Below are 72,089 nucleotides of genomic sequence, written 5' to 3' on the forward strand. Positions count from 1 at the left end.
GTTACCGTTTGAATTGCCAGCACATTTAAAATAAAATAAGTGATATAACTAAAGGCTTACTCCATTCTCTCAGTAGGGTTCTCAACTTAATGGCTTAAAAGCCATAAAAAAAACAAAACAAAGCAAAGGCAGAAGACAAGCGGCGGAGAACACTAAAGGCTTACTCCATTTTCTCCCTTTTCTCTTCTCTTTAGCTCACTTTCTCTGTTCATTTTCTCCATTTTTTCTTCAGCTTCACCAAACTTTAAAATCTCTGTTTCTACCATACTTTTATGTGGAACAAAACATGGCCGAATCTCCATGGTTGCATCAGCCACCGAGTCCCACACCACCACCACCGGCTGTGCTGGCCCATGTCACCTCCTATCTTAAGGCTTTCTCATCTCTCTCTCTCTAGCCCAAATGTGGCTGATTTATATTTGATTGGATTTTAATGTTGTTTTTGAAATGCACAGATGATGTTTGTGAAAATACCTGTTAATAATACCTGTTAATAATACCCTATCCACCAATGGTGCAAAACAAATATTCACACAAACATCACAGTTAATAATATTCCTTGGTACATCCTCTTTCCATTCATCTTGTGGTCCATTTGGTTAAGTCGTAATTCCCTCGTGTTTAGCAATAAATATATTACTCTGTCCCAACTTCGCAAAACAGAGATTCACCATGCCACTGAATTCTTCTATTTAAGCATGCATCCTAAACTTCAATACCGAACCACCATTACTACACTTGCTGGATGGAAACCAACTCCTTTCCCCTTCCTTACTCTTAATACTGACGGTAGCGCAAAAGGCAATACGGGCCATGCTGGAGCAGGCGGAATTATAAGAGATCACTGGGGGAATTGGATAAGAGGATTCTCTATTAACATAGGTATCACCCATAGTATGATGGCAGAGCTGTGGGCTATTCGAGAAGGTTTAAAATTTGCTTGGAGTAATGGATACAAATATATCAACCTTCAGGTGGATTCCAAATTGGCACACAATTGGATAACAAACCTGAGCTCCCTATTTCCTCTGGAATATTCTAACTTAATCCTTGATTGCAGGTCTCTCCTGGAGCGACCTTGGGTGGTCAAAACTGATCACATTTGGAGGGAAGCTAATGGGTGTGCTGACCTGTTGGCAAAGAAAGGAGCAGAGCAATCGGAGCGTGAAATTTTCTATGACACTTGTCCTGCGTTTTTGACGCAATGCTATTTTTGGGGCTCACTGGGATTCACCTCGCCTCGCTCAGTGGGTTGTATATACTAAGGAAGCTGAAATCTGGCTATCGGAAGTCCCTGTGTGTGTGTGTTAGGTCCTTCTCTGTTGTAGTGTTTGTCTTGTTTCAGTGATGTGTCTGTGGTAGTGTATGTTAAGTCTTGTTATGTATTATATAGTTTGAAGTGTCTGTAGTTCGTATCTCTTTCTCATCTCTGTACTGTTCCCTTTGTGTTTGCAATAAAATCCTTTTTAACGAAAAAAAAAAAAAAAACAATTCTGCCTATTGCAGAGCCTACAGCCCAAAATTAAAAATTGAACTTTTTTTTGTGTGATGGAGGACTTGGAGGCCACCAATACTGTCTTGTAAGAGAATAGTTAAGAGAGGCTGGGTCCGAATGCTTTGTTGTGCCAAGGGTCAAGTCTGGTTCAGGACAAGCTGGGTAATAGTGGCATACCAATGTTTTAGTTTTCATGCCTTCTATGTTTTCTAGGTAGTCAGTGTTAAGTCCCAGAGCCTCTGATAGTAATTCTAATAGTGCTTTGCTTAGTTCAATCATGTGTTTCGTATATTCACTTACAACCTCCCTACAAAATAAGACACAAATAAAGTGAATAGCTTTGCAGGCTAAAGTTAAAAATTGAACTCAATAAAAATTGAATCTCCTCAAGCCAAGCCATCTCTGTGTCAAACTGAATAGCTTTGCGGGCTAGAGTGTGGGCAACCTAGTTTGCCTCCCTCTTTGTGTGATGGAATTCACAACTTAATAGACACAATGGTCTCATCAACTAAAATTAAAATGATCAATATGGATTCATCATAACACTGGCATAATATTAAGTTGGTCATTACAAAATTGCCTCATGAGTACACAATGGCTCTGAAAAATATCAACACAAAAAAGAAACTCATGGAGAGCTTACAAAAGAGCGACCACAATCAACCTCAATCTAGCACTAACATATCCTAATAATATAAAGTCCTAACAACAACAAAAAAATAAAATAAAAATGAAATCCATCAAATGTTGATCCAAGTACACATCATATATCTCATGTTCTATCTCTTCCAGTCCCAGCTCCAGCTCAAACTCTACCTTTTTCAAAAAATACCTTATGAACTCTCTTACTTAGTTCTTTGTAGCCATTGCCCATGTCTTACTTCTTTAACTTTTCTATGTGGTTGACAACCTAATTTAAAGAAAAATAAATAAATAAAATGTATAAAGTAAGTAATCCTTGAGAACAAGAAATAAATGACACTATTGATAAAACAAGTATGCAAAATAATTTCCAAATTTACCTCTTGGCTATATTTGTAATCTGGTTGCTTGGAATTATAAATCAATGAGCTCATTTGGGAAGTAGATGAATTCTATAAGGAATAAAATATAAGAACACATTATATAAAAACAAAGGTTTGTACATATAGTTTCACATAGTATCGAATGAATGAATTGTGCCAATTTACCTGATTAAGTTGGGCTACAACATCGGTACCTTGCAACATAGATGTAAATGGTACATTTACATAACTCATGTCCTAAATAGAAAATAGCTCGTAATTAGGTATCAAGTATAGCAATCAGATTATGACTATACATTATATATATACCTGAGAATGCATTGTCCAAGGTCAGTAAGATTGACCACATAAGTTAGCACTTGTAAAGCCTGTATAAGAGTAGGGATTAAGTGGTTGACAGACTGGTGTATTGTATGCGCCACCAAATGAGACATTTGAATGTTCTTCAACTACTTGTTGTTTTCTTTTTCCTATGAAATTGTACACAAAAAAAATCACACACAAAATCAGAATTTAATATACAAAAAATATTTAGTGATGATAAAAATGTTAAATTGTATATTTAATTTTTAACAAAAAGTTACTCACTTGAAGAAGATGCATCTTTAGATGTGTTTGCCTTGCGCTTCTCAAAGTGCCCTTTAAGTCTAGTATTTCTTAAACCTTTTGATCTCACACATGGGGGATTTAACACTAACACCTCATTTGGCAAGCAAGGCATTTCATCAGTGGTGTCACATTGTATGACTTCATTCTCTTCCACATTTGCATCTACACCAAACTTGACCCTTGATAACTCCCTTTCAATTTTTTCATCAAGTTCCAATAGCAATTTTTGGCAAATTCTCTTAAGGCTATCCTCCCCTTGACTTTTAGATATGATTGTATTAGCTATTCGCATCATGCTATTACGCCATACTATCTTTGCCTCTTTATCATTACTAAGTGAATGATTGTCTTGTTCATAAGTCATCATCCCCTTCTTAGCCTCTTTTGTCCAACGTTTCAAAATGTATTGACTTGGAATTCTAGTTAAATTTTTTATACTAAAAACCCGCAATGCATGACAACAAAGAATCCCCAATGACTCAAATTTCTTACAAGAACAAGAAATATTATTATTAAGACGATCAAACCGGACAATGCGTACTCTTTCACTATTTTCTTCTTTGACCTCAAAAACACCAATTGTATCTTGGCAATCAACTTGATCCCAAACCATTGCAAGACTATCAAGAAATTGATTTTCAAATAAATTGAATATCTTACAGGTGTAAACTTGAGCTGCATGACCCAAAATGCCACTCTTCTTAACTGCCTTTTGTGGGGCACCTTGCTTGCATCGAAAATCTTCATCCAATTCCGAGGAACGCATACCTGCCAATACATTTTCATATTCAATTACAAACTTAGTGAGACTAATTCATTTATTTGCTATACCATTCAAAACATGGTTCGTGCTCTCACTCCTCGAGGAAGATTTAAATTCAGCTGTGAAAAAATCCTTAGTGAATGCAGTGCTCCACTTATGTCGAATTTTGTACATCATATTAAGCCAATGATGATTCTCAATATCAAATCTTTGTGTCATTTGATCCCATGTCTGTTGAAATTCCAATTCTGAATCACAATATTTTTGGCACTTGTTGAACAAGTACATAAACTCTGAGTTAGAGTTTAAGTCTCCTAAGTGAGAAGGAGCATTTTTTGAAATATGCCACAAACATAGCCGATGATGTGTATTTGGAAACACTTCCCCAATGGCATTTGACATAGCTTGATCCTGGTCAGTGAAAATTGTTATAGGCGATCGATTCCCCATTGAGTCTAAGAATGACTTAAACAACCATTTAAATGAATCTGTGGTCTCATCCAAAAGGAATGCACATCCAAACATCACATTTTGCCAATGGTGATTAACACCTACAAATGGAGCACAAATCAAATTATATTTGTTGGTACGGTATGTAGTGTCAAATACTACTACATCTCCAAAACAATCATAATCAACTCTTGATCTCCCATCTCTCCAGAAAAAATTTGTCATTCGATTTTCTTGATCTACTTGAACTGTGTAAAAAAACATGGGATCTTCTGCATGCTTAGACTTAAAATGATTCAATAAGCTTTGAGCATCTGCAGCACTAATCATTGTCATCTTTTGCATATTCACATGATTATAACAATCTCTTTCGGTAAAACCCACATTTTCACTCCCTCCAACTTCTTTTGTTAGATATGAATAAGCATTCTTTGTACTTATACCTGCATTCACCATGGTATCAATTACATCTGCTTTAGGTTTTGAAATACGACGACCAGATCTTAACAAATGCCTCTCTGATTGTAGTGCAAGTTCATGATTATGCTCTGGATTAAATGCACTAACCCTCCAAACACCATTTTCAACTATGAAGCGAATAAATGCTTTACAACCAGTTCTAGTCTCTAGTCTCTTCGAATATTTCTCTTTACAAAAATCTTCATCTAGTTTAAAACCCTCCTTAGAACATAGAAATTCACGTTGCTTTATGTTCTTCGTTCCATAATAATATCTAGGCTTTCCTTTACGAATACTAAAACCCATTCGCAATGCATAATCATTATATAAAGCATATGCTTCATCTATATTATGGACCACCTTATTCAACAAATTTTCATCACTATTTTCTAGCCTTGCTACAAACATGTAGTCCCCTTCAATTTCTTCAATATCACTTGGTTTGCAAATAACTACATCAATTTTTATGACAAATATAAATATTAGAAACAAAATACTAAGAAAATTACAATACAATAATTATATCATTCTTCTTAACCACCTATGGTACACTTAATCACAAAACTCTAATGTTTAGGCACAGTAACAACAACAATGTTTTAATACCAATTTTTTTAATATTTATTTATTAAATGTATATGCATCTAGTTTCTTATTCTAATATAATTATTGCACTGGAGTTGCAGCTTGTTTGATTATATTGACTTTTTAATATTCTTCTATGCTTTTAGGTTCGTATTTTTTAATATTCTTCTATCCCAAAATTTTTTTTTTTTTGGGATTGACTATGGATAACAACAACAATAACAACAATATTTTAGTCTTAAATTTTTTGGGTTGATTATGGATACTCAATAAAAAAATATTATAATAACAAAAAATTAACAATAAATACAGTAAAAAACAAAAATAAATAAATCATTTATATATGAAAAAAAAAAAGAAGCAAAATCTTAATGATATTTTTCTTCGGCTAGACTATAAAATTCATATCATGTAAATACAACAAATTCAACACATTTTTATATAGTTTTATTTGAGAGCAAGTATATCACCACAAATTCTTAAAGGTTCTTGCAAAATATAAATTAAATCAAAAAAATACAAGACAAAATATACCTTTATCACTTTCCTCCAAGTACATTTGCACCATGCTTTTACTTGAAACCAAATAAAATAGTATTCTTGTTTGTTCTCTCCGCCGCTTGTCTTTTCCTTTGCTTTGTTTTGTTGTCTTTATGGCTTTTAAGCCATTCAGTTGAGAACCCTACTATTACATCACTTATTTTATTGATGTGGGCCCATGTGTTGCTTCATAACCCGCCAACTCAAATATGCAAATTTTAAATGTGCTGGCAATTCAAACGGTAACAGACGTTAACAAATTCTCCTTTATTACAATGAGCTGGCAGTTCAGGTGAGGTAAGCAAATTTTAATTCGTTGGCATGCTCCTATTGGCTGGGACTACAAGGTTAGCATGCTGACCTTGTAGTCCGGGACTAGGCAATAATTTCCCGAAAGAAATTTGGATTCAATAATTAATTTTTTTAAAAAAATATAGTAGACATAAGCCCACACGATTTTTGGTTGATTTGCATTTTTGCTGATATGAGTTTAGATAATTTGTCCAAATGAATCGTTGAAGGACACCATTGTCTTTCTCTTTTGACGGATACTTCCCGCTATTTCTTTGAGTGATTGTGGGGCCATTTGGTCACCCTTTCCAAAACACAGTGTTCAGTGTTTAAACACTGAACACTAGTGTCCAAAATTTTAAAAAATGCGTTTGGTCAACCTACTGTGTTCTAGGTTGTTTGAAAAGTGTTGCTCCAAAAACCATGTTTGAACAGCGTGTTTTGAAATCAAGTCGGAGCAGATTTTAAAACAACAAAACTGTTTTCCAGTGGTACTTCGGTAATAAAAATGAGATTCGAACGGGGCCCACCTGGTCAGCTTTTTTTGGTCATTTGTCTCCTCTCTTTACTCTCGTCTCTTCTCACGCCCCAAATCCTCTCTACTGCTACAAAGATCACACAGCTGCAGTGAACCCGGAACTCTCGACCCACCTCCATACCTCCCTTCACCCAGCGCCATTCCACCTCACCCCTCACGGACCCAACGCCATTAATCAACCGAACCGAAGGTCATGCATCTTCTACACACACCGCATCACCAATAACCCCTATCAATCACAGTAATCCCTTTCTCACAATTAATTCGTCACCTATGAAGCTCTGTTGTTAAGGAAAATTGTTGCATTCTCACACAGTCCGAAGGGCTTTCAGGTAAATATTTCAATTTCTTAATTACTTGTTGCAGCTTTCTTTCACATCCCATTCAATTTCAAATCAGTTCACTGCTTTCCAGGTTAGGGCTAATTTTTAATCCCACATCTTCTTTCAGATGGAACCCTTGCTCTCATCCTCATCCACCTCTCTCATCCATTACAAAGCATCTGCTTCCTCCTCGACTTCGTCCCCTGCTTCGTCCTCTGCTTCCTCCTTTCACTGTGTTCCCTTACTGGTAAGTCTATTTTTGCTTGTTCTGTTGTAATTTTGTACCTAGCTATTTGAAAAAATATTTTCATTTTGTGTCTCTGGGTTGTTGATGATGTGAACTTGAGATCAATAGGTGTAAATGTAAGTTTCAATTGACAAAATTATAGTTAATCAGTTTTGCTTGTTCTATTAAAATTTCGTACCTAGGTCATGCATTTTCTCTTCATTTTCTGGCCTCTGTGTTGTTGCTGATGTGAACTTGAGATCAATAGGTGTAAGTGTAAGTTTCATTTGACAAAATTATAGTGAATCAGTGTGCTTGTTCTGTTATAATTTTGTACCTAGGTCGTGCATTTTCTCTTCATTTTGTGGCCTCTGTGTTATGGTTTGAGATTTAATGTTTTCCTTGAAGTAGAAAGGGAGTATGTATAAATGTTTCTGTGAGAGAGAGACTTCAACTATTATATAGAGTTCCCATCCCCTGCAAATGTCTCCAAAAATTTTAACATACAGTATAAGAAACAGAAACTGCTTCAATTGTTTGTCATGACAAACTATGAAAAAAACCTGAATATACATATAATTTTATAAGAACTTATTAAATGGCAGAAAGGATTCTTCATTTTCCTTCCACAGAGCCACTCTTTTCTTTTACTATTACTTATTTGAATTTTTCATCTTATTATTGAAAAAGATGTTAAAGTTATTATCATTTTTTTTTTAAATTATAAGTTGATGACATAATGAATGTGGTAAATTGGAACTAAGATTTTTGTTGGCCTGCTTGAACTTGGTGTTGCTAATGCTGTTAACCGCTTTGGAGGCTCTTGTTGTTTTGAGTCTGGCCTTTTGGCTTGACTGTGTGTTGTTCTTGATCGTAGTTCCAACTTCTTAAAATCTTCCCCCTTCATGGCATGTATCATGAATTGAATAACTGGAAGTCTCATCTTTTAGATATTTACTGTATAAAAAATGTGTAACTTTACAAGAGTTACAGCAAGTATAATTATTATTATTATTTTTTTATTATTGTTAATTTTTAGGCTTCTGTTTCCATTGTAGATGAAGTCGTCTTTCTTCATTAAAATTATTTTTACCTATCGAAAAAGAAAAGGAACTATGGGTTTCTTTTAAATTTTGTACCATGATAAAATAGGTGGAATGCTATAACATGTTAACGGTTGAGTAATGCTTTGACTTTGGGCTAAATATCTTTTGGTCTGAACCATTCAATTGGTTATTCTAAACAAGATTGCAGGATTGAAATCATATTTTCGTGAGGTAGTTTACCTCATATTTTATTAGTGCCACTTTGTAAGAGACATTGTTTGGAATTTCATTAAATTTTTGTAATATTACAATAGCAATGAAGTTGGATTGCTAAAAGGATTAAAACAGTAATATATTTTAATGGCTGAGTGTGATGACTTCATGCTTACCCAGCATAAGAAACTTTTAGTGGGTTCATAAATGCATATGTGCCCTCTCTTGAAATATATGTAAGAAATGCGTAAAACGTAATTACCTCTAGATTATATAATGCTTCACATTGATGATAAGATATCTGTGTTTGTGTGTGTCTTTACAAAAAACACAATTGTAATCTTACAATTCTCGTCTTGTTTTAAAAGCTTTTCAAGTTTCAAGTTCAATCATTTTTGTGTGTGTTATGTCCTTTCCTGTTTTTTTTTTTTTTTTTTTTTTTTTTTTTTTTTTTTATGTGACCTTTCCTGTTGTTGTGTTTGTCTTCATACTGTGTCATGGTGGTTGTGGTGTTATTGTATAGTTTTTTTATTTTTTTATTTTGAGAGTGGTGTTATTGTATAGATTGTTGTTTATGTAGCAGTGGTTGTCAAGTTATTGATATTGTGTCATGGTCGTTGTGGTGTTATTGTATAGTTTGATGTGTATGTAGCGGTGGTTGTCAAGTTATGTTGTCTGTAGTGTGTAAGTTTCTTGATTATTAAAAAAGGAAGTGATTATTACTAAATAAATAATCTAATAAATAAATTTTAATTATTTTTTAAAAATTTTTTATTTAAAACTTAACATATTAAACAGGGCCCCTTTTTTTCCCTCCTAGTGCAGGTTTGAGTTGTCTCATACTGAATTGCTAATGTTTCTGTCCTATCTTCAGTTTGCGTTGAAACCATAATGTAGAACACTTTCTTCTTAATTTTTTTAATCAATTCTTATATGGTAGATTGCGTAGGATTTAAACCATAGGTTGATGTTCATATTAGCAAGTACTAGCAATGGTATGATTAGTTTGATGAGAACAAAAGTTTGATAGATTAAATGACATTGACCTTTGAACATATATTCAATTATAAATTTATAATATGCTCCTATGCCTTGATAAGTAACTGCTGTTTTTAGTAAATAGTTCCCTCTGTCATAGTAAATATGCCCCTCCTGAGCTCACAATACACACAATTATATAAATATACAATGCCACTAAAAGTGTATGATAAACTGATGCGTATACAATGCATACCTATGTATTTTTCCTTTAGTTTTGTTAAGTTTTCTCTTATATGCCTGCTGGTTGGGTCTTTTAGTGAGTAGGAAGTTAATGTTTTTGAATCCATATCATACAATTTCAAATGATGAGTCTATGTAAGTATACCAAAATTTATTTAGATGGATGATTCCGAGGATAAGAAGTGGCCTGAAGCAGTCGAGAAACACTTCATTGATATCTTGTTAAAAGAGGACGTGAAAGGGAATATGCCTCAAGGCCAGTTCAAGACTGGAACTTGGCAATAGTTATGAATGAGTTTAACAAGCAGTCAAGCACGCGAATAAAAATTACAAGAAGTCACAACTTACACAAAAATATCAATGAATGAAAGGTCAACACCGCACATTCTCCCACCTCATCGCACGTACAGGAATGGGATGAGACCCCATTTCAAATACGGTTACGACCAATGAGGAAGCTTGGGCTGCTGCATTTGCGGTAAGTCCTTTAACATACTCTAAACAAAATTTATTACAATTAGCTATATGCATAGTTTATGGTTGTAAATTAAAATGATGTTGAAATCCACCTTGTGTTCATACTAGCATGGCCCATTTTTTAAACACTGAATGTATTCACAACTAAAAATGATAGTGATAAGGCAAAAACAAAAATTCATACATATGGACTAGCACTATGTTGTAAGTGTATAAGCATTTGATTTCTTCTCTATTTTGTTGCTTTCTGTTTTTGTATTTTATATTTCCCATCTCTTTCTCAAGTTTCCTTTTTCATTTTTTTTTTTTTTTTTCCTTTAGTGAGGTTTGTATGTATGTACTATGTACATGAGAGATCAATTGTGTAGGTGTTTTCTTGAATGGGTCAAATGGGTGTGTAATTCTTAGCAAAACAAAAAATGGATATGAAATTTTGTACATGGTTGTATTGGATGCATGTCTTTCTGTTTGACTTGGGACTATTTTGTATATTCAAAAAGATTATGGTACCAAATTTCAAAGATAGTGGCCATTTAGGTTATTTAATGTAGATGAACTTTAAATGGACCTCAAGCGTTTGTTGCCACACACGAGTGATCTTTTATAGACTTTTCTGAGTTTGTTTTTTGCATAGTTGGTAATATCAAAAGGAGTCTGAAGGGCTTGAAAATGGCTATTGATTATATTTATGAGATTCATTAGTATCATATATTAGATTTCTTGTCAAAAACACTTGAAGTTTAGGTTTAAAGGTGACCCCCTTGTCATCGCCATTATTTTGGTCATATTGACAAAAATTACTTTAAAAAGATAAACCAAAAAAATTGTAGGCCTAAAAAAATTGAAAAAATAAATTGGAAGAAGAAACCCTATTTTAACATGACCAATTGACCATAATAATCACCAACCACCAATGAACAAATGTTTGAAAGGCCTCAACAGCAAAAGTGTGGGCACTCTCTTGGGTGAGTTTAGGTTTAATAATAACCTATCCTCAGCTAAAGCTAAAAAGTTCTTCAAAAAATAAAAAACTTTCCAAGAAAGTTCTACCCATTTGGAATCTAAAAGGTTATATATAAAAAAAAAATGTAAACTCAAAGACAATAGGGTTCCAATGTTGGTGGGGTAGAGGGTTGATTGTAAAAATTATTCATATAAATCATGTAAAGATTACATTATTTTTGAGAAGAGGGGGGAAAAAGGAAACTTACCAATATATGAATTGGCACATCCTTTGAAGAAAATCTTGATGCAAATGACTTGATCTCACTAACAGATGAAAGATCACAGACCTGCACTCTAAATTTAATCAATAGCTTAAGATCAAAAACAAGATCATTGCGATCTTTACAGTTTTGTGAACCATTAAAAAAATAGAAAGAGTGAATATTACTGTTACTCAGTTATTGTGAGTTTGGAGTAGACGTGGCAAAACGGGCGGGTCGGGTCGGGTTCGGGTCGGGTCAATCGAGTTTGCGGGTTAAACGGGTCACGAGTCAAAACGGGTCATTTTTAAAACGGGTCAATCGGGTTGCGGGTCAAACGGGTCGCGGGTTGAGTCGGGTCGTGAGTCGGGTCGAGTTGACCCGTATTTTTCAAACAATTTTTTTTTTGGAAATAGATGCAATCTGTCAATTGTTTATGAGTTCTTTAATTGTGATTAGATTCTCACTAGTGATATTGTTATCAATTACCACTAAACACTTAAATTGATACCCAAATTTGGTGCAACTCCTATTCCAGCTTTCTAGAAACTAATCTTGGTATAATCTTCAATCTATTTAAAGTAGGAAGAGAAAATAAAGGTGGCAAGTAAAAAATAACAAACTATAATGGAGTACATAACATATTAAGTAAAAAAGAATAAGTAAATATTTTATAAAAATTACACCTCAATCTAAATCTACTCAACATTGGTAAACGTGGCAAAACGTGCGGGTCGGGTTCGGGTTCGGGTTAATCGGGTCGCGGGTCAATCGGGTCGCGGGTCAATCGGGTCGCGGGTCAAAACGGGTCATTTTTAAACGGGTCAATCGGGTTACGGGTCAAACGGGTTGCAGGTCAAACGGGTCGGGTCAAAACGGGTCTGACCCGTTTTGCCATGTCTAGTTTGGAGTTATCTATTACTGTTTGTTTTGGGAAAGTGGGACCAATTTACTTGCTTATATTCTTGATATTCTACTTATACCACTTGACAGATGTCATTTTGTTATTGTTTCAATTCAACTCAACTTGACCAAGTAGTAATCCCAACTTTTCATGGTTAACTATATATCTTTTCCTATCATTATATCATATTGGTTATTCTCTCTTGAGTTAAATTACTATCTCATTTGTGCAAGGATTCTCATTCATGCGTTGTGACTAGTTTTATGCTAGCTATCAATTTACCACACCCACCACTTTTCTTTGGGCTTTGTACCAACTATATATAAAGATTAGGACAGTAAAGAATATCACGCAGACTGAGTTCCATTTGATTTTGAACGCATTTTCTAGTTATCTTTTTATTTGAACAAGCGGCTTGTGTTTCTCTTTAATCAAGGTCACGGGTTTAATTGCTGTTTAGGTTTTTGTATAAATTGTTTTAGTTAAATTTTTCCTCTTTTTTCCATAATAGATAATGATTCTTGGTTAATGTTTTGATTTCAAATATGTCATATGCTCTATTCTTTTTGGTCTGAGTCTTTGAGGTATAAACAATATGAATCACAGGTCTATAGAGTGCTAAAGTTATATTATTTTATTTATATTGTTCATTTGCGTAAATTACTCAATGTTACTCTTTTTGTTTTTGGTATCTAAGAGTGGATGGTTATTATAGGGTTATTATAATTACCCATCTAATTTGTATTGGGTTTTATATTAATAAGTCATCTAACCCAATATATACGGTTGTTAATAGGTCAATCATAAATTCAAGAAGTTAAAGAAAAAGGGGCTAAGATACTATGATCTGTTGGGGAGGCTTTTCAATTCAAACACAACCACAAGTTTCCTCCAAATTTTATCTGCCAACCAGCTCCCAACAATGACGAAGAGAGAGAGCTGGATGCAGCCTTCCTATCATCGAGGGTGCATGTCAACTTCAATACCGATAGTCTGGATGATGTGGAGGAGCTGCCCATACCAAGTGAAGCCCAAAGCCAGAGGCAAGCTGAAAAGTGGCCAGCTAAACCATCTCAGTCAAGCGGAAAAAGGAAGAAAAGGCACTCCCTTAAAAGCATGACTGAAGCTGTTTGGGGGTTTACTGAAATGAGGAACCGGAGGGGAAAAAGGTCCACTGAAACTGGAGACTTTGCTGTGGGGGGTGATAGTGAGTCAGTTACAAAAGCTGTAATACTGCTCAACTAGTACACTGATGTGGATCATGTCACATATTGCAAGGTCATGCAGGAGCTTCATAACTTCAAGAGTAGAGCCACTTTTTTGCTATGATGGGCAATAGGAGAAGTGCTTGGATTGAGTTCATTGGGGGTGGATTGCAGTAGTTGTGGGGGTGGTTGAGAATGTGAGCTGTTATAAGGGCTAGTAGGAACTTAATTAGTTTAGTTATTTTGGTTTAATGTGAATAGGCAAACTCTGTATTATGTTTATATTTTGGACAATGTGTGCATGCTACCTTCCTTTATTATTACTATATAATGCTTTGAACATCTATGCAAGTTATGTAAGAAATATGGGATTGCTTTGTTTTAGGATTTGAACTTCTATGCAAGTTATGTAAGACATATGGGATTAGTTTGCTTTAGGCTTTGTGCTGTTAAATTGCAATTGCTTTGTTGTGGCTTTGTGCTGTTTTGTTTGGTGACGTATATATATTTTAGAAAGTCAAATGTGTTCTTTATGCAAACACTTGCTGTTTTGTTGTGGCTTTGTTCACAAAATCAGGTCTGTTGTTTATGGAATTCTTTAGGCAAACATATAACTTGCTGCTTTGTTGTGGCTTTCTTTATGCAAACATAAGTTGCTACTTTGTTGTGGATTGCAAACATAACTTCCTTTCTTTATGCAATTGCTTTGTTGTTTGGTGACATATATATATATATTTTCGGAATTGAGTATATATATACATATAGCCATATATATACATACAACCATATATACTCATTTATATATATACTGACTTATAAATATAGATACAACAATATATATATATATATATACACACACACATATAGCAATATAGATATATATACATATAGCAACATATATATATATATATATATGTACTTCTTTATAGTGGCTGATGTGAAATTTTTTGGCTGCCCACAGGTGTGATTCAGTTATGGCTGATACCGATTCAAATCGTGATTCAGTCATGACTGATCCCGATTCAAATGACTACGATAGTGAGGTAGAACTTGAGATTGCCACAGCCTACGTTCAGCTATGTATAGAGTATGTGCAAAAGTACTACATGAAGCGACCTATGTGCACTAGTATCCTGAGTGGGAGGTCATATGTGATTGAAGTACTAGAAGGAAATCCCCAAGTGTGTTACAACATATTCCGCATGGACAAGACCATTTTAAGGCACTTGTGTAATGAGTTGAAGCGGCTACACCTATTAGAAGAGGACACTGGTATTGTTTTAGTTGAGGAGGCCATTGGGATAGTGTTATATATCGTCAAACACAACGCTGACTACCAACTAACTACCAACCGCTTCCAACATTCTCTTAAGACCATTCAAAGGCTGTTCTGGCGTGCCTTGCGTGCAATCCATGCTTTAGGATGTCTCATCATCCGGCCCGACGCTAATGCAGCTGATCTTCCTCATTCACTTCTAGGGAATGAGAAATATTACCCATGGTTTAAGGTATGGTTTGATTTTTCTTTTTTTCGTTCATAGATAAATTATCACTTTGATTGATTAAAATATGAAAAATCTGTAATAGAGAATTCAAAGAATCCCCTATGAAGTGTGAAAGAGAGTTGATTGCACATAAGTTGAATTAACCTAATTAGAGCTACCTATTTTTGTAACAGAAATGTGTGGGGGCCATCGATGGGATGCACATAAGTGCTTCTGCCCCATTTGGTAGGACCACCGCATTCATAGATAGACGAAGTGACATCACCCAAAACGCGATATGTGCATGCAACTTCGACATACGGTTTACGTATGTGCATTCTGGATGGGAAGGGAGTGCGAATGATTCACGAGTCATGCAGGACACACTTAGACATGCCGAGTAGGAGTTCCCTTAGCCGCCTAGAGGTAAAAAAAAAAAAAAAAAAAAAAAAAAAAAAAAAAAAAAAAAAAAAAAAAGAAAGAAAGAAAAGGATAAGCTCTCATCATGTTAGTCTTAAAGCATGTGATGTGTTGTATGGGTTTTGTGTCCTATGGTAATAGCATCATGTTTTTAATTTTTAGCTAAAATGCACACTACAAAAAAAATGTCCTCTGGCCGCGTTTTTAAAACGCGGCTATATGCAAAAAAAACGTGGCTCTAGCTTATAGCCGCGTTTTTTTAGGCCGCAGTTAAGAACGTGGCCTAAAACCCGTGACTATAGGACTAATGGTCCTATGGCCGCACTTTTTAACCGCGGCTCCAGGTCATGTCCTATGGCCACGTTTAAAACGCGGCCTAAGGCGCAAGTCTATGGCCGCGTTTTAAACGCAGCCGAAGACCTTACCATGAGGCCGCGTTTAAAACGCAGCCCAAGTTAGGACCTTAGGCCACGTTTTAAACGCGGCCTAAGGAGGGCACATTAGGCCGCGCTTAATAAGTGTGGCTATACCCTCCATGGTGAGGGCCTCTACACTTCTTTAAGCCGCGTTTTAACCGTGGCCTAAGGTCCAACCTTCGGCTGCGTTTAAAACGCGGCCTAAGGATTAAGTCTTGGGCCGCGTTTAAAACGCAGCCCAAGTAAGGACCTTAGGCCACGTTTTAAACGTGGCCTAAGGATGGTGCATTAGGCCGCGTTTAATAAGTGTGGCTATACCCTCCATGGTGAGGGCCTCTACGCCTCTTTAAGCCGCGTTTGAACTGTGGCCTAAGGTCCAACCTTCGGCTGCGTTTAAAACGCGGCCTAAGGATAAAGTCTTGAGCTGCGTTCCAATCGCGGCCTAAGACCCCCGAACCCCATTTAGAATTTACCTATAGCCGCGTTTTAAACGTGGCTATAGTTTTTTTTTTTTTTTTTTCCCTTTTCCTGGGCAGAGGAGTTTTCCTGCATTCTTTACAGCTTGCTGCATGCAACAAAAATTTCCTCAAGCAAGAGTTTTCAACAAAATATCCTTTCACATATTTTCTCAAACCTGTCAACAAAATATCTCTAAATGTTTACAATCATGTTTACAATATTTTGAATATCCACAAAGTAACAACATTACAATATTTTAAATATCCACGAAGTTACAATACTACAATATTCCGAATATCCGAACAATCATACACGAAGAGTCCTGCCTATGATGTAGCAGCGCTATCCTGAATATATTATATACATTCTATTAGCAGCACATAATAATGTATTAACCATAAACACACAAGTTTCATTAAATTAGAGGAAAAGTTCGTATTACCTGACAAATTGATCTTAAACTGCTTGGTGTGCTTTGTAAGAAGGCTAATACTTCATCCATTTTCCTCTTTGTTTCGGCCATTTCCTGCTTTGTTTCGGCCATTTCCTGCTTTGTTTCGGCCAGCTGCTGCTGATGCCGTGCTTCTGATTCGCGCATTGCTTCGGCCAGTTGCTGCTCATGCCGTGCATCTGACTCCCGCTTTGCTTCAGCCAATGCTTCGGCGATTTCCTCCTTATGTTGTGCATGCAATGAGGCTATCTGCTCCTGATGCCTCTGCTCTGAGTCAGCAAGTTGGTCCCTCGTCGAATTTTCCAATGCAGTCATCCGTTGGACCGTTTCAGAGGACGATGGCCCAGGCAAACATGGAAGGTTCGACCCACTTCTTCCTGAAGGGGTTGGTCCAAAACCAACCCCACGGACACGTCCAGAACGTTCTTTGCCCATCACTTGAGCGAACGCATCATCATGTGCCCAGAGAATTCCATCGCGACGGTCTCCTTTTAGTTTCCCCCCGTCGTATAAAATTTCTTTCATTTTATCCTGTTTTCATACAAGAACCAAATAACATATTATATTTGCTATAAACATTTCACGCACAAATTAGAAACTAAATAGATTCTGATATAGCGCTTACAATCTTATGTAGCACTACATCACTAATAGGAGTCCCATCTTTCGTGCAGTATGCTTTTATGAAAATATCTGCACGCTCCACTGCTTGGCCGCTTTCTTTTGCCTACATCATATTCAACAGCCTCATTACAATAGTGACAATTTATGTTGGTGATATGAAGCAACAATCGACAACCAAACATAGCAAATGAAATTTGGAACATAACATGCAATATAAATGTTAACAAATTTCGTAAATATGTAGTTTATTACGTTCAAAACGACGAGTTGTTCTCTTCATGTAAATGCTTTCTATCAAGCGGTTTTTGGTACCAATACTCTTGCCCTTTGATTTAATAAAATAGTCATTTCATATGAGGTAACGTTTGAAAAAGTGTGGCCATAGCACCCTTGTTGACAGCTTTGAAGACATTTTCGCCGCATTTAAAACGCGGCTATAGGCCACAACTATAGCCACGTTTCTTAAATGTGGTTATATCTGTTACCTATAGCCACGTTTAAAACGCGGCTATAACCCCCTAACTATTTTTAGAATTTGTCTATAGCCACGTTTCAAACGCGGCTACAACCCCCTGCATATATGCATCCCAATTGTATTGAAGATGTCCACTTTCAACCTATTTAGTTTTCCACAAACAAGGTCACAAGAAACATAAATCACTAACAAAGTGACAAACATAAATATTAATGAAATCACTAATCAAAAACAGGAAACATCACAAGAAATGTCTATTAATAGTCGTAAACATGCAAAAAAGCCAAGTCTTCCTTACCCCAACACTGTGCTCCCCATCAGTACACTAGTTTCTTCAAACTCTTCACATTCATCACACATAATAATTTTAATTCAACCAAACAATATGTACGGAAATTTTTTTGTGAATTTTTAATATCGATTATTTCTAAACCAAAAAGTTTATATTATTGCCGTAATGAATTTGTGGATTGCTTAGTTTGGACCCTACGACATCGTTGGGTATTGCCACCATTACTGTCATCTCCATGCAAGCCCTTCCTCAATGCTAAACTCACGCAGACAAAATCTATTTTAATTTCCATGAATTCGAATCGACCATGTTCTTTCAGCAACAACATAAATAAATAGTATCATATTATGTCAGAAGTTCATTTAAAATAGTAGAGCATTACAACTTGGCTAGTAGGTTACTCTTACCATATTGTCAGCCGTTTGGGCAAAACTTATAGGCCCTGTCCTCGCTATATCCTTCTGTTTTGCACGACTTCTCTTGTTCGTATCACTTATTGTCTACGAACACATTCCCACCAACAAATTAAAACAAACAAATCAATTATAACACTGTACTCTGTATAAATAATTTCCATGAATTCGAATCAACCATGTTCTTACAATAAAGTCATAATAAATAATTTGATTTGAACCAAGCATAGGTAACTCATAATCAAGCAGAAGAATAGCTTGCTAGGAAAGAGTAACTTGAATCCAATTAAGACCAACTAGTGATGATTGGTTGAGGAGACTTCGATGGTTAAATTATTAAACTAGTTGTAGAAATGAAAGTGGCATAATAACAACATTTGCAGCTTAAAACCTGGTAAATTGGAATGATTGAGTATTAATCATAGTAGGCAAAAATAGATTTAGCGAGAACGTGTGTAAGTGGATGGAACATGTCCAATAATATTAAATACAATGTAATTGGTGAGATGTATTAAATGCTAATATGAAGAAGCTTAGTGACGCTTTGCAATTAGATATATTATATGTGTGTGTGTGTGTGTGTGTACAACATCTTAAATAAATATATGTAATTTGCTTATACTAAAAATTGATTAGTGTTTTGGGATTGTAATTCAATTGGTCAGAACACCACTTCTTTTAAGGATGTTTGTTTCGTTTGTACTATGTGACAAAGCAGAAGAAAGGATTCAAAGAAAAGAAAAAAATGTATATGAATAAAGGGATCTATAAGTAGGCTGCAATGTCATCTTGAGGTGGGGACTATTGTGTTTCATATTGCTTGTCCTAAGTATTTGGTACTCATTCCTAGGACGATTGGGTTCTACTGTATACTTCCAACAAGAGCCCTCAATTGGTTTGATCCTTATAGACTGAAGAGCGAACGCCTAGAGACTTATTTGGACATAAATGAAAATTCTTTTGGGCTTGTCAGGCCCCACCCCTAATAAATGGTACGAAAACAATTGTATCCAATGTATGAGCTACTTACCACCAGGCCTGCCTATTTATTTACTCTCTTTTTTGTTAGAGAAACCTATTTTATATACTTGTGTTAGTACAACCTTGGGCTGCGTTTAAAACGCGGCCCAAATACCCCATCACATATATTACCACTAAAAAATAATAAAGCAAGAAAATAGCGCAACCTTCGTTTTAGAATCAAACCAATAGTCAACTAGTGCGCGGTAGTCCTGCACGTCAGCCCAAGATGGTTGCTTTTCAATGACCTCTTCTTTCAACGCATCTTTTGGGTAGCATTTCTTTTTTAATTTACTCCTTCGGTTCCTTCTCAGCTCCCCTAATAAGCGCATTGCCCAGTTCATTTGATTAGCCGGTTTCACAATTTCTGGGTCAATGATCCACTTTTTCTGAAATGCAAAAAATTGAGTTAGCATCGTGCAAAAATTCACCCTACTGAAAATGCCATTTAGCACATACACGGCTATACATAACAATTAAAAGTAGCTTGATTTGATACAACCTCTATCGCTGCCCAAGCTTCTTCTTTGCATTTGCGGTCGACATGCGTCCAATTACTTGGCATAAGTGGGCAATAGTTGTTGCATAAGCATAAGGTGCCCAACCACCTTTTGAATGTTTGCCCGCTTTCTCCAACCGGTTGCATGCTCCCATTTAACCCACATACAAGTTTCTTGTTCGCTAGAAGGGCCCATATTCGCTGCATTAGCGTTATTCCACGTTTTTTATTTAAATTATTGGATATTGGGGTTTCCCGAACTGAATCTTCTGCACGCCCATCAGTGGATGGTGCGGTTGCGTGGACCAAATCGTCTGCATATAGTAAACCATTATTAGGATACACATTTCAAAGTTCACAATTAGAGAGAAGTCACTATATATAGCTCAAGTGGTCAACTAACATGATATATGTGATCTTTGTAAATGTGGACATTTTGATACTTAAAGAAACTGATAATAACAAATAAGTCGATGTCTCTATCTAAAAGTTGTTTTTATCCCTTACAAAAATAAAAAACTGTTTCTATCCAAGAACAATCAATTGCATGAATTTATCAATCATACAAAAAAAAAAATCAAACACAGAGAAGTGTAGCAAAGAGAGGAAAAACAAAGTATGAATACCAAATCCAAGTTGAACTCTAACATTACTAATTTCATTGACATAAAGAGAGAAAACAGATAACCATCTCTGAAATCATGTAGAATAAAAATAATATTACATAAAATCAACCCAAACAGTTAAAACAAAAAAAAAAAAAAAAACTTTATTGAAAAACCAACCTGACTTTGCATTGGATGAGACACTATAAACCAGCAATTCCCCATCACACTAAATCCAGAAACATGAAGTGTATGTGCATGAAGTGCACATGAAGTGTATGTGCACATGAAGTGTATGTGCATTCTAATCCCCACCAATCTTTGTTCATCACTCTCCAACATGATCTCATTCTTTTCCTTTTGTGCCCATCTCTTTTTGTTTTGCCTCACGCATTCACACCACGGTGTGTAGTTCCCCCAATTGAGATTCTCTTGATCAAAGCTTGTCAACAGTTTTTTTTTTTTTTTTAAATAATATTTTTAACGTTTCGTTTCTTCCACCTTGCAAGTAGCCATATAGTGATTGTAGCAAATAATTTTTATATGGTATATTTTCAGAATTGTATTTTTAGATTAACTTTCTTCTTTTTTTTTCGGTTGTATTTTCTAGATTGTATTTAATAATTTCCACATGTGATTTTGTAATAAGTTAGAATTAGTTAGTTTGTTAGGTATATTTTCTTACGCTATCTCTTGTATTGGTTAGTGAATAGTGATCTAATTCGCATACAATCAATAATACTAGACATTTATTTTTCACTCTCCCTATTTTTTGACATGTATCAGCAATAGTTAAAAAAAAAAAAAAAGTTGTAAAATTTTTGATGTGACAAAAGTAAACTTAATTAACTGTATATTATGACTCAGAGGGAAAAAAATTAACCGTATATTTTTGTGGGCGCAGGTCGTCCAGTTACTCAATCCACAATTCCGGAGAGATGGTCCCAGGCCTCTTTGACTTCACCAAATTGTATTTCATTGAGCCGCCACATGTCCATTTACTGGACGTTCTAATTTCTGTTTTTATTTGTTGGGGGTGAACTAGTTTAACATGTATAACAAATTTCTGTTTTTATTTGTTGGGGGTGAACTAGTTTAACATGTATAACACTGGCACACACACACACACACACACACACAGTGTCATATTAGTGTCCATTGCTGGAATTCTCCTTGACACTGTAAACCATACAATGCTATATGATTTTAAGGGTACCTAAGAGGCTCATTCTCTTCGAGTTTGGAAAGTGCTGTTAGTGCCAAGTTAGCGGCCTGGTGAGAGCTTGAGTTCCGAAAGGCATTCCTAATCCTAAGTTACATCGGGGAGTAAGTTTTCCTTCCTTTTATTTATTTTTATTTATTTGGCCCCCTGCATAATAAGCTCTGAATATTAAGCTGCAGACTTGTTTTTTCTTTTTTTATACAGAAACCAGCTCGAGCATGTTTTATACAGAAACCAGCTCGGGCATGTTCACATATCTGCAGATGAAATTAGATCCTTAAAGCATTTAGGAATGGTAGATTTTGAGGAAAGAGTTTGGAAGGCCTTCGGACAAAAGTACACCATCAACTATGAAGACCGACGAAGGGTGAATATTATGTTGTTATTGTTGTTGACCTGTCATGGTTACTGTGTCTTGGCTAATTTCTTAATCCTTGAGAAGTCCGCTAAAGATACAGAATCTTCAAGTTCTTTGCTGTGTTTTCTTTTTGGTGGAAAAAAGAGTTTTTGCTTATCTAAATCAGTAATGTCTGCTTGTGCATTCTTTATTCTCTTCCATTTCTATTTTCTGGGTGATTCTTGAATGCATGCCCTCTTAGTATGTCCACACAATTTATATGAATGTAGGACTCTTTCGTTGTGTGCTTTTTTATGTTCTAGATCAACTAATCAGGAAATTTCCAACAAAGCAGAGGAGAGAGAGAGAGAGTTTTAACCTAAGATAATTTATAGTTGTGTGATATGGTAGACTTTGGAGAATAATTGTAATGAGAGGTGGTAGCAAGTTGCCCTGATTTAAAATTCCTTTCTCAGTGAGAGTAAACCTAAGCAATTATCCAGTTACTGTGGTTAGGGCCATCTAGCCTATTACCATTAGCATTTTGTATGCAATCTTGTCAAATGTTTCTAAAGTATAATGAGGTAAGTCAACTATTGAATATATTCAATTGAATTAGGAAAAGAAAGGAATATTATCTTATGCAATGTGGATAAATTTAAAACTAATTTTCAACTATGTTTTGGTGGCAGCCTCCCTTGTATCGACTCCAGCATTTGTCAAATTCACCTTTTCTTATTTTTGGTGTCTTGCAGACTCTTGATTGGGACATGAAAAAGATGCACATTCAAACAACAAAGCAAAATAATATATATGTTGCCTCTTATATAATCTAACAGTTAATCTTCTCTATTTATTTACTAGGTACATTATTAGTATGCCTCTTATCATTTTCTAATGCCATATTCATACATGATGTGCACACTTGAAATTGTTACGATTACAAAATGCATCTGAGCAATTTTACTTGATCATGTACCATAGTCGTAGAAGGTGAATTGCATTGGAGCAAATAATTCAGCTGTAAAACTGTCCCAACAGACATAAATATTTAAGTTCTACTTGAAATTACTGCTTGTCAAAGCAAACTAGATAACTGATTTCCTTCAATCAAATTATGATGCATGAAAATGCCATAATATATTTCTATGACTGAAATATAATGCCAGTTGACGAAGCAAGTTCATATGCATTTATATTGAGAGGGTTCAATGATGTTAAGTTTAACTTGGAAGGGTTAGACGTGTATCAAAAGTCTAAGGCCCTTGATTATAAACTTCTGATTACGCAACACGATTACACTCAATCCATGCAACGTGTTAGAAAAGTTTTAGCTATGCAATGATTCTCCTAATTAAGCCTAATATTGCATTTTTTTTTTTAATCAAGTTACTATTTCTTTGTAGGTTGACAAGTGAGCATTGCGTATATATAATCGTTGATGTTTGAAAGATGGTTTTGTTACATTAATGTACTCCTTAGGGCATAATAAATTTGTAGATTATAAGATAAAACTTAATTCATATAGTAATTAACAAGAATAGAGAAGCACTATCTACCTTGGGGCAACACTAGGATTTGTCCATTTATTAGATGTGATTATGCTTGTTTGTGAATTATTATTTCTTATAGATGCATCCTATAACCAAAAATGGATCAATGCTAGCCAGGCTAAAGTATCAATCTTTGGTTAAGAACATTCAATTGCTTAAAGGAATAGTAGAACCTAAAACTAGGGTTGCAGACTTATATAACACTGTTGAATATCGTCATACCAATCTTGGTAACAGCCAAGTTGTACAGAGCAACTTAAATTTATTTTCTCAATTGAGAAAGAACACTTGCACTAGCATTGATCCATTTTTATTTTAACTTCAAGTTTTTCCAATTACAATTTATTTTGATAAATAGAAGTTATTATAAAGATTAAATCATGTAGTGCCCCCTCTAGGGCATTGTTGAACTCATCCTCAATCTTTCTCTTTAATTAAGTTTCACAAGAAATGCCAGATATGAGCTTCAGGCAGCCAATAAGGTAATGCAATTGTCTTAGTCTAATTTTGTTTACGAGGGAAATTAGGCTGAAAGGTATAAAAAGCTTTTACTGCAGTTATCTTAATCACATGCATTTCTGATTGAGTATTCATGGCAGCTATGATGCAACTTCATTGAGGTAGTCCTAGGCTATAATTGTACCTTAAGCACAATATATACTAGCAAATATACCAGGAAAAAAAATGGAAAGTGAGTGAGGAAAGGCTGGAGGTGGGTGGTCCTCATCTTTGTCAACTAGCTAGCTTCAAAGAGAAAATATAAAAGTGTTTGCTATTTAGTCATTAACAGCAAGCATAAAAGTGTTATCCTAAGAATATTCTACACTGAACGAATAACTACCTGCAGATGGCGGCTGTGTCTCATCATCATCATCACCTCCTTCCTCCCATCTTGCGTGCTCAGCATCATAGGCAGCCCTTAACTCCTCTATGATGTCTCGTGAGCGTGATGAACCTTGGCCAACTTGCACAACTGTCAATGGATGGTCCCTTTCCATTCCTGTAGCAAACACTTTTAAAATTAGTTACAATAGTAATAAATATCAAACGTTACAGTTGAAGATATGTAAACTACCTGGGTGTTGTGACCTAGCATCACTAGTATGGGCGGCTTGCACCTCCTCCCCTCTCTGTCGTGAACTTGAGGGTCCTTCGCCGACTTCTACAAGTGGCAATCGGCGTTTCTTACCCATTTCTGCGTCCAACAACTTTACAAAACAAAAAAACTGTTAATTATACAAAACAATCAATTGCATAAAATGTAAGTGACACAGATTGGGTAAAATAATTCATATTTTAATATCTAACAATATATACAAACATATATCCAAGTTTAAGAGCTTCTCTTTGCCAAACACTACAACCACAACGAAATGAAACCCTAACACCACACGATCATATATCCAAGTTCATAAGAAATGAATTTCAAATCCAATAGCGAAGAGGGGAAGGAATTGGATACATAATAAGTAAAAATTAAAGGAATTAACAATATTCATTGGAATTAACAAATTCAACAAATACTACACAGAGGCATTCCAACTAATTAATGAATGAATACGTTTTCATTAACAACTGTAACATCCAAACACATAATACACCACTAAACTATTACACTATTCATCCTCGGTGTACTCATCGTTGTTCTCATCTTCATTGTCAGACTCATCGTCAATAAAGTCATCTTCATTGTTTACTCCATGAAGATCTCTTTCAGCAATGATGGAGGCATCAATTGTCATTCCCTCTAAATCATCCCGAGCCCAACGAAGGTTGTCACTCACAACCTCATTAGTACTTATATTGTAGGGAACATTTTCAGAAAAACTATATGTGTCATCCTCCTCACGTTGGGGACCAACACCAGCATCAAACACGTCCCTAGCTTTAGTTTTGACAACAGTATACCAATCCTTTTGCCTTTTATCTTCCACATAAAAAACTTGTGTAGCTTGAGATGCCAAGACATATGGTTCATCCATCATTTTATCCCCACCATGTATGAAGTGTGTAAAGTTTACCATAGGAAACCCAAATTCATCAGTCTTATATCCTCTCCTATGTTGGTCATGAACCCATTTACACTTGAACAACACATGTTTCATATTGTCAGAGTAATTCAACTCAATTATATCACTTAAAATACCATAGTAAGTATTGCCCCCATCAGTAGCGACACTAACTCCACTATTCTGCGTTTTCCTGTTCCCCTCATCATTTACACTCCTAAATTTTAAGCCATTTATTACATAATGCTTGAACCGCTTTACATAAATATACGGCCATTTGGACAATGCAACAAGAGTATCACTAACTCCCTCCCTTTCCTTATCAGCACCAGTGAGGGACATCACCTAACATCAGTTGACCAAAATAAAAGAATTCATATCAGTACAATTAATCATACTTGAGACAGTGTTATAAGTTTAATAAGTTGAAAATGTCATACGTACGTGACCCCTAAACCAAGTACAAAATTTCTCCATGTGGTGCTTATATATAATCGCATCGGAAACGTTACGATTGTGACCTTTTCGAAGTTCATCCTCTATCAATCTTTTGTGCATCCTGTGCAGGCAATTGTATTAGGGTTAATAGACCTTACATACATTCAATTGACGTGCAATTATATTTGTATTACCCAATACTTACTCACGAAAGCGGTTGATGTTTTCGGAATTGAATAGAACGTAGCGATGGGCTTGGGTCCACTCTTTATTGTTTAGTGTCATGATCGAAACCACCCCCGTTGACTCCTCAATCATCCGGGTGGGTCGATTGAATATAGTTTCCACTCCTTCCATATACCGTGAACAAAATGTTAAGCTCTCTTCTACTATGTATCCTTCAGCAATAGACCCTTCCGGAGCAGCTCTATTTCGTACGTAAGACTTAAGACGTGAGAGATACCTATAAAGGAATGATAAGATTAATGACTGACAATGGTAATTCGAACACGCACATGAAACTAGAAGTTGATCAATAATATTACACACATCTTACCTCTCAATTGGATACATCCAACGGTAGTGCACTGGACCACCAATCTTAGCTTCAGCAGCTAAGTGCATGACCAAATGTACCATCACTGTAAAGAAGGATGGAGGAAATATCTTTTCCAATTCACACAATGTCACTGCAATCTCTGCCTCACTAGTTACAATATCTGAAACCGTAAGGGTTTTCGAACAAATTTCTCTAAAGAAGCAAGCTAACTTTATCAACGGCCTAGTAACATGAGATGGCAAAGAACCACGTAATGCTATGGGAAAAAGTTGCTGCATCAATATGTGGTTATCATTACTCTTCAAACCAGAAATTTTGCGTGCCTTCATATTCACACAGCGTGAGATATTGGAAGCGTACCCATCGGGCACTGTTACGTCCTTCAAAACTTGCAAGAAACCATCTATCTCCAATGAAGTCATATGAAAACATGCGGCCGGTATGGTATACTGATCATCACTTTTTCGTTGTAGGTGGAGTTCACTTCTTATCCCTATGTCCGCCAAGTCAAGGCGTGCCTTGTAATTATCCTTCGTTTTATCCTTCAAGTTCAATAGTGTGCTTAGTATATTGTCCATCACATTCTTCTCTATATGCATCACATCAAGATTGTGTCGCAACTTATGATCCTCCCAATAAGGCAATGTAAAAAATATACTCCTTTTCTTCCAACCACTTTGCTCCGCCTCCCTTCTCTTCCTTTTTTTGTAAGCAAGTTGACATTTCCTACCCAGACAACGTCCAAGTAAATGTTCAGTTTCCACAATAATGTCAGATGTGACTGGTGGTTCAGGAGCCAATCGAGTATCATTAGATCCATCAAATGACATACCATCTTTGCGGAAATCATGGTCAACATCCAACCATCGCCGATGTCCCATGTAACAAAATTTGCGACCATTTCTCAAATATCGAGACTCGGTCTTCACGGCACAAGAAGGACATGCCAACTCACCTTTGGTACTCCAACCCGACAAATCTGCATATGCAGGAAAATCATTTATGGTCCACATCAATGCTGCACGCAATTGGAATACTTCTTTTGAAGATGCATCATATGCTTGTACTCCTACATCCCATAACTCCCTTAGTTCTTCTACTAACGGTTCCAAGTACACATCTATAGCAATCCCTGGTGAGGTAGGACCAGGAATAACTAATGATAGAATCAAAGATGACCGTTTCATGCACAGCCAAGGTGGGAGATTGTACGGGACCAACATGACAGGCCACGTACTATGACTAGTACTCATAATTCCGAAGGGGTTGAACCCATCCGCAGCTAATCCAAGCCTGACATTACGAGGGTCAGATGAGAAGTGTAAATGCTTACTGTCAAACATTTTCCATGCATCTGAGTCAGCAGGATGCCGCATTACCCCATCATCAGTACGACCATTAACATGCCATTTCATAGAGCTAGCCAAATCGGGTGAAAGAAATAGTCGCTGCAATCTTGGCTTTAAGGGGAACCATCGTAGGATCTTCGCAGCTTTCTTCTTCCCCTTAGTGGATGAAGCATGCTTACTAGCAACAGATGACTCATTTGTTTTCCACCTTGAAGCTTTACAACAAGGACATGCCTCGAGGTTAACATTTTGCTTCCAAAACAGCATACAATCATTGGGACAAGCATGGATCTTCTCATAACCCAAACCCAAATCTCGAACTATCTTCTTAGCCTCATAATGGTCCTTTGGCAACTTAGCGTCTGAAGGAAGCATATCCATCAGAACTTGAAGCAACAGAGTAAATGACTTATTCGTCCAACCACACAGAGTCTTCAACTGGAACAACACGACAATGGCTGAGAAGATGCTAAATTTCGTACAACCTTCATATAAAGGTTTGTCTACATCATCTACCATCTTGTAAAACTTCTTCGCGTCATCATTTGGACCTTCACCCGGACGTTGCGCAGTTGGACCTTCTTCCATTGGTTCGGGTGGGATTTCATGCGGGGGGCACAAATCGTGCAACATCCCATGGAAATCACCATATGGATTTTGGGTTTCTTGCACATGAGAGCTCCCACATTCGGTAGCCGACGTAGCAGCTGCCGATTCACCATGAAATTGCCAAACTTTGTAATTTTTAAGCATCCCCGAAGCCCAACAATGCTCACGTACCACATTTAGCGGTTGTATAAGCAAATTCACACATTTCACACAAGGACATAAGACCTTCCCATTGCGCGCGGATGGAGCAGCAAATTCCACGAATTGGTTTACACCTTCAAAATATTCCCTTGTACCCCTCCGCTTCTCCATCCAACTTTTGTCCATTGCGATACAATATTTACTGAATTGTACCTACACCAACATTTGTTACTACAAAGATACTAATTATTATAATTACATTCATTTGTCATTTGTTAAGAACAGACATACCCAACAATGCGGCTATTTTCTAACAAAAATATAACACTTGTCCTAAACTAACGCAATGTGATAAGTTGGAAAAGTAGTTAAGCATAAGTGTTTACAAAATATGATACCTGAAATTATTGGTTTGCATTTACGTATAATATCTGGAATGTAAATGGATATTGAACAATTTAGACAAAACTCACGAATTCTTTATCTTGTTTTTCTTTGTTTGTTGCTCTGCATTTTACTTTGGTTTAGAATTTTGTGAGACTATTTACTATTGTAGCTTGATGCATTTAATGGATTAATACTACAAGATTTGAATGTCATAATATTATAATTATTAATTATTTTTTTGTCGAAGTCGCCTATATTTGCTTCTACGAAAAACAAAGACGCCTATAATCTCTCTTGGTCTGCCATAATTGTATTTCATTATTCTTTTGGACAGTCAGAACATGTTTTGAAGAATAAATTGTTGGAGTAAAAAAGAAAGAAAAAAGAAACACTTTTTTCCTACTTGAGTGCATGGTTGGTAAAGAAATACATGTTTTTTTTTGTTTTTTAAATCTTTTTTCTAAATGGTCTATTCAAAATTTTGTTGAATGAGCAACAAATGTCAACATTAGATTTTGAAATTTCTATGAAAGACTCCGTGAATTTAGGTTTCTTTTTTCTTGCAAATAATTATTATTATTATAATTGTTTTTGTATTGTCGTAGTATAAAATGTTTACATTTTCAGTGTCCATGTGTGTTTTGTAACAAGAAAAGAAGGTATATTGTTGATGATGATGACTTGTTCTATTTAATGATCTTTTGTTGTATATTTGCTTCTCATAGTGCTTATTACAAGTGGCTGTCTTGGATATTGCATGATAGTGCTAATGCTTTTAGATTGTTTTCATCCTCTGCAATTTTGGGCTTTTCTATGTTTTGTATGTAATTATATTCTTAAAATCTTAGTTAATCTACTTGGGTGATGAGGGGGGAAATGAAAAGAATGGCAAATGCCAAATGCCAAATTTTTGGCAGTTGGAAAACAGATGCCAAAATCATTGTTCCATTGGTGTTTCGAATCTCAAATTTTGTTCCAACACGCAACAGTGTGGTTCTACAAATATAACCGCATTGTGGCGTGTTGGGAAAAATAATTTTATTTTTTTATTCACCTAGGTGGACCCTCTATTTGTTTATATATTGATTTATATGCCCTCACACTCTCTCTCTCTTCCCTCTGCGTCATGTCTGTACTCTCTACTCTCTTCCCTCTCGAATCTCCTCTCTTTGATCACCTTGCTCTCCCTTGCGTCAAAAAGTTGAAAAGGGTCCTATAGGTTGCCTGGGCGGGGCTGGCTAACAGGGGCCAAGGTTGTGGAAGGGAGGGGCCCAACTATTAATAACATAAAATATACCTACGAAAACGAAAAGAATTTTGGGCCGGGGGAGGGTCCGATCCCCCTACTAGGTCCATCCCTGACATAAAATGATGTACTTTAACAACAAAAGACAACTAAATATCCTGAGAAAATTCAGACCTCCCAAACAAAATAAAAATCATTCCATCAGCATACTAACATAGTGACATGAAGTTGCAAAATATTTCTCTTTGTACGGGAAATAAGCGTAAATTATGGTTCAGCTTCAACCTGGTAGCGAATGTCAGTTTTTGATGCCCACTCTGGATGAAATTTTCACACGGCTTGTTTACTGTTTGCACCTGAAATTAAGAAATAATTCATATTAAAGAACATGAAAAGTTTTATGTCCAAAAGTTGTAATTGTGGCATATATAATGAGACTTATATAACTGTAACTTGTTTTGCCCATGTTAGAAACTTATATGCATATGCCACTATGAATCGTGTCAAAGCATTTTCTCCATACTCTGCCAAAAAAACACTGCTGCAACAATTTTTAAATGTCCTCGCTAAACCAAAAGGTGATATTAACAAACCAAAAATTAATGATTTTCAATGTATGGCTGGCCAATTAGAGTTGTTATAAATTTCAGCAGCATCAACATCTGCTGAGATATACTAAGTGAGCATTACTCCATGATTCTGTGCTACAGAGAGGCCTCTAAATTTATAAAATCAGTTATTCAGACGCTTCCTTGCATATTTCAGAATTTCAATGATTAAGTCCTGCCACGATTATTATTATTTATATATTTGGACTCAAGAGAATCAGAAAAGGTCAAACAATGAACGTCTTTAATTTTAGATACATCACTACCACAGATCAACTCCATCTACGTAGGTATTACCCAAATTACATGTCCAAAAGCTATCAAAATTCAACGAAGAATTACAAATAAAATAAAATATGGGCAGAAGCACACCTTTAGTATATCATAACAGCACCAGAAATGTGCTGAAAAAAAATCTTCGCAGATGTCTACACTGAAGCAGCAAGCCGGAACTGATTATTAACCATAGCACCTATAGTTATGATGCAAATGAGTTTAGAAAATTGAAAATGATAAAAGACAGTAGGAGAAGAAAACCAAAAAATAAAATAAAAATAAAACTAATCTTTGTATTGGTAAGTCACATATGTTGATAAAAACGGATAAATCAGAACATACTTGTGAATATCTTTTTGTTTTTGTCATACACAAATTTTTTTCTTCCCAATTGTGGTAGTTACAAAATTTATTGCAATTTTTCATTTCATAACTTCATTGAGGTCAGGATATTTTCATAAATGCATGAAATGTTTATAAATAGGAGAAAACATTAATGATACCATTCAAATATGACTATATATAGCATTTATGCAAGATACCATTCAAATATGAAAGGTAAAAAAAAATGTGATCAACTGAAACACAAAATATGCATAGAGAAGTTTCATTCACCACAACTGAATCTGAGGACAGTAGTATTCCATCAGCAAGTGCTAAAACTCCATATTTGTACTCACTAATTCTCCAAAAGTAAAATCATCTAAAGTACTCTAAGAACTTCAAGAATTGGGCATGAAAGACAAAGCCATGAATTAATGAATCATCTAAACAATGCACGTAATAGTACTGAAGTGAAGGTTGCATATCCTAATGAAGGCAGCAACCAAGACACGAAGTTAGGAAGATTAGTGTGGATAATTCTGAACAAACTGAAGTGTGGCAGACATTGCCATTAAATTTAATTATTATCATTCTTGTCTGATAATACACTGCCTTGGTTGCCAATAGCAAGCAAGCAAAAGCAACAAAATTAATATTACAAAACGTAAAACAACATTTATGTACCTCTAACTTAAACTAAATCTAACAAAAATATGCCAAACAGGGAAAAAAAAAATCTAACAAAAAACAATGATGACAAAACAAAACCCCAGAAATTGTAAAAATAAATGGGGAATTAGGTACCTCTAACCTTGAGGCAGTCTTTTTTTATTATTAAACGCCCACTGTCTGCCAAAGAAATATGGTATACTGAGACTGGAGAAAAAGACAAAACAGAAAGGAAATCAGATATCAGAAATCAATTAGGAAGACGGAATCTGAAAAACTGTGATGGGTATAGAAGTAAAAAGGTGTAAAGTAGCTCTTTGCTGTTTTCTGTTTGTTTTTGTGTTTCGTTTCTTTTTTCTGTTTGTTTCTTCCTCTGTAATCTTTGCTCTGCCTTGTGTTTTCATGACGTCGTTCTTGAGTATACTTCTTTATTATTTATAAAAAAAAAAAAAAAAAAGGTGTAAACATTGTAAGGAAAAAAAAGGAAGAAAGTACTTTCACATTTGTTGTTGCAGGGAAGGAACGACACACAAGCAAAGGAGAGACTTGGATTGCTTCCAAGGAGTTGCCTTCCCACCTACAAATCCAGAAAAAGAAAAATCCTTCAATTTTTTTTATTACACAGAATTGGCATTGAAATCAATCGATGACAAATGAAATCTACAACTGAATCCAAGAGAGAGTTAAAAAAAAACCAAAGTGTATACTTGATAAACACTGAGTGAAACGATTAGAAACGTTTAGCTAGGAATGCTCATTTAAGAAGCATAAAGAAATTGAAGAGACCAAAAATACTCTCTGCTTTCGACGCTGATAAAACAAAATTACCGATAAGAATTTTAACTCCAAAATACAAAACCAAATGAACAATACAAATACCCCAACAAAGACAGAGAGAGAAACATTTCAAAGCTACTAAGCAATTACACCTTCACATAGTTTCATTCCATCTGCCTAGTCCAAACAGGCAAAATATATTTTAATTAAAAACAAATATAAATGCAGTAACCCTATTAGACCAAATATACACACCAGGAAAAACAGAACCAAAACGAATTAAAGCAAATGGTGTCATTTGAGGTCAAACCAAGACAAATAATTCAATAATTCATTGGACCACCTCTATACTATATCTACAGACATGATTTTCAAATAGAAATCATCCATTCAATTCATGATTTCAGTTCAAAAAATATGTTTACGAATCTTTAGCCATAAATAAATATGGTGGCTTTTGTTCAGGGATAGGGATGGGTGCAACAAATATACAAGTCCTGCTATGTTAACTTCATTTTTTTTTTTTTTTGGTTGAACTTCTTTCAAGTGAGAGGAGTTAGAATTGCTTTAGTTAAGAGGGATTAAAAAATGAAGATCAAATAGTAAAGAAAGTACCAATCTTAAAAGAGAAAGTATGAGAAACATACTTTCATTAAACTTGTTCAATCAATACAATGGAACTTTTAAGTAGTTAAATTTCCACACTTAAAAAAAGATAAATTAGTAGTTACGTGGACCATTATCTGCATGCAAGCCATGATAAGGGTGTTCATAAATGATTTATGAAAATTGCATCTTGCTTTGGAGAAAGACGCAAAAGTTTTTTAATATGATGGGAAAAGTCAAAGGCGAGAAATTTGACTTTAAATTAAGGGAAAAGAAGTTCATTATCCCATATATTATTAGGTGGGAGCACGGTCCAAGTGCAGTAGGTGATCCGCTTATAAAATGAATCAATGTGTCATGCACATAATTTTTTCTCACATTGAATAATTCTTTCATTTATCAAATTCTGAGAGTGAGACACAGTTCAAGTGAAGCAGAATGCAGCAAACATGCCAAAAGGCCGAAAACTCCCTTTATGAAGGAACTATGTCAATTCCTCTACCCCAAAAAAACAAAGAAATGAATTACTTAAATAGTAATTGGAAACTTTTGCAGAACAATTATACACACGACAAGCATGTATACTACTGAAATGAGAATGGGAAGACGACTTTGCAGCCAAATCAACAGCAGAGACAAAATTGAACCGTGTGGACATTAGCACCACTTTATTATTAGAAATCAGGAAAAGAATCAATGGATTAAATTTATGTGCAGGTATTGTACCAAACACCTCTTACAGTCTCACCTGGGGAACACAAACCACAGCAGCCAAACGCATCCAAGTCTTAAGTAATTTCAAACACAAATTCAAACCCTACTTAGTTCCAAGCTTGAATTTCTAAGATTGGTCAAGATTCAAGTTTCCTTAAAGCAATTTCACATATATATATACACACATTATATTAAATTAAAATAATGTGTCTATCTTATATTAAAAAAAAGAACACCAAATATATTTTCTTTCCAAAAACAAAATACCAAACATCTCAATATTGGTGTCAGCATCACAAAAAATGGATTATGCCTAGACTATAAAATTAGGATTAGGCAATACTTTTGTTTAATTCATCGATTAAGAAACTAACATAGAGAAATTGTAGTTCATTGTTTTAGACCAGTTTTTTGGAACTGGAATGATGTGTTTGATTGAGTTAAAAAAAACAAAAAAAGTTGCCGGCAAATAAACTGACAAAAAACGCACTGACCTGACCATGCATGTAGTTTGAAGGGTCAATTTGGGATATTTTATTTGTATTGACTTATTTTGTTTAAAAATTAATAATTAAGTTAAAGTAAAATATAATTGTACTTATATAAGTAATACTTTAAATAAAATTATAAATAACGCAATGTTTAAGTTTAGATAAACACACAGTGAATGGTGATTAGGCTAAATACATCTTGACATCAATGGTGGGGAAAAATGTTATATATAACCACGAACCATTACACAAAAAAAAATCTCACAAGAGTCCTCTCTCGTACCATGTGTTAATTCCATGCATGTAAGTTTCACAAAAAAAATGTCGTATGAGACACCTTTTCCTGTTTTATATTTATTTTTTATTTTTTTTTTTTTAATTTACGAGTGTTAGGCAGCAGGATTGGGTTGGACTTACACTCACTGAACCCAAGTCCATTGAAACCAAATGGGTAGGGTTTTTTAACTGTGACGGGTCGGGTGAAACCCAACCTGTCCCTTTCATTTTCTATGATTCAATCAGCCACCTCCCCTGCCATTCTGGAACTCTCTCTCTCTCTCTCTCTCTCTCTCTCTCTCTCTTCAAAAGCATTATGGTCCTTTAGCTCTCATGCCCACCGTAGGTATTGCCAACCATTGCCAGGAACACCACTAGTAGCCTCTCTATTTCTTTCTCTACCCTCCCCTCTATTCTCAACCTTCACAATTCTCCCTCACCCTTCTTCTTATCTCAATTGGGTCACCATTGGTTTTGCGTTGTCTTTAATAGTTTGGCTGATGACAGGTAAAAGCAACAAGGGAGCTCATTACTGTAAAATCGTTAAGAATGGTCCAGCTCCAGCTTAATTGCTCGGGGTGCTTTGGTTTATCTGTGGGTGGGTTTGATGGGATGGGATTTTTGGGTGGATTTTGTGATGTCCTTTGTGTGTTTCATTCAGAGTCTTGTTTTGACAACTTCTGTGGTTGATGGTTTCGCTGTTTTGTTGTTGGGTATGTGTAATAGTGATTGACCGTGCGGTATTTGTGATCGCTAGGTAGTGTTTTGGTGAGTTGGTTATGCATGAATAAAAGCTAAAAAGTTCTTAGCATTTGGTCATGGACTTCATACAATTCTTCTCTGAAATATTTATCAATTTTCTGTACAAAGTTTCTTTGGTAATTAGACAAAATTAGACAAGAGTTGGTGTAACAGTTGCTAGGGCGACAAAGACCTGTCTTTTAAGTATCAGTTTGGACCCACAGAAACCTGCCTTTTTTTGAGAGAATAATGGAAGCACTAGTGTTGGTGACGTGGTACACCTTATTGTTCAACAAAATAAAATTTTCAGGTCAATACATGCCATCTTCGTGAAACCCATAGGTCTTGAAAAGAAAAAAACTGTTAAAAATAGCCTGAGCATGACCTCATTCCAAGTTCTACTGGTATACCACTCAGCCATATAAATATACCATCTAGGGTTAGGGTTAGGTACCCAAAAAAAGGCTAACATTTTCTCCTACTTATCATCTAGTTTGGATGAATAAAGTGGAAACCCAAAAAAAAAAAATTCAGGCACCCATTTCCACTATTTATAAAGATCAAATAATTGGTTTTCCTAAATTGATCAGCTAGGGTTTTGGAGGATGAAGAAACGGCAAGTAGTAATGAAGAAAGATTGCACAGGAGGGAAAAACTCTACCACATCATCTTCAATGGTAAGAACTGTGAGGTATGTTGAGTGCCAAAAGAATCATGCGGCAAATATTGGTAGCTATGCTGTGGATGGGTGCAGAGAGTTCATGGCAAGTGGAGATGAAGGGACAAATGGTGCGCTTCTGTGTGCTGCTTGTGGTTGCCACCGGAATTTCCATAGAAGAGAAGTGGAAACTGAGGTAGTTTGTGAGTATTCACCACCTACTTTCAATGATTAGATAACTATATATGGAGATATAATAGCCCTTATGTATGTGTGAATAGCTAGAAGGTAGTTTGTGTGATTTTATCATTTTACCGATTGCTATCATAATAGAACAAATTGTTGTTGCAAATCCTCATCAACAGATCATATGACTCTTTTGTCAGAGGAAATTTCTCTTTTTAAGTATTGTATTATATATGATTTGATGGGTAAGATATCAATTGAGAAATCAAACTACAAGTACTTCATTCTTCAGGGGAATATAGTTTCTTTTCATTTTTATTTCTTTTATCATCTTAGCCCAACTCCTACTCTAAGAAAAGTGAAAAGGAAAAAGAAGGATAAGAATGTAGCCAAATTTTGATTGTTATATTAGAAGGAAGATGAAAACTTTGAGATTTGTTTGTATTGGTACAAAAGTATACATGTGAAGAATAAAAGCAAAGAGATGGAGATATCCATTTTTGGCTATATTAAATTTGTTAAAGTTAGCTATTCCACCCAAAATATAGTCTCTATCCTTATAGATGTACAATTTCCAAATTAAATATGGTTCTTTATTCTTTAGCGTCTGATGCATGAATTGTCAATTTTTTTCCCTCTTTTATATTATTATTTTTTTGTTTTTAAGTTGTCTAATAATGAGTACCATTGGTTTTTTATATGCAACTAAGGAAGATGAAACACGAATAGACAGGAAAGGAGGAACTTCAACCAATATTTAGATCCTTATGTCAGCCAATAATTCATTTCACCAAAACAAAGCCCTTTATAGCAAATGGAATTTTCTTCATCTTATCAAAGCAAATAATTTGGAGTAGTAGCTTACATATCAGGCATGGGACCCTAAGTTAATAAGATAGTTCAATATCCTTCTTTACTCCATTTAATTTTCCTTCATGATATTATCTCAATTTCAGTTCTAAGAGATATGCAGTGATGAAAACTAGGATACTCAGTTATGTCTAGCAACCTTGAATGAAACACTCGATCGGTGAGTTTTAATTGTTTCTAGAAGCCAAAAAATTGTGAGAATTCCTCTTTCTTGATTGAAGATGGTTTCTCTTTGCAACAATCATTTGGTATTTGGAATATAATATCCAGGAAGGCCCACATGCCCAGTCATGCTATGGCCACATTTTTATTTTATATATAGTATTACTGAATAAGGCAACTATATTTGCGCAAGCAGCAAATTTTTTTAATGTTGTAGAAGTGACCCGTGTTTTTTTATTTTTTTTATTTTATTTTTTATTTTTTGGTTTTGTTTTAGTGGTGAGTGGAACTTATCAGAAAGATAAAGAATAAGATAGAAGATTTCATATAGAATATTGTACCACTATTAAATTAGTTCAAAGTGAAGTTGTGCCTAATGTATATTCCTTCAGAACAATATAGGATATTTTCATTTTGAGATCCATATATCCACAAAGATAAACTTTCACAAATAAAGCAAAAGAAAGTGGTAAGACAGTCAGTCATTGAAGAGACTGGTTTTCTCCTATGGAATTCATAATCTTACAGTACTACCCAACTAGAGAAGAAAGTGGTTTGGACAAGGAACAGTAATCTATTGCATCAAAGAATTAACTCGCTCATCAATGTCGGGGATAGAATCATTACATGCAATAATGTTGAGTAGATATATTGGTTGACCTAGCCAATATGAACTATGAAGTTTTCCAAATCACATCTTTTAATTTCTTAATTCTATCCAAACTATAAGAAACATCATCATCATCATCATCTTCTTCTTCTTCTTCTTGGTTTTTTCCTTTTCCATTTTGTTTTTCCTGGGCTATGGGTACTTGGGTAGTTGATTTAAGTCAACCAACCAAATTAATCACAATTTATTTACTCATTGTTGTACTATGTAAATATATTGTTGACCCACCTCTTCATCCTATTGACAAAGAGTAAGAAATGCTCGGTATGTAATTAAAGCTGCACATGTTATTTTTTATTATCAAGTCAAATTACTAATTAACTTTTACTGTAAATAAAAATGAAATTTTACATCGTTTATTCAAAAAACAAAGAAATTTATTACTTAAAAACTAATTCGAACTCAGTTCACACTACTAATATGTCAATTTATTATGGGGATTAATTAAAAATCTATGTTAATAGTTAATTTTGAAATAAATTAAATAAAACATAAGTCACTAATATTATCAAAATTGAACTATAATAGTATTGTAGCAATAAAAGACAAACAATTCTCTTTAATAATGTGACAGAAGTACACTGTTTATGACCGAGTCTTTGTCACAAAAATAAATTATGCCAGATGACTCAAATATATTTGAAAATAAATAATGAACATTATTTTTAAATTTCTTAAACCTTTTGATATACATTTTATTGAAAATACGATCTAAACAACTTCAAACTGTTATGGTTGAGTTTTACCTAGAATAAAGTATATTCTAACAAATTTTATATAATTTATAATATTGGTCATAAGAAAGATTTATATTGAGTCACACGAAATAATAAATAAATTGTGTATATATGTTTTAGCCATATATACTCAATTATGATAGATTGATGATATGGTCCCAAATCTGTAATTATGATCAGGTCTTTAAAGATAATGAAATTAGAGTAGGCCATGGGTATATCTCTTCCAATCAAAAAAGAATATAGAATAAATACAAAATGACAAAAAGAGAGGAAGGTGGGTGCAACTTTAATTGCACAAAGTCTGGCTATGTACAAGGCTACACAAGCAAATTGCATGTCAAATTTCCTTTCAGATACCCCATTTGAATATCTTTGTAATTAATTTCGAAAAACAATCTAGCAACAACAACTGGACAGAATAGAATTATACAAAAATACTCACATGGCCAACCAAAAAAAAAAACAGTTCCTTCATGACATGTCTGCACCAAGATTGGAAGCAAAAGAGTGGGGAAGCAACAGTTGGAGCTGAGGGTCCCACACCAATACAAAAAAGAAATGGGTCCCATATTTGACAAGAACAATTCCCTAAAACTAAAAGCCGTACATGAGTTTTGGATTGTTTCGTGCTCATTTTCATACATCTACGGAAATATATAGACTATATAGAGGAAATTTATGTAAAAGGGGCCCATGATGGTTTTAGATGGAAATGGGTGTTGTGTAAAAGGCAAGCAAAAATTACACCTTGGTGGAATTTGTATGTGCATTAGAGGAACGACATTTCTTTGATAAGGGAATTCAAGACAGACACTCATATTTAAGAGGCTTTTGCTCTGTTTCTTTTAATTTAGTGAGCACAGTGACATAGAACTAACAAAAAATCTAAGTAATACTATTCAGTCACTGGAACAAAACCAGCTGAGGAAAGTGGAAAAACCTAAGACAAAACTGACTGCAAGACAAAACTGATTAAATAGCATGGTTTAATGAACTTTGTGATAATTGACATTCAATTTATGACAAACTTGTCATTTCTAGCTGGGGTATCTTGATTTTCTTTTGAGAAGCATTATGTCAACAACATTTTCACAACAAATTATAGATGGTTGGTTATTATTGGTTATAATTTTAATCTATCACTAAAATTACTCTTTTGTCCTCACCAATAACAACCTGTAACAACCTACCATTTAAAATTTGTTGTGAAGATATTCTGGACATAGCATTTCTCTTTCTTTTTAGTTGAGTTTGGTTGGTTTTCAAAACTTTTCAATTTGACAAAGTTAGATTGGATTAAAATTAAATTTTTTTTTTTTTTTTGAGAATCGGATTAAAAATAACTAAAATTATCCTAATTTTAAACCAAGTTAATTATTAGTCCAATTATGTGCTCACTTACAATTGGTTAACTCAAACACCATACCATACAAAGTAAAACATTATAAAGACGAGATATGGTGATCCATGTAAAATCGATCAATGGAATAATTTGTCTCACAAAAAAATCACTGGGAGGGTTTAACCTATCAACCCTAAGGTAACAAAATTCAGTAGAATAGAATAGAAGTTTTATTATAGACTTAACTTTAAATTTACAACTACCTCATCATGTAATACTTACTAACATGACCCCATGCAGCAATTCACAAAACCTTCTATTCTAGACATTGTTGGTTGAATGTAAACTAGATTGCGAAAACTCACTTCAATCATTCAAAACTTGAATTGGATTCGTTGTTGATGCATTAAGAGAATATTGGAAGATTTTCAATGCTTGTGTACAAAACACGAAACACTAGATCAAACAGTTGAAAGAGACGGAACAAGAAATTAAATCTACAGGGAATCTTAATGAGTCGAGTTGTAATTGAGATTCCTGAAACTATGGGTCTTTTGTGCTTGAATCTTGGCCTATCTAGAACTTTAACTAGGCTTCAAACACACTCAAGACTAGGAATGGTAACCGAAAAAAAAAAAAAAAAAAAAAAAAAAAAAAAAAAAAAAAAAAAAAAAACATGAAAATAAGAAAACACAAGCACAACAGAAAACCAAAGTAATTTTAGCAAAGAATATATTATTTATCTGATTTTCAACTACGAACACATCTACAGAAGTTCACAGTATAGAAATCCTAATTATTTTTGCAATGATAGATAAAACAAAAACCAAAAAAAGAGAGGAACAATAAAGGATTAAAAAAAAAAAATACCCAAGTCAGTGAGTCACAATGAGTCAGTGACAGAGGGGAAGTTTGATATATATACCCAAGTCAGTGAGTCATAATGAGTCAGTGACAGAGGGGAAGTTTGATATATATATATATATAGAGAGAGAGAGAGAGAGAGAGAGAGAGAGCAGTACGATGAAAGTTGTAAGCTATGTTTAGGGGGGAGTTATTGTTTATCGTTGGCCTTTATAGTAGAATTAGTCGGGGGCTTGAGAGGCCGCAGTTTACCCTGTGGTGGATGTCAAGGGTTCGAGTCTGCTTATCTCCAATTCGTAAACTTAGCCGATACAAAACTATATGATAGCACCAGATTTTTCCAATTCGGCAGTTTGATCTATGATTTCTCATTCATGGACGTTGATATAAATATATATATATATATATATATATTTGATACAGGTCGAGTATGGGGCGGGTAAGACTACTACCTGCAACCACCCTGAACCCGTTATGGGTGAGATTTTTAAAACCCTTCCGACCCCATTTGTTTTACAGATCAGGTAAAACTTGCCCCATTAGGGTCAGGTCAGGTTGTGTACTTATGAGTCGGGCTATTTTTGCCATCCCTGCTCAAGACACACCAAGATTTCTAATTTTGGTTACACAAGGTCACAATTTTCCAACCTAGTTCTATGGATTCAATAACATAAAAGAATCATAACCACAAAACTAAATCTTAAGGGATGTCAATGGGTTGAGCTGGAATCGAGTTGGAGTCAAGAGCACGTAGACCTTGGCATATCTTGAACTTGAACTTGGCTTTAAACCCGCTTAAGACACACTAAGATCTCTAATTTTGGTTACAAAAAGTCACATTTTGCAAACCTAAACCTATGGACTCAACAACTTGAGAGAAATAGATCCAAGAAACTAAATCTACATGAATCTCAATCGATTGAGATTTAGGCTCAATGGTTCGAGATTAGTGAATCTCAATGGGGTGAGTTGGAGTCGAGATTCTAGAAACTTTTCGTCTTTTGCACTTGAAACTTGGCCTTTTCTTGGATGTGGACTTGGCTTCAAACACACTCAAGGTACCCTAAGATTCCTAATTTTGGTTACACAAGATCGCGGTTTGCAAACCTAGTCCTGTGGACTCAACAACCTTAGATCAAACCCAATCCAAACTGATCTATCCATAGTCCAAATGAAAAGATTTTCTATCTTTTATTTAAAAGAATAAAACCAGTGAAAGATTTTCTATCTTTTATCCATAGTCTTATCTCCCTCTGTCCTCATTTTCTAGATGATACTTGTCCAAAATTTTAATCATGTCATCTTGAGTGGCATATTAGTTTTTAATATTTTAATTAAATTGATTAGTTTTATTCAATTTTACAATTAATTCCTCTTTTTCATGTTTTGCCCATTTAACTCGTCTTGAGTCTTTCTTTGAAATTTTTAAAACTAAAAACATTGGCTACAAAGATGTCCACACATACTTCTAAAAGAAACAAAATTAATGTCTTCTTAAATTAAAATTTCATGGTTAGGCACATCAAAACACTTGATTTTATCTAAGTATTAAAAACTTAAGACACAGGGGTCAAGCATCATACTTAAAACAGTCTTGCCTTTCATTTCAAAAGCACGTTTCAGAAAATGAAACAAACGCATTAACAATGTGTAATGAATCAGATTACAAATCTCACACTAGAGAGAGAGAGAGTACATACCCTTTTTACCACCGAAAGCCTTGTCAACCAGCCTTGTCGGCGATGGGCTCGGCGGCGTTGGGTATGGGTCGCCGATGGATATGAGAATTCCGCAGGCTGAGTTGGGTTCGGCCTTGTCAGCGTTGGGATCGTCGGCGCTGGGCTGGTCTCTCGGCGTCGGTGTCGGTGGAGTTTTTTCTGCAAGGATAAAAACACAGACACAGTGTCAAATGGGTTTCTCTGAAGAAAGAAAAAAAATTAAAAAAAAAAATTGTGATAAAGTCAGGGTTTTCTCTTCATCCTTACCTTCACTGGCGAGTCAACTCAACTGACGGACAAAGCGCAAGCAAGAGGTTCAGATCGGATGGAGGGTGAGGGTTGAGGTCGGAGATGGAGGGTGAGGGCTTGAGAGATGGAGGCTTCAGATCGGACGGAGGGTGAGGGTTGAGGTTGGAGATGGAGGATGAGGGCTTGAGATCGGACGGAGGTGAGGGGTGAGATCGGATGGATCGCAGATCTGGGATGGGTTGAGATCGGATGGAGTGCTTGAAAGGTGGAGGCTTCAGATCTATCGGATGGAGGGTAGTTGATGCGTTGGAGAGTACAGAATAGTAATATTTATACTTCCCCTAAAGCCGCATTTTTAACATGCGGCTATAGGGGAAATCTGAAGCCCCGTTTCAAAAACGTGGCCCTATCCCTTTCTAGAGCCGCGTTTTTAATTGTTAACACGCGGCTTCAGACCAACCTTGAAGCCGCGTCCTAAAAACGCGGCTTCAGGGACTCTAGAGCCGCATTTAAAAAATGCTGCTGCAGTAAAAGAAAACAAAAAAAAAAATAAATAAGAGTTTGTGAAAAAAGGAAACGCAGAAGTCCTGAGGCCGCGTTTTTATCTCCAAAAAACGCGGCCTCATAACCGGGCTATGGCCCCGCGTACAAAACGGGGCTTTAGACCCAACTTGGGCCACGTTTTTGAAAACGGGGCTTTAGCCTCAACTTGGGCCGCGTTTTTTATGGCCGCGGCCTCAAAAACGCGGCCCAAGGCCCCCGTTTCTTGTAGTGGCATTTGTGATTCCTAAAGTTTGCCCAAGTGACATTGGCCTCTCAAATTTCAAAAACAGTGCAGTATTACTGAAAAAAGGGCATGCTTTTAAAGGTTCTTTTTATGATCCATTAGCAAGTGCATACAACACATTTGCCAAATCTACTTCATTCTTGTAATTGCTTAAAACCTGCTCGAGAAACATGAGGTAACATTAATTGCATTGACATGTTAAGAAAGAATGTATAATGCATTATTTCTTTGATGAGGCAACCCAATGAATACCTTCCAACTTGTTACTAACATTTCCATATATGAATTTCGTACATAGATCAAAGCAGAACATGAATGTAACACCCCATAAATTTTGTTACCAATTAAATTATTATACGTAAATTTTATAAAAGGCCTATAATTAAATGGATTAAATTAATATTGGGCTCAAGGCATTAAAAATAAGATAAATACTAAGGAATATGAAGCCCAAGTTAGGTGGCATAAGTAAATATATGGACCTTGAAAACCCTAGCCTTTTTCCTCTTAAGCTACACGTGTATTTACTGGTGGTGCCTCCTTTTGCTTCAGCCACTTCACATTACTGAACCTTGTTTTGCTTCACTGTGGTTGTGAGTGGAGACTAAAGGTATGACTCTCTTCTACTCTAAACTTAGGAAAATTGTGATACTCAATGGCTAGCTTTTCTTCCCAATCTTATAGGAAGAATCTGTTAGTGGTGTACCTAATAGCAAAAAATAATAATAAAAAATAGGGGCTGCTGTTATGGATCTAAGGATAGGATTATGTTGATAGAAAAAGGGTGTTATGTGAACATTATATGACCGTATATGGCCTCACTAAATGTCACCACCGATCCGCCATGTATCTTCACGTTGTCCTTGTTCAATACGTGTCCAGCAACTTCCTTGTGTTTTGGTGGCATCAAGGGAATACTAGGCAATTGGATGGATAGATTAAGGTATATATTAGGTTGATCACATGTCCATCTTTCTGCCGCATTAAAGTTTCATGCATAGATTATATTAATGGAAAAGGGCTGCATTATGTTATTTGATACCTACCTCTGCATCTAGTGATACTAATTTATCATAAGCCACTGAGTATGCAGCAACTTTTTAAGCCCAAAAATCTGATTACGCAGCAATGATTTTAAGCCAAAATCTGATTAGGTAGAGCAAAAAGATATGATTATGCAGCGGTAATTGTAAGTCCAAAAATCTTATCAAAGCTGGAAGTGAATTGGATAGTTAAGTGATTAAATGTTGAATTTTGGATATATCAATATTGTCTAGGATAAAACCATTAACTGTGAAAACAGATTTTTTTAAGTAGGAAAATTTGTGTATTGATGAACCTATTTTTGGTGTTGCTAGGTTCTAATTCTACTGAATTATTGTGATTCAAGGAAGGTTGATTTCTTTTATTTTTGCAACTAAGAGGTAAGTGGTGTTTACTAATTTTGGGGGTTTCCCCAAAATGGTGTTGATTATTAAACTATTTTATATCAAAGAAACAAGTGGATATTTTATATATGAATTGATATTTTATAAATGTTTGGTGTGCACATTGACTATTTGTTTATGAAAAACTTGAGGGACAACCTAAATTTATCTAAACTTGTATGTGCGATATATCCTTATATTTTCGAGAATTATGATTGGATTATTTTTGTGAGCATCTTGAATGGATTTTTTATGTGAGCATCTTGTATATGTTTTGAAAACCTATGGCAAGTCGTGATTAGAAGCTCAGTATGGTATTTAGTCCTTCACAAGGGACAATCATACTGCAGCTAGTCCTTAGCAAGGGACAGTCCCAAAAGGGGATAGTGCACATTTGATAGCTCCTTAGCAAGGGAGCATACTATTGAGGATCCAAAAGGAAGCTCCTTAGCAAGGGAGTGTATCTTTAGGTTCCAAATGAGCCATCCTTAAGAAATGGGATGAAAGGAGGTTCCAATCCCAAAAAGGGGACATCACAACCCTGTCAACGGGGCGTAAACGTTGACCACGAGAAAAACCTAGGAAATTGTTTATGTGATGGTATTAATATATATATATATATATATATATATTATGATGGCTCACAATATAAAGATATTATTTTCTTTTACATGAAATATTTGATGACAAAATATTGATGAGTTACAAGTTGTGAATTTGTTGAAAGAATTATTTATTTGAAAGGTTTGATCCCACACCCTAATATTAGTAAATTCCACATATTGAGTTATCTCACCCCCCCCCCCCCTTTTATTTTCCCATTGCAGATACATTAGAGGGATTACTGGAGTAGAGATTCTTGGGAGACAGAAGTTATGAACTATTTTTGTAGAACTAAGGATTTTATTATTATTTTATGGCATTAAATATTGTATTGGAGAATTATTTTAAGGATGTTTTGTATTTGGTGAATTAGAGCTCTGACTTTTGTGATGAGATTCAAGGTTGCTAGTTTCTTTTATTTAATATTTTCTTATGGATTATTCAGATTAAATAGACTTTTTTTTTGCTTATGATTTTGGGGCGTTACAATGATTGTCTTAATTTCATAGAGAAAATAGCACTCTTCAGACAATAACATTGGTTTGTGGAATGATCAGACCCTTGATGCTATTCAGATTTCTAGTTCATGTCAAAGGACTGGGATAAAGGACTTGGGATTGGTCTAGGTTCTTAAAACGTTTAACATGCCTTTAGCTTTGAGGGTTTTTTTTTTTTTTTTGGGTTTTTGTAGTGAGATGGTTAACTATAATTGTTGTTGGTAGGCAATATTGGATATCTAAGGGAATTTAGAACTTGAACTTCTTTCTAGGCCAGGCCTTATGGGCCACTTCTTCATTCTTGAATTTTTAATTGCGCTGCCTTGTCCTCGTAACAAATCAATTCATATTATAACTAAATTGATTAGTAGGTTTTTATAATTATCTATGATGGTTACTCTTATAAACCTTAACTTATATATATATGTATATATTAATGCAAAATTCTTAATATTATTTACTTCGAAGAGCTTTAATAATCATAGCAAAAGAATTTACTCTACAAATCATTTTACTAGAAAATTGAAGGAGAAATACCAATACCAATGTTGGAAAGCCTAGCTCTTTTGGACTAAAGCATATCAAGGGCCTTGGAGGCTATTATTCTGTTTGCCTTGAACTCTAAAGAAGGAGAAAAAAAAAAGGTTATTTCATGGAAAGTGATGTCATTATTGTGTTGTGGATAGGATTTAAGGAGTTAACTTGTTTGTGGGTTTTGGTATCTACTGCCAAATTGCCAATCTGGCCACAGTTTGAGTTTTTACGTACATATTTATTTTCTTTCTTTTTGGCTGTTTAGTTGGGAGGGGACCCTAGCTACTTTATCTAGGATGGATATGATTCTAATTTATCTGTATCTGCTCTTTGAGCTTGGTTAATTAAGGGCTTTTTTTTTTTTTTTTTTTTTTTTTTTTTCTATTTCTTTTTGGCCTTATACCGTTATACAGCTATACCATTTTTTTTCCCTATACTAAATAGTTGAGTTGACTAAGATGTTTATGTGGCTGAATAGTTTGGTATTTATAGTCACTAGTGATTGTAAAGTCAGCTAAAACCGTAATCCCTCATGGTTTTAAGATATTAATTAAATACATGTTTACAAATAAAGATGTAAATATCAGGGGAGGTTCTTGATTAAAGGGTCATCACTTCTATAAATATGTTTGTTTACTATGGTAATCCTTTTGCAATTTTTCTTTTATTGTCATTCAAAAATAGTTGTGTTGGGTACCATTAACTGCCAATGGTTATTATTCTGATTGTAGGATCGTACTACCTCGTTGACTCGGGGTATGCAATAGGCAATGCATTCCTCCCCCCACACAAGTCCATATGCTACCATGCCCAAGAGTTTCAGGTTGCGAATCGGCAGCCTACTACCCCGCAAGAGTTGTTCAATTATAGGCATTCGTCATTGTGGATGGTGATTGAATGCTGCTTTCGCGTGTTGAAGGCGAGGTTCCCGATCCTGAATGAGATGCACTCCTTCTCCCTCTCTAAACAACGGCTGATTGTGATTGCTTGCTGTGCACTGCACAACTTTATCCGCATGTATAACCAGGCGGATGAAATGTTCCATGTGTGAGAAGGATCATTTGTGCGTAACAGCAATGCAACCATAGCGGGAGCTGCACGCGTAGGCAATGGGGGCACTGAAGAAGCTTTTAATGCTTGGGCACAACGAGCGATGTCGGAGTATCGTGATGCGATAACTGTTGCTATGTGGGCAGATTACATAAGCAACCGTGATTGAGCTTTTTGGGAATAGACTGTAAAAATTGTGGATATTGTAGTATTCAAACTCTGTTTTAAGTTTTAACCATGTTTTTGTTGAAGAATATGTTGTGTCAAAAAATAGATGCTAGTTATGCTATGTTTGCATTTTGAACTAGACTTTGCAAAAATTAATCCACATCATGTCCTGCACTTTGCATTTAATAGAACTTGAGGTTTGATATGGTTCTCATTCCTATTGAAAGGAATGATGGGTGTAAGACCCTATCAGGTACTGTGATGAAATTATTATGTTCAGGGATACAGTCAAAGTGCTGAATAAAGGTTAGTAATATAGTTCCTAGGCTGTGTGAAGGCAATTCAATATATAATGATGCAGTTGAGATGCAAAAATTATGAACCATTTGTATTTTTTAAGTTAAGTTAGGCTTATGTACACATGGTCATTTTTGCAAGTAGTAGTTTAAAGTTGAGAGGATTAAATTCCCTTTAATTTAAAATGGAAGAATATTGTATGTTTTTTAAGTTTTGGAATAGTTTCTAAACTTTCAAAATTTATAATTTACATTACTAAATATTTTTTTATAGAAATAATTATAATATGCTGTTAATCTTGTAACTTGAACCCCTTTTTTTCTAGATTTCCAAGCACTTTATGCATGGAAGGTGCTAATTCAGCTACACCATTGAATACTATAATGATATTAAGTGTCCATTTCGTCATAGTCTACCACAGTTTTGTAGTTAAAAACATTGTTTTTCTATTTTTCTCCATTATAACGTTTTTTTTTGGGTGGGTTCATGAACTTATTTTAGGAAATGTTCATTGAAATGTCACATTGACATTATCATATAAATTGTAAGTTTTTATATCAAATGAACAATTTTTAAAAAAGCAACCAAAAATTGAAAGAGTGTAACTAGTTGCCTAATACACTAGGAACTCCAATAATATGAAATGAGTTAAATAAAAATAATTAAATTTTTATGTAAATGTTTCATTTCTCAAAAATAAATTAAGAAGATTTTAATATAATTCCAATAGATATTTTGTTTTAGGAGATGGAGGACACTTGTTTGTATGTCAGCTAGTATAATTTTTGTACGAATAGGACATAAGTTGGATTTTAAAAATTATTTCCCCATTCTTGAGAGAGATGTATGTGTGTGTGTATATATATATTCCTTTTAGATAGATTAGAATTTGACCATGTGACGTTCACTCAATGCTGATTGCTTTTTATAATTAGACAAAAATGCTAATAACTCTTTTAAAGGTAGAATTCAAATTAAAGTTTATTATATAACGATAATAAATTTTATCAGTTGAACTAATTAAAATCTACTAAAATATATAATATTAGAAATAATATTTCATGAAAAACTTCCTACCACAAAACTTTGGAACTTAATAATATTTTTCTGGTTTTCAAAGGTGGAACCATGCAAATTAACCTAAATGTCATTACACGTGCATTGCAATATAAGAATGCCATGATAAATATTTTATTTATATACCAAATCATATTACAAGAAAATAATTAAATACAAATGGTTTAACAAAGGGGTGTGTGATTCATAACTTCATAATATTGAAAACCATTTATTAATTCCAAATAAGCGAGTGGTCTTGACAAGTCTTGATTAGGAAAAAAAAAAGGCCATGGGGAATGAAGCATTGATATAAGTTAAATAACTAGTAACTGATTCAAGGAATGTTTGCAAGAATTAAATTGTTTGTGAATTATGAGATTGTGATGGACCAAAAGAATTAAGTGAAATTGTCTTCTTCATATTACACATTAAATATGACATCCGAAAATGACTACTACCCAACAGGCCAACGCAACACTACACATCATCTTTAATAGAATGGTAAAGTTTTGATTTTGATTGATAAAAGGTTTGACTTGTGATGTGAATAGCTTTATAACAAAACAAAACAAAAATCAAAGAGATTGGAGATTATCATGTGGTTTCCTGTGTACTTTTTCATTCACACAATACAGAATACTAGGCAATACTATTATAAAAGTACTATTAAGCCAATAACATATAGTTGTGAGAGTCAAGAGTCAACCCCATACATATATCTAACACTAGAAAAATGGATGACTCAAGATTGTCCAAAAATAGTACACAACGCATCAAGTTAATTACATCAGTAGTACATAATAAAATAATATGGTTATAGGACATCATCATAACAGTTTAGTTTAGACCATTGTAATAGTTAGTAGTAGGATAAGTGCGGTGCATAACAAACACCATCCAATGAACATTATCTTGACCAATTTTTTTGTCTGATCTAAGGGGTGGACCTTGTCATGCATGACCTTCAATTCCTCTCGCAATACACACAACTCTTCTTGTAGTAGCTGCAAATCCTCCGCAAATGACAATGACGTCTTCAAGGGAATACACCATGGAAAAAACCGACATGCATCCTTTGCGCAACATTGCTATAGCCTGAACCGGTTCTCATTTCGTTTATCCGAAATCCTCACGCTTGCTCTCACGCCATAGAAACAGTTGGAATTTCGAAACCGAAGGCCATCGTCAATATCCTCATGCATTCCGTCTGACATCTACGAGAAGAAGCCACAAACCTACTCACTTACGCATTACAAATCGTAATCAACAGTATTAAACAACCATTTCAACATGCTATCAATTCGTGCAACAAAAAATATAGTAACATATCCAAGCAGACCCTAAAGTGCAAAACCAAAGTTTTACTGTTTTACTCTAGTGGAAATTGGAAGAGTAATGGAGCAAACCCCTAGTTATTGTTGTAAGTCCCTACTAATTTGTTGTAAATTCAAAACACACATGATTGTATTCCTATACAACAAATGGGCAGAAAAAGAAAAATTCCCTACCGCCGAAAAGAAAAGAAAGTTTTGAGGAGTAGAATTTTCTGTGCAAACTGGGATTCAACTTGGAGTTTCAATAATGTAGGAAAAACCCTTCCTCCTCCTTTCTTTTCTAGCAACATAACAGTGAATCAGGAATCAGAGATGAATAATTATGATTCCATAACATTCAAACTAAGAAAAACCATCTTATGATACGGCTCGGTAACACACTCATATGGTTAGCTCCTTAAAGCTCAAATTTACCACCAAACCTCCTTCACAAAACTCAATGAAACACAAAAAAAAATCCAAACTTTTTCAAACCCAAACTAAAAAGCTAAATATTAATACAGTAAACCCACAAAACAAAACAAAGTTTCACACGCAAACAAAACCCACAACTCAACAACAATTCACATAAACTGAAACTTCAGAACCAAATTTTAAAAAGAAAAAAAGAGCACAAAAACATTAAACTAAACCCAATCAACTAAAACTAACAGTAAAATGAAACTAATCAACTTTCTCGGCAAACAGAGTGATAAGAGAAATGAAAAATTGAATGGGTTGTAAATCAAACATTGTTTCAACAGATAAAGATTTAGAGAATGTACCTAAAAGATTTTGGAATGTAGGCCATGTATGTTTTGATTGTAAATCAAATATTGTTGCAACAGCAAACAAAGAACAGAAAAATTGGGGGTTTTCCCGATTGGTGAGGAATACAGGAAAAAAAAAAACCCAAAAAATTGAGAAATCTGTGTGAGTGATTCAGAACGGTTCGGTCTTTAGGCAAAAACCCATTGACAAACAAGGTGAAAGTCAGATTCGAACCTGGATCAAAATACGGGTCGACGACTCGGCGGCGACAAAAGCTCGATTACTTGCTGGGTCTTGGAGTGCTGACAGTGGAGATGAGCTCTGATGAACATAAAGCCCAGCCGTGGATCTTCTTTGGCATCGATGGAGATGAGGACTACAGCGTGGGTTTGGTTTTTTGGTTTTCTGCTCTAAGGGAAGACTGAAGAGAAAGGGATAAAGAAGGAAGAGAAGGGATAAAGAAGGGATTAGAAAATTGTTATTTAATACGTGGTCAACTTTTTTATCATTAAAAACACATATACTAAACATATATTTTACATTTTCTGAACATTAAAAAATGTTATTTAAATCATGATATCAAACACATTTTTTGTTTTATTCACACTAAAAACACGTTATTCAATAACACTTTTTAAATCACAATTTTCACATCTTTTTAAACACCAATTTTTCTTTTTCTTTTTTTACCGTTCTTTCCTGCCTTTTCCAGACTTTTTAAAAACCTCTCCTACTTTAGGAAAGTCCACTTTGAGGGTTGTGTGGAAAAGAGAGCTTGGCTGAGGGTTACAAAACTTTACAAGCGCCACTGTTATTACACCAGTGCACACACGGCACTTTTACATTCACACACAATATCCTTAAATTCAACTACACACCCCTAACACCTACGGACAATAGGACACTTATGTTGACTTCGGTTTACTTCACACTATACAACACTCGGAGCTTTACGGCTTACACTTCACTTCACACGGCTTCACCTCACTTCACCCAAGTATTTCTCTTCACTGACACTACGGATTCCACACGTCTTCCTATGTCGGTTAAGAGAACTGACATTGAATCTTCTAGCTTCATCTTTTTAAATACTATATTTTACCAAGCTTCTAGGCAACTTAAACTTGTAGATGAATTTCACTAGGGCAGGGAAGCTTCTAGAGTAAACATGAGAACTATCTTGGAGAGAATAAAGAGTAAATATGAGAACTATCTTGGAGAGAATTCTGGAAAGAAAGCAAGAGAGAAATGTCTGGAATTAGTAAGAAATTTCTAGAAAGAGAGAGAGGCATTGCTTGATTTTTAACAAAATATACATAATAAGAACTGTAGGTGTGCATTTGAGTTTTTGGCAAATGTTAACAGCACCGCATGGTGCGTGTTAAAATGGTATAAAAATATGTCTCATTTAATAAAAAAAAATTAAATAAATAAAAGAAAAGGACATAAAATTAGTCATTTTGATTATTTTAATATTTTTCTCTCTACAAAGTTGGTCCCATACTAAAAAAAATATGATATAAAACTACAAAAAAAGACAAAAAAATTGTACAAAAAAAAGGTCAAAAGTTAATGTTACGGGCACCTTACAATGCCCATTAACACAACCTTTAGTTTTTTTTTTTTATTCTTTTTTGTATTTTCCAAAGAAAAAGAAAATTTGTGGATGATGGTTGTAGTGCAAAGAAAGAGAAACATTAAAACTATTAAAAAATAATTGATATTTTAATAAAATAGTGTTTAGAATTTTAATTTGATGCGTGTTTTAAAAAACGGTAAGTGTGCGTACCTAAAATATGGCTGTTGGGCTCAACCTCTAATTGGGCTCACAATCTATTTGTATTGTGAGCTTTAGGTTTCCTACAATGGGTGATTCTTTGCTCGGCAACCTAAATACACTCCTGTTTGCTCAAACCTTTCTCTTTACCTCACAGAGTTGTTCCCTCTCTCCCTGAGAGTGACTTCTCTTTCCTCTCAATGTTCTCTCCAGAATTGCCAACCCCCTTTTTCTCATTCTTTTCTTCTATTTATAGGCCAAGATAAGTGGAGGAGCTATGATTACTCTCCCTTACTAGTGCAAATGGGGGTCCAATTCTATTATCTCAAAGTGGAAGCTCCGTTGGGAAGGTGGAAGTGGCATTGGAACTAATTCCCACCTTCAAAAGCCTGCTCGGTAGCGGTGTTCTCAAAGGCACTATCGGACAGCCAAGTGAAAGTCGTCCCCAAGCAATAACTCTCCTGACTAGGTTAGAAGTGGTCGGGAGGTTTGCTTGAGGTATTCAAGCTAGCATGGTCTTGTTTCAGTTCTTAGGCCCAAATTGGGTCAGGTCGAGGCTGAAGGTTTGAAGTGGGGATGGGAGGTAGGCTGGGTTGTCAAGTCAGGTCCTTAGGCCCAATGGGCCTGAGGCCCTGGTGCCCTATACAATAGCCCCCCCTTGATTCATGCCTGGCTATCGAGAGTGAATCAAGGACAATTCACGTGGTTCTGGTAACTCCTCAGGAAGCCCAACTATCAGCTACTGAAAGGATGAGACGGCCATTAATGCTTTCTCAAAAAGAGCGCTTTGCTAGCCTGTTATATCTAACCATCGTCATAATCTAACGATTCATAGCCCGAGCTTATGCGTGTGGCAGTTACCAGAAGGGTTTTTCCCGCCTCTTTCATTAAATGCCTTCACTCCTATAAATAGTTCCTACAATTTGCTCATTTCACTCTTTGCATACTCTCTCCTTCGATTTCCTCTCTGCTGGGCATATTCCTCCTATGCGAAAAACACTTCATCTTGGATCACTTCTTAGAGCCCAAAGTAAGTTCTCTTTACTCCTCCCTTTTCTTTCAATTTTTCTTCATTCTAGAATTTAGGAATGGGGTATTCTCACTCCTTGCATCTGAGGCAGCCTTGGCTGATTTTAGATCAACTTTTAGAGTTTCTAGAGACGTTGATATCGCCTATTGTCATGAAGGCAATATTGCTCTCCATAGATGTTCCAATCCTAATGTAGCATTTATTTTCCTTTGATGTCCATTCTTGAGGGTGGGGTTAAGTTCCCCGTGGATCCTTTGATAATAGGTACCCTTAGGTTTTATGGTCTTTGCCTTGATCAACTCCCCCCCAACTTTTATCGAGTTGTGAGTTGTGTAAGTAAACTAAACCAAATATATAGATTACAATTAAACCACCATGATATCAACTTTATGTATAGTCTGTGCGGAAACATTAGGTCTGACTATTATTTAAAAACTAAGGACATGCGGGTATGACTTATATCATGCTTGCCCAATTCCAACAGAAACTCAACAGGGGAGTTTGTCTGGGTGAGCGACAATTGGCTTGCCGATGAGCTCCCCTACCCGTTATCATTGCGCGATGTTGGTTGGTACCGAACATTTATTCTTTTTTATTTTTGATTGTGTTTATCCTTGATTATTTTGCCTAAGTAGGCTCTAACCAGCTTTTGTGTTGTTTTGATGTAGAAAGCAAAAGGTTCAGGCCAAATCTTAGAGTAGTGCACGTGAGAGACTTGAATTTCGTACTCCGGTTCGAAATATTTGTGCACACCGACGGGTAGCTCCAGGCATCGCATTTGATCCCCGGCTGCAACCCTGTTTATATCACTTGGTAACCTTTTGGGCCAGCTTTGTTGGTGGACAACCCGTTGCTGTCATATATTGACGTTCGGCACGCCAACTTCCTACCGCTTTCCCTGACAATCGATGAAGCTTGGGACCTAGACCCTAGATACATCATCGCAGAAGATCTTACACTAGTAAGAGACGAATCAACCGAACGCATGTCTCAAAGCCACAGAGTCCACGTGCCTGTAAAGGAGCCTAAAGCTCCAATGCAATTTACTGAGCCTACAACAACTGAATCCATACAATCCTCGGGAGCCGAGTTCGATTCTGGCGAAGAAGAAATGGTGACCAGACGTGCACTGACAGTTAACTGGTTCATGTCTAATGCCCAGTCAGCAGCTTGGCAACAAGAACCCCAGGGCAGGGATCCAAATCCCCCTCCTTCTCCTCCTCCCCTCAACCGCTCTTGGAAGAGGCAACGCACAATCTAGCAACCCGTCATCGGTGAAGGGGACATGCCATCAAGGACCCCTCCTCGAGCCTTTGGTGGGCTTACCATCTGAGAGCCCCGTGGTGACGCCTAGCCAACCTAGCAGGTCGAGTCCCACATTGCCTCCTCTTCACGATAAGAGCATGGCTGGCAGCCTATCTACACACTCAGTGGTGAGCCATTACTGGTAACTGCAAGTGTAAGGGTGTGGGCACAGGGAAAAGGGGAGCGAATGGCCCAAAGTCTGATTCATGGACTGCTGCTGCCTGAAGATGTCCATTTCTTCTTGGGCGCGAATGATGAGTCACTAGCCAAGCGCTTACAATGGCATACTATAGCGATAACACATCTTCCTACTCTTCTTCCATTTACTATGAAGCATGTATATTCTTGTTTTTCTTTATAGTTGTGGCTTCTATGTAATCAAGTCGCGCAGTTGACCCATTTTATTAACTGAAGGTTGAGGGAGGCTATTGAGGATGCCAAACGAGAGAAGGCCCTCAAGGATGTAGCGGAGGCCAAGGTGAAAGATCAAAAGAAGGCTACCGAGAAGAAGGCGCAAGCATCGAAGAAGGCTCGGGCGTTGGCAAAAAAAGGGAGGGTGGAGTTTGAGATGAAGCTCGGGGGGACTGAGCTCAAGCTGGCAGAGGCAAAGAGCCTAAATCTCGCTCAAGCTAATGAGATTGCCAACCTGAAGGTGACTTTGGAGGCTTATGAAAAAAAATGGTACAATGAAGGCTTCGCTGACGCAAAAAATTTCGTGGAGCCTGTCATCAGCCATGCTTAGAGGCTCGCGTTCAGGGAGGGGTGGCTGGCCCCCCTGCAAGTTGTGGGGGTTCCTGAGGATTCTCCATTAAGGAACTCTAACCAGATCCCTTTCCCAGACCCTGCTCCCCCTGTCCAAAATCCCCCAAATGCTGATGAGGAAGAAGAAACAGCTAGCATAAGGGAGTTGGTGTAGGAAATTGACCCCCACGTGGAGTTAGTTGACCTGGAAGTCACCAGCAGCCTCTGTGCTGGCGATCACCCCGAGAGCGTTCAAATAATAGCTCAACCATCTGAAGGTATAACCGGCCAACATACTGGAGATGCAGCCTTTCTCCCGTCCACCGACCTTGCTGTTTGATGCTTATACCTTTAACTTGCTTTTGTTTTTTATCCGTGTTTACTTTTCTTTCAATCGTTTGGTTTGCTTAGAGTCATCGGGCTCTAGTGACGGAACAATGATTTAACTCTTACTTTCCTAAGTTTTATTTCCTTACAGTCACCGGGTTGTGGTGACAAAACATTGGTTTAATCTTTATTTGCTTGCTTTAATTGTGCTTAAGAATGTTTGCTACTAAGTTATTATTTTGGTTATGTTCTTTGATTGTACTTCTCTTTTATACATGCACATACTCCAAATGTCTGGGTAGTTTAATCCCAGTTTGCCTCTGATCGGTGATTGAAACTACTTTCTTATTTATCTTCAAAAGGCCAGGTAATATCTAGGTATATAGGGTGGCTGAGACCGGCCTAGAAAAGATCACCTATGTCTAGAAAGAATTGGCTCCTCGGCAATAATAACTAAATTTGACATATGTTGACCCTTTAAGAAAATGTAGGGTGATTACCTTCCCTGTGATATGGGTTGTATCTGAGAGATTGGTTTTAGCCCACTGAATAATTTGATGTAATCTCTATGTGTTCGGTGATTAGAATAGAGCTGGGAAGTTTGCTTCAATTCTTGGAGTAACTCAATGAAAAGTTCCCTCTCGTCCGGTGATGAAGATTTAACCAGGAAGTAGGTTGATGTTAGATAAAATTTAAAATTAGGTTTCCAACTGCCCAGTGATTAAAATCAAACCGAGGAGCAGGTTTCTGTCCTTGGATAAAATGTGTAATTAGGTTTCCACATGTCCTGTGATAAGAATCAAACCAGGGACAGGTTTCTGTCCTTAATTGAAATTTGAGAGTAAGTTTCCACCTGCTTGATGATGAAAATCGAACCGAGAATAGGTTTCTGTCCTTAATTGAAATTTGAGATTAGGTTTCCACCTGTTCGATAATGAAAATCAAACCGAGGACAGGTTTCTGTCCCTAATTGAAATTTGAGATTAGGTTTCCACTTGCTCGGTGATGAAAATCAAACCAAGGACAGGTTTCTGTCCTTAGAATAGTTTGCCTTAGCCCTCTTCGCGTATATTGACCAGGGCTAATGAGTTAGCGATGATGGAATTATAAGTACAAATACATCTACATGGATAAACATCACTTTTGTATTAATTAACAATATGCACACATATCATTACACTCAATATGTACCCCCGTGTACTGATAATCAGTGGTAGAATTTCTTCAGATTGTGGGTATTCCATGGCTGAGGTAGAGGTCTCTCATCCAAATCCTTCAAATAATACGCCCCTACGCCTGCAATAGCGGTAACTCTATATGGTCCCTCCCAAGTTGGTGCTAACTTTCCTACGTTGACATCTCATGTATTTCCCACTACCTTCCGAAGTACTAGATCTCCCGCTCCAAACTCCCTTTTCCTTACATCCCTGTTGTATCTCCGAGCAAGTTTTTGCTAATATTCTACCAGCCATTTACCGGGGTGGAATATCGATTTATGATGCCAAGACTGCCATAAAACTCGAAGAAAGCTTTGTTGTCAAACTGCAACCTATTATCTGACACTACGGACTCCAATACCCCGAATCTCGTCACTATATTCCTCCATACAAACTTCTTAACATCCACATCCCGAATGTTTGCCAATGCCTCTACCTTCGCCTATTTGGTGAAGTAATCCACGGCTACTAAGACAAACCTTCGATTTCCTGTTGCCCGAAGGAATGGACCAATGATATCTAGCCCCCACCATGCAAAAGGCCAGGGGCTACTAACGAGATTCAAGTTCCCTGTCGATTGGTGGATCATAGAGGTGTGCTTTTGACATTGCTCACATTTCCGTGCATACTCGTTAGCATCCTTTTGCATTTGCGGCCACCAAAATCTCTAAGTCATCACTTGGTGAGCTAACGAACGTCCCCCTACGTGGCTGCCGCACACTGTAGGTAAGGCCCGTCAAAAGATCTTCGATATAGCTTACATTCGGCAGACAACTAATATCGAGCAGCTGTTCTGTGTAATTTTTCTACTTCTTTCTCATCAACCGGTACTCAATCCTCGGCTAAAAAGCTGATGATTGGGTCCATCCAACATGGTTCAATCGTTGCCATCAGTGAGATACTACTTTTGCATTGATACTTGGTTCTGCTACTAGCTCCACTTTTATTAATCGACGAATTCCCTTGGTTGATAATGCTGCCAATGTGGCCAAAAAGTCAGCATGTCGGTTCTACCCCCTTGCCACCTACCACTTTGACGCTCAAAAAGTGGTCCATAGTTTGCTTCACCAACCTTAAGTACTCCATCATCCGAAGATCCTCGGCTTCAAAGCTTCCTTGTAACTGATTAACCACCAACTGAGAGTCTGAATAGACCTCTACCTCTTTAGCACCCAGATTTGATACAACTCTCAACCTGGCCAGCAAGGCCTCATACTCAACTTCATTGTTGGAGGCCTTAAACCCTAACCTAAAAGAATGTTCCAATTTTATTCCTTCTGGGGTGATTACTACAATCCTAGACCCGGCTCCTAATGCACTGGATGCAGCATCCACGAATACCTTCCACAAGATTACCTCTACAGAGCACACCATCTCCTTCCCCCCTCTTGGGGAAAACTCTGCAATGAAATTAGCATGGACCTGACCTTTCACTAAGCTTCTTGGCCCATACCTAATGTCAAAGGAGCCCAGCCGGGTTCCCCACTTAGCTATTCTTCTCGTGAAGTCAAATCTCTTCAATAACGACTGTAGGAGATACTCGGCTAACACGTAAACGGTGTGAGCTTGAAAGTAGTAGGGTAACTTCCGTGTAGCATGCACTAATGCTAACACTAACTTCTCTAATGGCAAATACCTTGTCTTGGCATCAACCAGGGTCTTACTGATGTAGTATACTGGTTGTTGCACCCCTCGGTCTCTCAGAAGTATGGCACTCACGGCATGTTCTGACACCGAAAGATACATGAATAAATCTTCCCTGGGTTCTGGAGCTGTTAACATAGGCGCTCACACCAAATATTCTTTTAACTCTTGGAAAGCCGTTTCACACTCCTCACTCTATTGGAATCCCTTCCATTTCTTCAAAAGTTAGTAGAATGGATGGCAACGGTTGGTGAACTTCGAAATAAACCGATTAAGGGCAGGTAACATGTTGGTCAGTACTTGGACTTCCTTTGGATTGATCGGTGGTTTAAGGCATTTCACTGCTTCAATCTGATTGGGGTTGACTTTAATTCCTCGGTTAGTGATCAAATACCATAGAAACTTGCCTACCCCCACTCCAAAGGCATATTTATCAACATTGAGGCACAACTTGTGACGTCGAAGTACTTCGAACACCTCCTGAAGATCGTCAATATGCTGTATCTCCTATTTGCTTTTTACCACCATATCGTCAATGTAAACCTCAATCATGCACCTGATCTTAAACCTGAACATTCTTATCATCATCCGTTGATACGTGGCCCTAGCATTCTTCAATTTGAATGGCATCACAATATAATGATAATTAGCATCAGGTGAAATAAACGCTATCTTCTCCTGATCCTTGGCAGCCAAAGCGATTTGATGATAACCCTCAAAAGTGTTGAAAAAACTCATCCTCGGGTGTCCATAGGTGGCGTCTACCAACTTATCAATCTTTGGCATAGGAAACAAATCCTTCGAACATGCTCGGTTTAGGTCGGTAAAGTCAACACAAACCCTCCATTTGCCATTCTTCTTTTTTACTACCACGGTATTTGCAAGCCACTCCAGGAAGAAAATCTCCTTTATAGCCCGAGCTTCCTATAACCTCTTGACCTTCTAGCTGACAGCATCAACGTGCTCTTTAGTCGATCTCCTCTGCTTCTGCTTCTTGGGAGGATGCAAGGGATCCACGTTGAGCATGTAAACTATGAACTCGGGGTCTACCCTGGGCACCTCATACGGACTCCAAGCAAACACGTCTACATTCTGCACAAGAAACTGCAACATCTCTACCCTCTTTTCGTCCTTCACACTTGCTCTAATAAAAAAACTCCTGTCCTTATCCAGCAATATCTTCACTCTTACCAAGTCCTCGGAACAGCTGGCCCCTACTTCCTCTTGGGATCCTTGTAATTGTTATAAAGAAGTCTCCTCGGTTGACTCCTTTTGCTTGATTCCTCTATCAATTGCGGCTACCAAGCATTGTCTGGCCACTTGTTGACTACCCCGTACTACGGCGACTCCCTGTTCGGTGCGAAACTTGACCTTTACATGCAGGGTGGATTGTATAGCCCCATTGCATGAATCCACGGCCTTTCAAGGATTGTCGTGTACGGGGAGAAAGAAACGACCACTATGAACGATACCATCACCTCTTTACCCTCCATATTCATGGGAAGCAAGATATGTCCTTCTAGGATTACCATGCAGCCATCAAACCCCATCAAGGGCGTATCATACTTGGTGAGATCTTCATTCTTCAGGCCGAGCCCTTTGAATAGGTTAGGATACACCACCTCGACACCACTCCCCTAATCTATCAACACTTTCTTTACTATGAAACCATTTATTTGGGCTGCAACCATCAAGGCATCATCGTGTGGTTGAATCATGCCCTCTAGATCATCATTGTTGAAGGCAATGGGCTCCCGAGTGTACTTCAGTTTCTTCTCGGAGGGCTGATCACCCTGCTGCCCTCTACCGATATTACAGCTAGCACCCCCTCCTCTTGGATACCTGAGAGCCCCTTGGGGTAGCGTGGATGATTTCAATTACTCCTAAAAGGGGCGGGAGAGGATTCTTGCACGGCTAAGCACCCTGCTCGGCTTTCTGATTCTTGGGGTCCATCACAAACTCTTTCAAATACCCAGCCTTCACTAACTGCTCCAGATGATCCTTTAACACCCTGCATTGTTCGGTTGTGTGCCCCTTATCCCTATGGTAAGTACAGTACAGGTTCTGATTCCTCCTTGAAGGGTCGCCCCCCATCTTGTTCTGCCATCAGAAGTACGACTCATTCTTGATTCAATCCATAATCCTGTGCACTGGCTCCTTGAAAGTTATATTCACTTCCCTCATCTGTGGACCCAGCCCTTGATTCCTCAAATCCTTCCGGAGTCTAGACTGTAAACCACTCTGCCAAGGATGATTTATGACCGGGGCCTTGTCTTTGCTCTATAACTGATCATCCTCCAGCCCCTTGTATTTTTCAATATGCCTCATCAGTTGCCTCATATCCTCGGGAGGCCTTTTTGTCAAAGAATCTCACAGTTTGAAATCCTCGGGCAACCCCATCCGAAAAGTACTCGCTGCCAATCTCATTTTATAGCTCCCAGTACTAGTTCGCGTAGTTACGAAGGGTCTCCCCAGCCCCCATTTTCATAAAAAACAATGCATCCACGGGTTGTGGAACCCGGTTGCAGGTCATGAATTGAACGCCAAACTCTTGAATCAACTCGGAAAAACTGTGAATCGAGCCTTTCCTCAACCTATTGAACCACCTTAGTGTAGTGGGACCGAGACTCGAAGGAAATACCTTACACATCAATGCGCCGTTATGAGTGAGCAAAGACATCATTTGAATATAGTGACTCACATGCTCTACCGGGTCCGTCTTTCCATCGTAAGAATTGAACGGCAACCGTGTAAATCTGCTTAGCATAGGTGCCCTTTCCATGTCTTTCGAATATGGTGATCGGGTGGCCCAGCGCAACGCGCGGCTTATTGCATCCATGGTAGCATTTTGGGGTCGTCGCTTCTCTAGGGAGATTGAATCCCAATCTACATATTCCCTCTAATGATCCGGATGGCAATGAGATCCAAATTGATGTGAACTTGCTCCATGATGGCCCCCTACACTAGCCAACCCTTCTCCTCGTTCCTTGTGGTCCCTTCTCTTACGCCTATCTCTCGCTTCCAACTCCAAATCCTTCACCAACCTATGTAGGCGCTCAAGCTCCTCATCCCTCTGCTTAAGCTCTTCATCCCTTCTATCAAAACGATTATGCCCCAAGGTGTCGGACATTGTCTAGTACGTTTGAAATGACCCATCTCCGAGCTCGAACTGCCCTTGCTCCTCATACTCCCTATCTTCACGTCACTTCTGCCTTCTTTCCCGCCAGGTGGATCCCCGAGAAGATCTTCCCATGCCACTTTCAGCATAACTCCCAGATTGTCCCCTAGACATTTTCCCGTGTGTGCCCCAGCAAAACCATAGCTTTGTAGGAGATCCCCACAGACGGCGCCAATTGTGCATACCCAAAATATGGCTATTGGGCTTAACCTTTAATTGGGTTCACAATCTATTTGTATTGTGGGCTTTGGGTTTCCTACAATGGGTGATTCTTTGCTTAGCGACCTAAATACACTCTTGTTTGCTCAAACCTTTCTCTTTACCTCACAGAGTTGTTCCCTTTCTCCCTCAGAGTGACTGCTCTTTTCTCTTAATATTCTCTCTAGAATTGCCAACCCCCTCTTTCTCATTCTTTTCTCCTATTTATAGGCCAGGATAAATGGAGGAGCTATGATTACTCCCCCTTACTAGTGCGAATGGGGGTCCAATTCTATCATCTCAAAATGGAAGCTCCGTCGGGAAGGTGAAAGTGGCATTGGAACTGATTCCCACCTTCAGAAGCCTGCTCGGCAGCGATGTTCTCAAAGGCACTTCCGGACAGCTAAGTGAAAGGCATCCCCGAGCAGTAACTTTCTCGACCAGGTCAGAAGTGGTCGGGGGGTTTACTTGAGGTATTCAAGCTAGCGTGGGCTTGTTTCAGCTCTTGGGCCCAAATTGGGTCCTGAGGTGTCCAAGTCGAGGCTAAAGGTCCAAAGTGGGGATGGGAGGTGGGTTGGGCTGCCAGGTCAGGTTGGGCCTTGCGCCCGTACAGTAAGATATAATAGGGAAAAAAAGTTCTTATTTTAAAATAGACAAAAAAAATTTGCACACGCTATTGTGAATGTTCTTAACCATGTTGGTTATAAGGTAGACTTCAAAATTAGAACCCTAAAAAGACGGAGCTTTGGAAAAATATCACTTGTAAGGACACGATTCGTGGCGGACCGTAACAATGTCAGGTTCGCACGTGAAAAGACCCTAACAATATCATTTGTAGAGCGTGGGTTTGGAAGGCTAGGCCTTGATCGACAGGCGGTGGGTTTTTCGTGGTGTTCGTACAAGGTTAAGTTTTCCTTCACCCCTAGAGTCTTTCTCCTGGAGATGGGCTGGGAGGCTCTAGTTTTTGGCCATTTTTCCCAGCCTCTCCTTTAGGTTACTGATTTTTCCTTTTATATTCGCCTGTGTTCACTGTCCTTCGTCCACGTATAGGGTCAACCTTTCCAAGGCTGATACTTGTCCCGTCAGTCCATACCCAAAGTCGTTGGGGGTGGTTGTAAAAACCAAAGAATGCGGCTCTGTCAGGTTCAAAGCATTAAATGGCAGTAACAGCAGCTTTCCCTGGATATTTTAGATCTTTCTTCCAAGTTTCAGTCCTATACCGTTTTTACCCTTCTTTCTGGGGGTACTTTGGGTCTGCCGAGGACCGACCTGCCCTCGGCGGTATCAAAAGGCTATCTTGTCGAGTTTGGGCCATAACCCTCCTCGGCTTGGGCCTTTGGATTCTCCCCGGGTAGATGGGCCTGGCCCATAAATCATTTGGGCCCCACATCACTTTTTTTTAAAAGTCAAATTAATTAATTATTACAACTAATTATTACATCTTTTTTCAAAACCACTAGAATTAATTTTTTTTTTTTTTTTATTTGAGAGAAACAAACACACAAGGGAGAAGGAAGGGGTTCTAACAAATTTGGTTTCTTTTTCTCAATTAAATTTTGAGTGGAGATTTGTTGACTTGGTATAATTGAATTTTGAAAATTTGTTGATGGTAAGTTTATCCTACTAGGGTGATGCAAAAAGGGTAATACACTAATTTTTTTTTTTTTTTGGTGAAAGGTAATACACTAATTATTACTTTATTATAGTCTCGGGAGAAATTTAAAATAATTTTATCTTAGAATTTTAGTAAGTGTTTTAGAACCTGCAGGTGGTAGCGAATACTCTTTCATGCTTTTCCTTCCAATACATCTTTGACTTTTTTCTTTTTCTTCTTTTATTTCATTTGCCAACTTTTCCTCCCAATATGGTTACATATATAATTATTCATTCCTTCGAACGATAAAAAATTTGTTGTGTTCTTTCCTTGTTCACCCATAATGCCTAACAAATTGGAACCCATAAAATGCAATCACCCTCTCAATATCATTTACCTAAGAAATTTCATTAATAGGATTTAGGAAGCACGTCATGAACTCAAGCAATTTTTAAAAAATTATAACATAAAATGGCAGTTACGGCACCGGTTTGACACGGGTACGACATAGATATGACACTCTAAATGAAGTGTCTATACTCCCTACAATATGACATGAATTATAGACCTCAATATTCAACCATTTAACTTTACCATTATGCAACTAGTAGGAGAAACAATAACCTGTTTTTTGTATTGTTAACCACTGATTCCTTTGTGGAAAGCATGCGTTGAAGCGGTCAAGTGTTTCCTTATTGTTGGAGAGTCGTCACTTGCTCAAAGGTGGAAATTGGCAAAGAAAAGGTATTAGAGGCAAGTGCAAAGCTTTTTCCATAAAGTTCATTAATTGTTACTAGTGTTGTAGAAGAAGTCAGTGATATCAAGGGAAGAATTTCAATTTTTCTAATTTGAAGGAAGGTAAATACATTGGAAAACAAGCGCTCACATACGCAGAAATAAACGTACACATACACGTGTAAAACAAATTGCATATAAATTCATTTTTATTCAAAGTAAATTGTTTCCCATAAATGTATATATCCACTTTCCAAATACACAAGTAGGAACAGCCATGGATTAAGTTAGTATGTGTCGGTATATCCATACCTGATCTGATTATTTTTTTATTTTTTATTTTTGATGAATCCGATTAATTTATTGAATTGTAACACAAGCAGTTTTAGATCTCAATTGCAGTTCATGAAAAACAATTTATTTATTTATTTATTTTTTAAAAAAAAAAGGTGACTCCGTCAATTGAAAAATTAATCATGCGCTCTATTCGTTAGTTGTGGTCCTTGTGGTGATTAAGGATACCGTCATCTTAACGTTTCAAGCAAACTACCAACTTTTCCACAAGTCTTCCTGACAACTACAGAGAAGAGAAGACTCGGAGAGACTTCCTAGTTTTATGCTATTGGATAGTTCACTATGATTTCCTGCCCGTTTCCACAAAAAAACCTTTTCCAAGTCATTAAATAGTGGGAGAAAAGAAGTGACAAAAAGGTATTTTGGAGATGAGGGAACTTAAAAAATTAATATATGGTTTCTGGTGTAGAATGGCCTCTGTTTCCTTTCTTCTTCTTTTTGCTGATCTTAATTTTCTCCCACCTCGTGACAGGAGAACTTGGTTTTAATTTAGAGTAAAGAGATTATACTTGTTGGTGAGTGGAATCTTTGAATGGCTTCTGTCTTTCTGTTTGTTTTCCTTTTTCTCTCCCACCTTGTGTCTCTTTATTTGGCCGTAGGAGAAGAGAAATACTTCCCAGGCTGTCCACCCTTTTTCTGCGGAAAAGTCGGCAAGATTCGTTTTCCATTCGCCAATGACACAAGCCCAGAATGCGGTTTGCTCATCTTACATGATTGCGGAGATCCACATCAAATGAAAACCCCGAAGATCAAACTGGAGAGGGATGGAACAGTACTGTCGTACGATGTTGAAACCATCTCAGAGGCTAATATCATAAAAATTAAGGACCGAGAATTGCAGTCTGTGTTGGATTCCAATAGTTGCGAATCCTTAAAGAATTGGACTCTTCCCAGTCCCAGCTCTCCATTCATCTCTTTTCAACGAGTCCAAGACAAGCTGACCCTGTTCAAATGCAACCGCGCTCTCAATATTTGCCGCTACAGGTTTTAATAGAACAAATTGCAGTAACTATGACATCTATTATAGTCCTCCACATTATAATTTAACGCCCTCTCCACCTAAATGTCCAATCATTCAGCTCCCATTGAACTGGCAAAATGAAGGTAATGACCTGTTTAGATTGTTATCTGCTGAGATTTTACTTGAAGTGCGTATGACTGAAGGTTGTCGCGAGTGTTATATCAAAGGAGGTCAATGTAAGATTGACCACAAAGGAAAAGCTTATTGTACCAAAGGAACGAAAGGTATGGGTACAGGAAAAATGCAAAAATGTTTGGATATGCACTGAAATATATTCAGGAAAAAGCACATATGTTTCTTTATATTTTTTGGTTGTAGTTATATTTCTTATATCTGTGCTGCTATTTCTGCTCCATGCCGTAATCCACTCTTTACAGAAGTAGCTTTACCTGATTCGAATTAGTTTCAAATTTAGGTTATAAGATACATAGGAGCTGTTTTTAATAGTTCGTGTAAAATTGCTAAGATTTCCAAGCATTCCTCCTCAATCATATTTGTAGCTGCGTCCTCTTGATCTTCCCTGTTTAACTAACACAATTTTTGTTATGCAGGGAATAATAGAAGCAGGGTAGTAGCATTAGGTAAGATGCCTCTTCAATCAGATATCTTGTTGCAATAAATATTCGAGTTTGCAAGGAAATTAAATTATTCCATCTTACAAGTAATATATTTTATTTTTCAATACATATTAAGTGCCAAACACAAGCAATCATGATTTTCTTCTTGAGTACGGCTAATAATTAAGGCTTTACAGCATGTACCAAAATATATTTTTCATGCAATGATAAGTTTTCAAATTACTCTATTATCTTTTGTTCAGAGAATCCATTAGAAGATTTTAAAAGAGATGTCTTCAAATTTTCAATCACAATTAATGATGCATCTTTGTTGACCAACAATAGATAATCTTTTAATGTTCATAACCTCTTCTCCAATCAAACCAAACCTAACTCCAATGCCAAGTAATTCTTACATATATTGTTTTCTTCATTGCTAGTCTGGTGTTACCACAAGTGAATGCAAATTTTAAAAGTTCAAGAGATTCTGAGCCGATAATTTGAGCTACACTATTTTATGCACCATATAACTTTGTGATATATATTCTTTGATTAGTCACTTCATTTGCTGGAATTGGGGTTCTGGTGGTCATAATTTGCTACTTCTTGGGATATCTCTCATTTACTAAAATTATTTGTCTTTGGAAAAAGCAAACTCTAACCTATCAGAGTGGAGAGGCCTTTATAAGGAATCGCGGTCCACTTGGTATTAGAAGATACAGTCATTCAAATATAAAGAAAATGACCAACACTTTCAAATATAAACTGGGGCAAGGGGGCTATGGTGGTGTATACAAGGGGAAGTTAAAAGATGGTCGTTTTGTGGCCGTGAAAGTTTTGAAAGAATCAAAAGGTAATGGAGAGGAATTCCTAAACGAGGTTGCAAGCATTAGTAGAACCTATCATGTTAACATTGTCACTCTTATGGGCTTTTCCTTTGAATATTCTAATAAAGCTCTGATCTATGAGTTTATGCCAAATGGATCTCTTGAAAAGTTCATACAAAAGAAACATCATACAAGATTGCAGTTGGTATTGCTCGGGGATTAGAATACTTGCATAGAGGTTGCAATACACGAATCTTGCATTTTGATATAAAGCCTCACAACATTCTTTTGGATGAAAACTTTTGCCCAAAGATTTCTGATTTTGGCCTTGCAAAAATATGCTCTAGAGAAGACAGCATCATATCAATGGTGGGAGCAAGAGGGACTATAGGATATATAGCTCCAGAACTATTTTGTAGAAAATTTGGAGGGGTCTCTCACAAGTCAGATGTCTACAGTTATGGAATGATGGTTTTAGAAATGATTGGGGGAAGAAAGAATATTGATGTTAGCGTTGATCGTACTAGTGAAATATATTTTCCACACTAGATTTACAAACGTCTTGAACTAGATGAAGAACTGGGATTGCGAGGCCTCATTGACAAAGAGGATGAAGAAAGTGCAAGGAAGATGATAATAGTGAGTTTGTGGTGCATACAGACTGATCCCTCAGACTGGCCATCAATGAGTAAAGTGGTGGATATGTTGGAAGGAAGCCTTGATTTCTTGCAAATGCCTCCCAAGCCTTTCTTGTCTTCCCCACAAAGAACTCCAGTAGATTCTTCAACTGCAACGATTTTGTTATGATATGTCTCTATTTTGTCCAAAAATGCATTTCTTCTTTTGAAGGAAACCTAATGAAACATTGCTAGTGAAGATCTTTGTGAATAATTTTTATTTTGAGCTTATAGATGAAGAGCCTTTAATGATTGTTTAAAATATGAATATTTGGCATGGTGGCTTTTACTATTAACTAGTGTCATTTTATTATTTTGGGTGTGTTTGATTGATATTATTTCTTTTTTAAGTGGTCAATCTTTTTCTAAATTATGTTATGGTGCGTTATATATATATATATATATGGAGAGAGAGAGAGAGAGAGAGAGAGAGAGAGAGAGAGAGAGAGAGAGAATCCTATACACCAAATTATGAAATTACAATAGTGCATTTTGTTACGGTGCGTTTAGCAAACATGATCAACCCAAGCCTTGGTCAATCTTTTTCTAAATTATGTTATGTTGCGTTTTGTATTCTCGCATATGCAGATATGCCTGGCTACAAATATCTACATATGAAATGAATTGAAAAAGAAGGTTTAACAATGTTAAATCATTTGTTTTCCTTCTTTTCAATCTTTTGCTTGTCCAATGGATCAGTTAGATTTTTACTAACTCTCCCCCATTTTAAACCACAAATAAAATGATAAAATGACGACTCAAATAACAGCATAGAAACGTCAAAGATAAAGTTTGTTATGGTCTTATCATGGCAATGTGCATTGAGTTTACAAAGATTTATGAAAAGTTTTAATTAAAAAATTTTATTTCAGAGCCTTAGCTTAACAGTACTTCCTAATATATCAATATTCAATAGACATGTTCAAGGTTTAATCTCCCTTCCTCAATTATCGAATTATTAAAAACAAAAAAATTAAGACATTTTCTATCAAATTCAACACCTTCCTCTTATTCGCAAGTAGGTAAGCATGGAAATATTTTTCACTTTGAATGAAATTGATATACGAAAAGGAGCTTAAAACTAATGATCTCATTTTATAATCGTTCCATAAATTTAATTGTTTTAAGATAAAATTAAAGTCAAATATGTTTGTTGTTATGTCAATATAAATAATGTTTTTTAAAATAATGTTTGTTATTATGGATTTTATAGAAATATGTATTTAGTCAGAGACATTTATTTTAAATTTATTTCTTAAATTAAATACAAGAATTTAAGATTAAAGTTTATCTTATGCCAATGATATTTTATTTAAAGGCTTATACTTCTCAAATTGATGCATGATAGTGAAAATACGTATTAATTACCAATAACCTTGTATCTCTACTATAGTTTGGTCTTGAGCGCAAATTATATATATGTTTCTCAACAGAGATTTATTTTGTTGTGTTTGGATGTGCTTCAAGATCTTGGTCGATTGATTGCTCCTTTTGTATCCTTTGCACTAGGCACAGGGATTAAACACCCAAGTCAATGCTTAGGTTACTTAGAAATTTCCTCCAGGGACCCTCCAAAAAAAGAGGGTACTGAGTGCTCACTTCCCCTCCTTCCTAACAAGAAATCTACACCATTCTTATAATTTGATTGCTTACTTTTTTTATTCTTTCTTATAATTTGATTTTTTAAAAACAAATATCACCGTGAATTGGACTTTGAGTATTGATTTTATATATCTTTAGACTTTCATTTTTAATAATTAAATTAAATTTTATCAATAAATAATTAACTATTGGACATTAAGTTTATGACAAGATTTGTTGTAAAAATGTTATAGACATAATTTTCAGCGTGAAAAAATTATTAAAAAAAAAAATTCGGTTCAATTATTAATTTTTTTAAAAAATATAGTAGATATAAGCCCACACGAATTTTGGTTAATTTGCATTTTTGCTGATATGAGTATAGATAATTTGTCCACATGAAAATCGTTGGACACCATTGTCTGTCTCTTTTGACGGACGCCTCCCACTATTTCTTTGTGTGATTGTGTCTCCTGAATTATTCTCTTTTCATATCTCCTTTTTTTTTTTTTTTTACCATGTTTTCCTCTCTTGTCCAGACTTTTTAAAAACCTCTCATACTTCAGGAAAGTTCACTTTGAGGGTTGTGTGGAAAAGAGAGCTTGGCTGGCTGGAAGGGTCTCTCTCTCGTTAATTATTAGATTATTCCTGGTACACACATTCATTAGTTTTCTCTCAAATAATAAATTTTCTGTTTGAAGTTGGTTGGATAGTGGATACACACGCTCAAACTCGCTTACAAAAAGAGGGAAAGTGGAGAATGAATCGAATCAATGTGTTGATGCATTGGTTAAATTTTGAGTCACCCTATCTTCTAACTATGTTAATATATGGTGGAGGACTTGTTGGCTTTTGATAAAGCTGAGCTTTTTTATAATAGACTTATTTGTAGTTAATTTATATCAATGTTGATTTACCAAAATTAAAAAAAGATTACACTTCCCTATTTTATTTATCTTCTTACACTAGAGGTTTCACATTGGTGGATGCACATAGTATATATATTTACTCAGGTTTGGCTGATCTCCGATATTTATTTTTTTAATTGGAATCTCTTATTGTTTTAATAAGAAACTGTCATATCATACACTAACTAAATAAAATGTAGAGATTAAAATACACTTCCACTTGTCATTGTATACTTAAAACAAAAAGAGATATTAAGTTGAAAATGCACTAGAGGTAAGCCAAACTCTATCTATTCTACATGCAACTATAATTTCCTTTTTAGTTATTAGGGGCTATTTGGTTGGAGATTTCTAGTATCGTTGTTTAAAATGATGTGAAAACTATATT

At 36.3% G+C, this 72,089-nt stretch overlaps 5 protein-coding genes across 8 annotated transcripts; 2 read left to right on the top strand and 3 right to left on the bottom strand.

Annotated features, from left to right (window-relative positions):
• Positions 1-3,548: 3,548 nt before the first annotated feature.
• Positions 3,549-5,954, bottom strand: LOC115990759 (protein FAR1-RELATED SEQUENCE 5-like). Its single transcript, XM_031114552.1, has 4 exons — positions 5,921-5,954; positions 3,961-5,253; positions 3,671-3,897; positions 3,549-3,566 (listed from the first exon to the last, which is right to left on the bottom strand). The coding sequence occupies exons 1-4, from the start codon at positions 5,952-5,954 to the stop codon at positions 3,549-3,551; spliced, it is 1,572 nt and encodes a 523-aa protein (XP_030970412.1).
• Positions 5,955-6,717: 763 nt separating this feature from the next.
• LOC115988529 lies at positions 6,718-46,710 on the top strand. 4 transcript variants are annotated; one of them, XM_031112100.1, is made up of 5 exons: positions 6,718-7,087; positions 7,170-7,325; positions 14,537-15,083; positions 15,254-15,485; positions 46,566-46,710. In XM_031112100.1, the coding sequence occupies exons 3-4, from the start codon at positions 14,550-14,552 to the stop codon at positions 15,461-15,463; spliced, it is 744 nt and encodes a 247-aa protein (XP_030967960.1). In that variant the 5' UTR covers positions 6,718-7,087; positions 7,170-7,325; positions 14,537-14,549; the 3' UTR covers positions 15,464-15,485; positions 46,566-46,710. The 4 variants fall into 4 exon arrangements, 2 of the variants coding, with proteins under 2 accessions (XP_030967960.1, XP_030967959.1); XM_031112099.1 differs by having other exon boundaries at positions 7,206-7,325; XR_004091563.1 differs by lacking the exons at positions 14,537-15,083; positions 15,254-15,485; positions 46,566-46,710 and adding exons at positions 9,944-10,262; positions 13,167-14,288 and having other exon boundaries at positions 7,206-7,325.
• Positions 16,515-17,137, bottom strand: LOC115988530 (inner centromere protein A-like). The gene is made up of 2 exons (XM_031112101.1): positions 16,797-17,137; positions 16,515-16,701 (listed from the first exon to the last, which is right to left on the bottom strand). Exons 1-2 carry the CDS (start codon positions 17,118-17,120, stop codon positions 16,681-16,683), a joined length of 345 nt encoding a protein of 114 aa, XP_030967961.1. The 5' UTR covers positions 17,121-17,137; the 3' UTR covers positions 16,515-16,680.
• Positions 25,462-29,136, bottom strand: LOC115990760. Its single transcript, XM_031114553.1, has 4 exons — positions 26,849-29,136; positions 26,498-26,755; positions 26,299-26,413; positions 25,462-26,199 (listed from the first exon to the last, which is right to left on the bottom strand). The coding sequence occupies exons 1-4, from the start codon at positions 29,134-29,136 to the stop codon at positions 25,462-25,464; spliced, it is 3,399 nt and encodes a 1,132-aa protein (XP_030970413.1).
• LOC115988531 (mini zinc finger protein 3-like) lies at positions 36,484-37,088 on the top strand. The gene has a single exon (XM_031112102.1). It carries the CDS (start codon positions 36,671-36,673, stop codon positions 36,956-36,958), a length of 288 nt encoding a protein of 95 aa, XP_030967962.1. The 5' UTR covers positions 36,484-36,670; the 3' UTR covers positions 36,959-37,088.
• Positions 46,711-72,089: the final 25,379 nt, after the last annotated feature.

The sequence above is a fragment of the Quercus lobata genome, chromosome 5, assembly GCF_001633185.2.
Source record: "Quercus lobata isolate SW786 chromosome 5, ValleyOak3.0 Primary Assembly, whole genome shotgun sequence".
NCBI classification, from domain to species: Eukaryota; Viridiplantae; Streptophyta; class Magnoliopsida; order Fagales; family Fagaceae; genus Quercus; species Quercus lobata.

Coding starts and splice junctions, on each gene's coding strand:
- LOC115990759 (XM_031114552.1), bottom strand. CDS start 5,954: ATGGTGCAAATGTACTTGGAGGAAAGTGATAAAG. Junction 5,254..5,920: donor CTTGGAGGAAAGTGATAAAG/GTATATTTTGTC, acceptor AAATTGATGTAG/TTATTTGCAAACCAAGTGAT. Junction 3,898..3,960: donor CACGAACCATGTTTTGAATG/GTATAGCAAATA, acceptor ATGTATTGGCAG/GTATGCGTTCCTCGGAATTG.
- LOC115988529 (XM_031112100.1), top strand. CDS start 14,550: ATGGCTGATACCGATTCAAATCGTGATTCAGTCATGACTGATCCCGAT. Junction 15,084..15,253: donor AATATTACCCATGGTTTAAG/GTATGGTTTGAT, acceptor TTTTTGTAACAG/AAATGTGTGGGGGCCATCGA.
- LOC115988530 (XM_031112101.1), bottom strand. CDS start 17,120: ATGACTGCATTGGAAAATTCGACGAGGGACCAACTTGCTGACTCAGAG. Junction 16,702..16,796: donor GTTTAAGATCAATTTGTCAG/GTAATACGAACT, acceptor TAATATATTCAG/GATAGCGCTGCTACATCATA.
- LOC115990760 (XM_031114553.1), bottom strand. CDS start 29,136: ATGGACAAAAGTTGGATGGAGAAGCGGAGGGGTACAAGGGAATATTTT. Junction 26,756..26,848: donor TGGATGTATCCAATTGAGAG/GTAAGATGTGTG, acceptor ATTCCTTTATAG/GTATCTCTCACGTCTTAAGT. Junction 26,200..26,298: donor GTACTTGGTTTAGGGGTCAC/GTACGTATGACA, acceptor AACTGATGTTAG/GTGATGTCCCTCACTGGTGC.
- LOC115988531 (XM_031112102.1), top strand. CDS start 36,671: ATGAAGAAACGGCAAGTAGTAATGAAGAAAGATTGCACAGGAGGGAAA.